Raw genomic sequence first — 70,554 nt, 5'->3', positions numbered from 1 at the left:
GTTCAAGGTGCTCACCACATATCTTGATAAATTCCTTGAGGGGTCTAGTTTCCAAAATGGGGTCACTTGTAGGGGGTTTCCACTATTTAGGCACATCAGGGGCTCTTGAAACGCAACAATGCGTCCACTACCGACTCCAGCCAATTTTTTGTTGCTAAAGTCGAATGGTGCTCCTTTCCTTCCGCGCCCTGCCGTTACCCCAAACATTAGTCTTCCACCACATATGGGATACCAGCGTATTCAGGAGTAATTGCACAACAAATTGTATGGTCCATTTTCTCATGTTAGATTTGTGAAAATGCAAAATTTTGGACAAAATAAAATTTTTGTGGGAAAAAATAAAATGTTCATTTTTTTCCATTCACATTCCATTAATTCCTGTGAAGCCCCTGAAGGGCTAATAAACTTCATGTATGTTGTTTTGAGCACCTTAAGGGGTGCAGTTTTTAGAATGGTGTCACTTTTGGGTATTTTCTGTCATATAGACCCCTCAAAGTCGCTTCAAATGTGATGTGGTCCCTAAAAAAATGGTTTTGTAAATTTTGTTGGAAAAATGAAAAATCGCTGGTCAACTTTTAACCCTTATAGCTACCTAATAAAAAAAAAAAAATTGGTTCCAAAATTGTGCTGATGTAAAGTAGACATGTGGGAAATGTTATTTATTAACTATTTTTTGTGAAATATCTCTCTGATTTAAAGGCATAGGAATTCAAAGTATGAAAATTGTGACATTTTCGAAATTTTCGCCAAATTTCCATTGTTTTTTCACAAATAAACGCAAGTCATTTCAAAGAAATTTTACCAATGTTGTGAAGTACAACATGTCACAAAAAAGAAAAAAAACAGTCTCAGAATCCGTGGGATCCGTTGAAGCGTTCCAGAGTTATTACCTCATAAAGTGACAGTGGTCAGAATTGAAAAAAAATGGCCTGGTCAATAACCCACAAAAGTGGCTCAGTCCTTAAGGGGTTAAATGGAGTATAATTACTATTATAGCGCCACTAATTCCTTGGCGCTTTACATGTGTAAAAGGGTATACATAGCAAACAACGAGTACAATAATTTGAACAAAAATTAGTCACCGACTGGTACAGGAGGAGAGAGAACCCTGCCAGCGAGGGCTCACAATCTACAAAGGATGGGTGAGTACAGTAGGTGAGGGAATATTTGACACGTTCCCTAAAAATTTATGGATTAGTATTGCAGTAATATCTGATATGTCTGATGACCACGGTTTTAGGTACTGGCCTTGTAGTATGGTATTGGTCAGCGACCAAGTGTGAATAGTTTGGAACAACACACAACTGCCAGACTTTAAATGGAGTATAAAGAACGCCTTGTAAACACCACAACACACGGCTCTACTTCGTACACCTCGTACACGCACGGCTCCGCTCTGTACACCTCGTACACGTAAAGCTCTACTACGTACGCCTTGTACACGCACGGCTATGCACACCTCGTACACGCACGGCTCCGCTTCGCACCCCTTGTACATGCTGTGACGGATCAGCTATTGGGTAGGCGCAGTTTCACACAGGAATGCAGCCTGCAGGTTCAAAAACAAACTGGTGGTTTATTAAATGTCCATAAACCAACCAGGAAAACAAAACACAACAGGCTTTTTTCTGGAACAAAAGGTATAACAGAACAAAACTCAAAATAACCCGTCCATATGCAGTACGGTTTCAGCCGTTTAAATGTAGTGCTTTTCTCTGCCTCCAGAAGACTCTGAGCAGCACATGCAAGGTCTGCTCACCTTGCCCAACACACAGTACACTGAGACAGGCGCAGCTGTATTAAATCAGGCCTTATAAGACCTGGACTGGAGGTGAGCAGCTGTTCCCCTCCCTCAGCTTTTTCAGCTGCTCGTAAAACCCGGCCCTTTAATCCGAGCCCATTAACTCCCTCTCAGCACTATGTGTGCTGGAGCCTGCTTCTTCGGGTTCTACATCACCGAAGCTTGGTACTTCGGTGACACATACCTCCCGTCCACGACCTGTCCGGTAGCAACCTTACATACCCCCCTTCTGCCCAAAGCGGGGGCCTTGGCACATTCTGCCACCATACAATAGACCCTTGATAGGGCATCAGCATTCCCTGGAAACTAAAATCTTGTAGGGCTAGGAACCATCTAGTTACTCGGGCATTGTTCCCCTTCTTTTCTCACATTCACCGCAGTGGGGCATGGTCCAACACTAACCTGAACCTTCTACCTAACAGGCAATATCTCAGAGTGTCCAATGCCCACTTGATGGCTAAACATTCTTTTTCCACTATAGAGTAGTTCTTCTCGCATGTGGACAGTTTCCGACTGAGGTACAGTGCAGACCAAAAGTTTGAACACACCTTCTCATTTAAAGATTTTTCTGTATTTTCATGACTATGAAAATTGTACATTCACACTGAAGGCATCAAAATTATGAATTAACACATGTGGAATTATATACTTAATAAAAAAGTGTGAAACAACTGAAAATATGTCTTATATTCTAGGTTCTTCAAAGTAGCCACCTTTTGCTTTGATGACTGCTTTGCACACTCTTGGCATTGTCTTGATGAGCTTCAAGAGGTAGTCACCGGAAGTGGTCTTCCAACAATCTTGAAGGCGTTCCCAGAGATGCTTAGCACTTGTTGGCCCTTTTGCCTTCACTCTGCTGTCCAGCTCACCCCAAACCATCTCGATTGGGTTCAGGTCTGGTGACTGTGGAGGCCAGGTCTTCTGGCGTAGCACCCCCATCACTCTCCTGCTTGGTCAAATAGCCCTTACACAGCCTGGAGGTATGTTTGGGGTCATTGTCCTGTTGAAAAATAAATGATGGCCCAACTAAACGCAAACCCGATAGAATAGCATGCGGCTGCAAGATGCTGTGGTAGCCATGCTGGTCCAGTATGCCTTCAATTTTGAATAAATCCCCAACAGTGTCACCAGAAAAGCACCCCCACACCATCACACCTCCTCCTCCATGCTTCACGGTGGGAACCAGGCATGTAGAGTCCATCCGTTCACCTTTTCTGCTTCGCACAAAGACACGGCGGTTGGAACCAAAGATCTCAAATTTGGACTCATTAGACCAAAGCACTGATTTCCACTGGTCTAATGTTCATTCCTTGTGCTCTTTAGCCCAAACAAGTCTCTTCTGCTTGTTGCCTGACCTTAGCAGTGGTTTCCTAGCAGCTATTTCACCATGAAGGCCTGCTGCGCAAAGTCTCCTCTTAACAGTTGTTGAAGAGCTGTGTCTGCTGCTAGAACTCTGTGTGGCATTGACCTGGTCTCTAATCTGAGCTGCTGTTAACCTGCGATTTCTGAGGCTGGTGACTCGGATAAACTTATCCTCAGAAGCAGAGGTGACTCTTGGTCTTCCTTTCTTGGGGCGGTCCTCATGTGAGCCAGTTTCTTTGTTGCACTTGATGGTCTTTGCAACTGCACTTGGGGACACTTTCAAAGTTTTCCCAATTTCTCAGATTGACTGACCTTCATTTCTAAATGTAATGATGGCCACTTCTTTTTCTTTACTATGTGTTAATTCATAGTTTTGATGCCTTCAGTGTGAATGTACAATTTTTATAGTCATGAAAATACAGAAAAATCTTTAAATGAGGTTTGTCCAAACTTTTGGTCTGTACTGTACATTAGAGGGTGTTCCTCTCTGTTAATCTGATGGGACAAGACTGCTCCCACCCCAACATCCGATGCATCCATCTGGACCACAAACTCTTTGGAGAAGTTGGGCGCCACCAAGACTGGCTGTTTACAGAGGGCCAGTTTCAATTCCTGGAAGGCCACTTCAGCTTCCGTGGACCACTTAGCCATAGCTGACTTCATCCCTTTCAGCAGATCCGTCTGCTATCAGGGCAAAGCTAGGGACAAATCTTTGATAGTAGCCCACGATGCCTTGAAATGCCCTGACCTGCTTCTTCGAGAGGGGCTGTGGCCAGTTCAGGATCGCCTCAACCTTATTTATTTGTGGTTTTATTTCCCCTCTACCAACCACGTAGCCCTGATACTTTGCTTCCTCAATCTCCATGGCACATTTCTTCAGGTTGATGGTAAAGCCGCCTTCCTTAGGGCGTCAAGTACGGCTTGAACTTTTCCAAAAATACTTTCCCAGTCCTGGCTGAATATGATGATGTCATCTAGGTAGGCCGCTGCATACTTTTTGCGGGGTGCTAAGATCCAGTCCATGGCTCTCTGGAAGGTGGCCGGAGCTCCCTGCAACCCAAACGCCATCCTGAAATATTGATAACATCGGTCTGGCATCGAGAAGGCCATCTTCTCCTTGGCCTCTTTGGACAGGGGAATTTGCCAATATCCTTTGGTGAGGTCCAGGGTGGTGATGTACCGAGCGGGTCCTAGCCTTTCAATAAGCTCATCTAATCTAGGCATTGGGTAGGCGTCGTACTTCAAGATCTCGTTCAGCTTCCTATTATTGTTGCAAAACCGTGATTCTCCGTCTGCTTTCGGCACTAAGACTATAGGACTGGACCAGCCACTCTTGGACTCCTCAATGACTCCCAGGTTCAGGATCCGCTTCACCTCTTTCGAGATCACCTCTCTGCAGGCCTCTGGGCTCCGATATGGTTTTAGGTTGACACGAACATGAGTCTCTGTGAGTACTTCATGCTCTGACTCGAGTGAATCCTGGCAACTCCGAAAACAGGTCTTTATTTTACTGTAGCAACTCTTTGCACTGTTGCTTTTGGGCACGTGACAGTGACTCTGCCACCTTGACCTCTTTCACATCAGCGTCAGGCTCAGCCACTAAACACGATGCTTCCACGGGTTCCCTATCTCGCTATGGCTTAATCAAGTTGACGTACACCTGGTAGGGCTTCCTTCTCTCTGGCTGGTGGAGTTTATAGTTGACCTCACCAACCTTTTTAACTGTTTTGTAGGGGCCCTGCCACTTCGCCAGGAATTTGCTCTCCACTGTAGGTACCAGTACCCGATCCCTAGGGTTGAAGTGTCTCACTCGTGCTGATCTATTGTACACCCTATATTGCACCTCTTGTGCTTGGAGGAGGTGCTCTTTCATGGTGGGAATCACCCTGGCAATTCTCTCTTGCATTTGGGCCACGTGTTCGATTACACTCCTGTAGGGTATAGACTCCGCCTCCCAGGTCTCCTTTGCCACATCCAGGAGTCCTTGGGGTGTCAGCCATCCAACAGTTCAAAAGTGGACAATCCAGTAAAGGACTGTGGTACCTCTCTGATGGAGAAGAGAAGGTATGGAAGTAGGCAGTCCCAGTCTCAGCCGTCCTTCTCTACGACCTTCTTTAACATGGCCTTCAAGGTTTTGTTGAACCTTTCCACCAAGCCATCCGTCTGTGGATGGTAGACTGAGGGCCGTAGTTGTGTGATTTGCAGAGTTTTGCACTACTCTCTCATCACCTTTGACATAAATGGGGTCCCTTGATCAGTTAGGATCTCCTTAGGTAACCCCATTCTAGAAAAAAAATGGACCAACTCCCGAGCTATACACTTGGAGGTAGCTTTCGGATATCATGTCGCATAGTCGAGTACCACCAGGATATACTGATGCCATCTGGAGGACTTTAACAGGGGCCCCACCAGATCCATGACTATGCGATCAAAGGGCACCTCAATGATAGGTGACGGCACCGGAGGCGTGTCACCGGGGAGGTCAGCTGGCAGGTGGGACAGGACCTACAATAATTTACAATTTCTCAGTGACAACCGGGTCAATAGAACCTCTGGAGGATTAGTTCCTGTGTTTTTTCTACCCCCAGGCAACCACCTAACGCATGTTCATGGGCCATGTCTAATACCTTACGACTGTATGCTCGACGAGCTCCCCTCTCACCTTGGTGACTCGGTATAGCAAATCCCCATTGACGGCAAAGTATGGGTATCTGGTGTCACCCCCGGCTCTTGAGCAACAACGTTAAGTATAGACACATTATCAAATGTCCCTTTAAGAGTTAAATCCCTGAGTTGGGCAGTTCCAAAGTTTCCCTCGGACACCTCCAGCTCAGGGATGTTGGCATCAGGGGATGCTGCCCCATCCTCATCACCCACAAACACACATGGGAAACTCTTCGGTTACGGCCTGCGGCGAGGTTTCTTCAGGGGTGTTCTGGCTGTCATCTGAGCAACCAGGTGTCACCACTTTCCCCCACGTCCCAGAATAATGCACAGTCCCGTCCGATTATTGTCAGGTGCAACAAGTCTTTAACGACCCCCACTTCCTGAGCTGTGGTGCCACAGTCCACGTTTACATCCACCCGGGCAACAGGACATTTTTTAGCGTCCCCATGGATACACCGGACACCCACCACCTTCCCAGGAACCAGCCAATGAGGGAGTTTGGCGCTTATCAGGGTTACCAAACTTCCTGAGTCCAGCAGCCCAGACACTTGCATCCGTTCACGGACACTGAGCACGCCTGAGGGCTCTCGCCGTGTTGATGAACCGCGCTACAGGCAGGGTAGGCAAAGTAGGAGCAATGCCGGCCTACGCTGCAGTCCATTGGCTCAGAGTTCCTGGGCCACCGAGCAGCTATATGGCCAGGGGCATGACAACTCCAACAGAGGATGGATTGGGACTGATTCCCCAGCTGCGATTCATCAGCCTCTTAGACTTTGGACGAACGCCCAGTGAAGAAGATTTAGTCCCCTTCTTTTAGAGCCCCAGAAAGGTGACCTAACCACTGCTTGACCACCCAAGGAACCCTCTACCTCCCGGTACCTCTCTACTAGGCCCACCAGATTGTCTGCATTTTAGGGATCTCCCTGGGCAACACAGGACTAAATCGGCTTTGGCAGAGAGTGGATAAACCAATCCATGACCACTCTCTTGACCATCTGGCTGGGGAACAATTCTCTGGCTGCAGCCACTTCTGTACCAGGTGCAGAAGACCAAACATTTGTGACCAAGGAGGTTTGTCCCTGTGGAAGTCCCACAGGTGGACTCGTTGTACTCTGACTGCCAGGGTTATGCCCAGCCACGCCAGGATCTCAGCTTTAAACTTGCTATACTCCTTAGAGTCCTGCAGTGCCAGATCAAAATACGCCTTCTGTGGTTCCCCGATCAGATATGGCGCAAGATCCTCCACCCACTGCTCCGGTGGTAGTCTCTCACGGTCCGCCACCCTCTCAAAGACGGCCAGGAACGCCTCAACGTCATCCCCAGGAGTCATCTTTTGCAACGCCCCTCTCACGGTTTTCCTCACCTAGCTCTCGCTTTGGCCTGGAGGTGGTGCGGCTTCACTGATACGGAGGGCCTCCGCCAGGAGCGTCATCTGTTCCTACTGCTGTTGCTGCTGCATCTATTGCTGTTGAAGCTGGAACTGTTGTACTATCAATTTGTTAGTCTCCTGCTGAGCTTGCTGCTGATGCATATTCGCCTGCACCAGTTGCTTTATCAGCTCCTCCATGCTGCCGGAGGAACCTTGCTGGCTGGCGGGCTTCACCCAGGACATATACGTTTTCCTGTAGCAGTCACACTGCCCCTTGGGATTTGTGCCCACATTCTCCACCAATTTGTGACAGATTAGTTCTCGGGTAGGTGCAGGTTCACACAGAAATGCAGTCCTCAGGTTCCAAAGCAAACTGGTGGTTTATAAAATGTCCATAAACCAACTAGGAAAACAAAACATAACAGCCTTTTTCTGGCACAAAAGGTATAATAGAACAAAACGCAAAATAACCCGTCCATATGCAGCACGGCTTCAGCCGTTTAAATGTAGAGCTTTCCTCTGCCTCCAGAAGACTCTGAGCAGCACATGCAAGGTCTGCTCACCTTGCACAACACACAGCACACTGAGACAGGCGCAGCTGTCTTAAATTAGGCCTTCCAAGACCTGGACTGGAGGTAAGTGTCCAGCTCTCTCAGCTGCTCGTAAAACCCGGCCCTTTAATCCTGGCCCATTAACTCCCTCTCAGCACTATGTGTGCTGGTGCCTGCTTCTCCGGGTCCTACATCACTGAAGGTTGGTACTTCAGGGACACATACCTCCCGTCCACGACCTGTCCGGCAGCCACCTTACAGCGTACAGATATGCACACCTCGTACACGCACGGCTCTGCACAGTACACCTCGAACACACACGGCTCCGCTCTGTACACACGCTGTTCCTTTCCGTACACCTTGTACGTGCGCGGCTCCACTTCATACACCTCGTACACGTGCGGCTCCGCTCCGTACACCTCGTACACATGCGGCTCCGCTCCATACACCTTGCACACATGCGGCTCCGCTCCGTACACCTCGTACAAGCGGCTCCGCACACTTCGTACACACGCGGCTCCGCTCCGTACACCTCGTACACGCGCGGCTCCGCTCCGTACACTTCGTACACGCGCGGCTCCGCTCCGTACACTTCGTACACGCGCGGCTCCGCTCCGTACACTTCGTACACGCGCGGCTCCGCTCCGTACACCTCGTACACGCGCGGCTCCGCTCCGTACACCTCGTACACGCGTGGCTCCGCTCCGTACACGCGCGGCTCCGCTCCGTACACTTCGTACACGCGCGGCTCCGTACACCTCGTACAAGCGGCTCGGCTCCGTACACTTCGTACACACGCGGCTCCGTTCCGTACACTTCGTACACACGCGGCTCCGCTCCGTACACGCTCGGCTCCGCACACCTCGTACACACGCGGCTCTGCTCCGTACACCTCGTACACACGCGGCTCCGCTCCGTACACCTCGTACACATGCGCGGCTCCGCTCCGTACACCTCGTACACATGCGGCTCCACTCCGTACACCTCGTACACGTGCGGCTCTGCTCCGTACACCTCGTACACGTGCGGCTCGGCTCCGCTCCGTACACCTCGTACACGCTCGGCTCCGCTCCGTACACCTCGTACACACGGCTCTACTCCGTACGCCTCGTACACACACGGCTCCGCTCCGTACACCTCGTACACACACGGCTCCGCTCCGTACACCTCGTACACACGGCTCTACTCCGTACGCCTCGTACACACACGGCTCCGCTCCGTACACCTCGTACACACACGGCTCTGCTCCGTACACCTCGTACACGCGCGGCTCTGCTCCGTACACCTCGTACACACGGCTCTGCTCTGTACACCTCGTACACGCGCGGCTCCGCTCCGTACACCTCGTACACACACGGCTCTGCTCCGTACACCTCGTACACGCACGGCTCTGCTCTGTACACCTCGTACGCGCGCGGATCCGCTCCGTACACCTCGTACACACGCGGCTCTGCTCCATACACCTCGTACACATGCGGCTCTGCTCCGTACACCTCGTACACACACGGCTCTGCTCCGTACACCTCGTACACGCGCGGCTCCGCTCCGTACACCTCGTACACACGCGGCTCTGCTACATCCACACTGTAAACCCCTCCTGACCCCACACATAAACTTCAGCTCATCCAGCACCATGACAACCAGCACAGCAGAGTCCTGCATCCACTGAGGCCCCTGATCATGTGACCCCTGACTCCTCCCCTCCTGTGACCTCATCACAGCTCCTGTGCGCACAGAGCAGCCATATATGTGGTGGCGGCTCTGCAGGTGGAGGTATGTGGAGACCCCATTACTGGGCGCAGGGGGCATTAACCCCTTCAGCACGGAGACTCTTTTGGGGTCTTGTGTTGCCCCTTTATAAGAATCATAAGGTTTTTGTTCTGTTTCCTATAATAGATACATACGACCCAACTATGGAGACAGGAAGGGGGGAAACGTATTGTTCTCATAGTACAGGACCCCTTTACTGCCCCACAGTGTAATGCCCCCATTATGCCCCTTATGCAGGATGTATGATGCCCCCACACAGTGTAATGCCCCCATTATGCCCCTTATGCAGGATGTATGATGCCCCACACAGTGTAATGCCCCCATTATGCCCCTTATGCCGGATGTATGATGCCCAACACAGTTTAATGCCCCCATTATGCCCCTTATGCAGGATGTATGATGCCCCCACACAGTGTAATGCCCCCATTATGCCCCTTATGCTGTATGCATGATGCCCCCACACAGTGTAATGCCTCCATTATGCCCCTTATGCAGGATGTATGATGCCCCCACACCGTGTAATGCCCCCACTATGCCCCTTATGCAGGATATATGATGCCCCCACACAGTGTAATGCCCCCATTATGCCCCTTATGCAGGATGTATGATGCCCCCACACAGTGTAATGCCCCCATTATGCCCCTTATGCAGGATGTATGATGCCCCACACAGTGTAATGCCCCCATTATGCCCCTTTTGCAGGCCTTACTAGATATTGAGGCTTTGTACAGTAATATATCGCATGAGGATGATATCAGAGGAGTAAGATGTTTATAGAAATCGAGATCAATAGAGTGTAGCAGACATAATGACTTCATGGACAATCTTCTAAAATTCATTCTTACTCATAACGTCTTTATTTTTGACAGGAAGTACTTACCCGAGCTCAGGGGTACTGCGATGGGGAGCCCCTGTACTCCCTCATCTGCTAATCTATTCCTGGGCTGATGGGAGGAAAACAACATACTCAGGGATGATTATAAGTGGTGGCAACCATATATTGGGGCATGATATAGATATATTGACAACATTTTTATCATCTGGTCAGGGACGAGTGAACAATTTCTTGAATTTGGAACTCAATAACCATAGAGTGGACCTTAGATTTATATCAGAGTTTAATTATTCCTACCAGTTGCCTTTCCTTGATGTACCAATCAAGAAAGTACGGGATGGGAGCCAGGGCTGTGGAGTCGGCAAGCCAAACCTTCGACTCCTACTCCTAAATTTCCATGACACCGTCTCCGACTTCACAACTCCGACTCCCTCATACATGGCTCATGTTTAAGTGATAAATTTACAGTAGGACAAATTTTTCTCAGCTAAAAGTCTAGACCCTTAGATCAGGAATAGGAAAGACATTTATAGGACATTTCATAACTTTACCAAATTCTTATGAAAAAATATTCCTCACAAACTGCATTGAACTACTGTACCCAATTTATTATTTATTTTAGGCGCCGGAGTGGGTCAATTTTATACCGACTCCAACTCCACCAAAATGGGCACCGACTCCACAGCTCTGGTTTAGACCCTAGGGACACTCATCTACCATAAACTATTAAAGTGGGATAGCCACCACTGCATCCTACTAAAAAAAAAGCAATATCCAAGGGCCAATATTTACAGTTGAGAAGAAACTGCTCTAATGTCACAGATATTAATATACAGGCAATAGACATAAACACCAGATTCAGGGAAAAAGGTACCCACAGTACATTTTGGATTCCGCATTATTGTTTGCAGAAAAACAGGAGAGAGAGATACTCCTACATACCTAACCAAGACACCAAGAAAAATATGGAATAACACAAGTAATAGGAACTTGTGACAATCAGAGTGACCATATCTTTATTATCCTCAGAAAACGCTAGGATGTACTTGTGGCCGACCTGGACCTGAGGGTGCTGTGTGATCTACTCCCACAATATCTTTCAGAAAGAGTTGGTCAATTAGGGACCGTTTAGTGCATAGTTTCTATAAAAACCTGCACCCAAGGGGACATGGCTAGATAGAAGAATCTGGTTTATTTAGATGTGTAGAAAGTTGTACATGTAATTGGATAAGACCATGTAAATCTTTCTCGAGTTCCTCTACAGGTGAAACCTTTCTCCAGAGGGATTATTCCAACTATAAAACCTCAGGACTTGTGTATGTGGCCACATGCACCTACCTCCTAGATTATGTATGCACGACCAAGAGGCAGTCTAAGAGGAGTGTGGAGGGGGCATTTGGGCGAAATATGCCATGGGTGTCACGGGTGTGTCAGAGGTGACAGACAGTCGCCCTGCAGGGGTTTGCAGGAGATCTCCACGTTTGGCAATGCAGACAGCTGCCTAGATGGATGGCTGTGTTTAGGACCCAGATTCTACCTCCATTTAGTCTGGGTGTATATACACCTGGTGTGTCTATGTTGGCGTCGCCGGGTATACTCATTTCTACTTGGAACTTGGCTGAAGCAGCATCACGTCCTATTTGGAGTCTTGAGGCCGTGTGCCCTGTTGGAGTTTCTTCTAAAGCGAAATTGTAATTCCCCTGTGTTGTCTTTAGAGTGCTAGCGGAGGTTGACTAGCTATAGCTAGTCAACCTTCCACCCCCAGCTATAGCCTTATGCCAGGGATAGTTGGGCGAGGCATGTGATGGGCAACAGCTGCGGAGGGGGGAGACAGAGTGATGCTAGTCCAGATTAGAAAGTCACCTCTTCCCCCTTTTCCCTAGTATCTGGGCTCCCTTTCTCCTCTGTGTTGCACTCACACCTGGCGTGACTCTCTGTGTTGCACTCACACCTGGCGTGACATCGGGACACCCCATTAGTGAGACACATGAACAGTGCACATTGAGGTGAAACAAGAAACATCTCCTTTTGCATCATTGAGGTGGTTAAACCCAATGTGAGAGGTGGTGATCTCAATAAATGTATTCTCAAAAAAAGTGAGTGGATTTCCAGACGGGATTCACTAGGCCCTAAGGGACTGAATGAGCAAATTTCCTATGCCTGTTTTGTATGAATACAGTCCCATTCCGGATTACATTTTAGGATTTTATACTCTACCCATTGCTACTCAGTTCCCTGTATTGTTTTACTTCATCAAGAGATCTGAGCTTCTATGTCAGAATTATTTCTTATCCGTTATATCCCACTTATACCATTTAGTAACTAACAAGTGTGGTGTTCCTTGTGTATCTCTAATTATGCAATAGGGGTCAAATATGACCATTTAGGAGTATACTGTGGGCCACCATCCCATATATTTTGTAGTGATAAAGTAGATCCACATGCCGATTGCATGATGGGAGGATGTGCAATACTTGATTTTAGTCTCCCATGACACTGATCTCAGAGAGAGGATTTTTCTGTTGGTTGAATGCAATCCAATACCATATGCGCTCTGGTGTGGAACGCAGACATCTGGGCATGCACATTTGTTAAGAATGATCCTAGATGGAATGATAACTACGGGCATGCGCAGTCACAGGTACGAGTTGCGCGGCGGCAATCAGTTTATCTGGTGTTTCAGCATAAAGCACGTCACTTCCCTACATGCACACTAGGTGATGGACATTATCGAACCTCTAGCTCATGAGAAGTAGCGTAGGCGCAGTATATTATTGTAGACAGACTCTATTCTGTATATACTGTTACAATTCACCTATAGGAATGGGAATGAGCCTCCTAGTCTGGGAGGGGTTTGGGATGAAATGGGATATTTAAACATGGACACCTGGCTATTAGGCACACTATGCTGAACATCATGAATTATCATCCCTCTATCAAGCCTCCTAATGAACCTGTTGGGAAAATGCATTGAGGCGGATTATTGAAACATTCTCTGACTACCATACCCTTTCCTTTATACATATTGTAGGGGTTTTACTCACTGGGGCACAATGGGAGGAAAACGGGAGGCATGTTCCTTTAAAATTTCATGTGGGTTTATTACTTCATAAACCCAGAAGCCAAACAGAAAAGCAAATAGCCTTTAGATCAGGCAAACAAAGTAAATGTCCTTAGCAGGTCTCTGCTCAGCCAGGCCTGTGTGGCACACAAGCTGGGGTAGCGTCCAGTGTCCTGGCTTGGTCTGAAGACAAACATACACAGTAGGCCTTCTACCTCCAAACACACAGACCATGTGCCAAACAACAGCCTTCATTTTATAGGCTGTTAACCACACCCAGAGGTGAGGTATGTGGGTAGCTGGACCCGCCCATTCTCTCCTAGCTGCTGATAACCCGGCTCCGAGGTGCACCAAACGATCCTCTTAGTGCTTATGTGCCCTAGAGAAACACTCCGGGTTACATCACAGAGACCAGCCATCTCTGTGACACATACCTCCCATCGACTACGCGACCATTAGCCACCTTACATACCTCCCCCCTCTGCCTAAAGCCTTGGGCTTGACACCTTTTACTACCAGACAGGGGATTCTCGAGAGAGCATCGGCATTACCATGTTGCTTCCCTGCTCTATGTTCTACAGGGAAGTAGGAGTCTTGTAGGGCTAAAAACCCGAGGGTGACTGGCATTTTTTCACTTTTTCCCCTCATCCATCTGAGTGGAGCATAGTCGGATAATAATCTAAATTTTCGACCTAACAGATAGTACAGTAAGGTTTCCACCGCACAATTTATAGCCAAGCGTTCCTTCTCTATGACCGAATAATTTTTCTCGCAGGAGGACAGCTTTCTACTCAGGTAGAGGACAGGGTGCTCCTCCCCGTGTATCTCCTGGGAAAGGACTGCTGCTAACCCGACATCTGAGGCATCTGTCTGGAGTATAAACTCTTTCTTGAAGTCCGGGGCAACCAGGACCGGTTGCCTACACAGAGCCAGTTTCATCTTTTGAAAGGACGTCTCCGCCTCTGCAGTCCACTTGGCCTTGGCTGATTTTGTCCCTTTAAGGAGGTCAGTTAGGGGTGCAGCCATCATGGCGAAGTTTGGGATGAATTTCCTGTAGTATCCCACGATTCACAGGAAGGCTCTGACTTGCTTTTTCGACACCGGTCTCGGCCAATTTTGGATTGCTTCTACTTTAGTATTTTGGGGTTTTATCTCGACTCTACCCACTACATATCCGAAGTACTTGGCTTCTTATTTTCCCATGCCACATTTCTTCGAGTTTATTGAAAACCCCACCTTCCTCAGAGCATCAAACACAGCCTGAATCTTTTCCAGATGACTCTCCCAGTCTGGACTGAAGATAGTATTGTCCAGGTGTGTTGCGGCATATTTTCTTATGGGATGCAAGGATGCAATCCATAGCTCTCTGGAATTTTGCAGGGGCCCCCTGCAGTCCAAACGGCATCCGGGCATACTGGCTACCTATGCCATGGGGATCTGCCAATATCCCTTCGTCAGATCCAAGGTGGTTATGTGCCTTGCTGGCCCAAGCCTCTTGATCAGCTCGACGACGCGTGGCATGGGATATGCATCAAATTTGGAAACCTCATTCAACTTCCGATAGTCGTTGCAGAATCTCCATTCACCATTGGGATTTGGGACCAAGATGATCAGGCTCGACCAACTGCTCTTGGATTCTTCAATGACACTGAGCTTCAGCATACAAGCTACCTCTTTGGATATCAACTCTCGTCGGGTCTCCGTTATCAGATAAGGCTTCAAGTTCACCCGCACATGTGGCTCCGTCAGAACCTTGTGTTCTATGACCCTTGTGCAGCCCGACAATTCCGAGAACAGATCCCTGTTCTTCTGCATCAACTCCCGACACTGCTGTTTCTTGGCCTTCGTTAGCGTTTCCGCTATTGCGACTCCTCCACAGCCTCTCTGTCTTGCCACGTCTTGTTGAGGTTGATGTGGTATATCTGGTACGGCTTACGTCGTCCCGGTTGATGAACCTTGTAGTTCACTTCACCCACTTTTTCCACCATCTTATACGGCCCTTGCTACTTGGCCAAGAACTTACTTTCCACTGTAGGAATTAGCATGAGGACTCCGGTCTCCCGGATTGATTTGCCTCACTCTGGCTGACCGGTTGTAGACTCTGGCATGAGCTTCTTGTGCCTGGAGGAGATGTTCTTTTACGATGGGCATCACCTTCACAATCCTCTCCTGCATCAGAGCAACCTGCTCGATGACGCTCCTATGGGGCATGAATTAGGCTTCCCAGATTTCCTTTGTGACATCCAGAAGACCCCGCGAATGTCGGCCATACAGAAGTTCGAATGGCGAGAACCCTGTAGAGGCCTGTGAAACCTTTCGGTTGGAGAACAACAGATATGGTAGGAGACAGTCCCAGTCTCTACTGTCCCTTTCTATGTCCTCAAAGTCTTGTTAAACCTTTCGACTAGGCTATCCGTCTGAGGATGGTATACTGAAGTCCTCAGTTGGGAGATTTGGAGGGCTTTACATAACTCCCTCATCACCTTACTCATAGAGGGAATTTCCTGGTCAGTGAGTATCTCCCTTTGGTAAGCCTGTTGGGGGGGAAAAACGTGGACCAACTCACGGGATATATTCTTTGCGGAGGAGTTACTCAGTGGAATCACTTCAGGATAGCGTGTGGAATAGTCCAGGATAACCAATATAAATTGATGCCCACGAGCAGATTCAACCAGGGGACTGACCAAGTCGATAGCAATTCTCTCGAATGGCACTTCAATAATGTTCAATGGCACGAGGGGACTTCAAAAGTGAGAGGCGGGGTCGGTTAACTGGCACGTAGTGCAAGACCTGCAATGCTTAAATATTTCCCGGTGACATCTGGGCCAATAGAACCTTTGTAAAAGATAATGCCTTACCAACACCAGATGCAGCAAGCCTCCATGATAAAGGCGGGGCCAGCACATGTGCAAAATACTGATGCAGACAGCCACTCACTAACCTACCAATTTATGGAGGGGGTGGCTGTCTAGTATTATACATGCACACCGATGGAGTCTGCATAGGGCGCCAGTCACACAGATATGTGCGATACACAGTTTCTGTCTTGCAGCTTGTTGATGACACCCATACTATTAGATCAGGCGGGCTGCCCAGCACTGTATACGTGCACCCCCACAAGACAGACGCCCCAATTCACCCAGCCAACACTAAAGAGGCCTGGCCGCATCTTGCAAAAAAATGTGCAAAAAAGATGAAAAATAGTGTAGAAGATAAATACAACACATGAGGTGTTGGTCGATATTTTGGCCAAAATACACAAGCTCGCAACCCAAACGTCAAGGGTCCTCATACTTGCGAGTCCTAACACTAAACATTAAAAATGGTGAACATTGGACATAATTTCAAAAAACATCACAGTAAGGCTCTATGCCCACTATGCGTTTTTTAAGCGTTTCCGCAGCGGCAATTCCGCTGCAGAAACGCTTAAAAAACGCTTGGTAGAAGGTCTGCCATGTTCCCCAATGATAATCCCATGTGCTGTGCACATGCTGCGGAAATTTCCGCTGCGGATTATTATTGTGGAAAAATCCGCAGCACTACCAATTATTTTGCGGAAGCGCGGCATGTTCGCTGCCATTGACTTGCATTGGAACGCATGGAATCCGCATCATTGCATCTGCAGATGCTCAATCCATGCGTTTCAAGGTGCGGATGGTACCCGGGTTTGGAGAAGAGGAGACTCTCCTCCGGACCTGGGTACCATAGAACCTGTAAAAAAAAGAATAAAATAAAAAATATACATTATACTTTCCTTCTGATGGCCCCCGGTGTCCTTAGTGATGCGTCTCGGCTTGCTGGCAGCTCACGATGGTCTGAAAAGGACCTGCCATGACTAATGTTGAGAATTCCAATACTGCGAATATCGGCCGATACCCGATATTTCAGTATCGGAATTCCGATACTTTTACAATATCGTATACCGGAATCGGAAGTTCCCATATTGCAATGAGCCAGTTTCATTTTATTCAGCCAATGAGGATCCTAAGAAGTGTGGGCACATCCTGTTAGGCATGTAGGCATCTTAACTAATGGCATGGCTGTGATTGGCTGCTGAAATGATGTCATGATGCACTATAAAAGCAGCCGCCACCATTTTCAGCTCACTCTGCTGTGAATTCAGTTAGGGATAGGACGCTGTTGTTCTGAGGGACAGTTTTAGCTACCTATTTGGTCTATTCTGCTTTACCCAAGCTACTTTATAAATCGCTGTGCCTTGCAGCACTAGTGCACAGTTCTCTGTGCTGTTCACCGCTGTCTGCAAGGTCTCTGTGTGTGACTGCAGCTCACCCTGCAGTGTGTGCTTCAAACACGTCTGGTTGTAGTGCACTCAGTGTGTGTCACTGCCTCATACATTGTCCTTATTTGCTAATTCATAATTTTTCCTGATATCTCCTATTAGTGTGGTGGTTCCATCCGTATTCAGCTAAATTGGTTCCAAACACACTATATAGGAGTAGTTAGAGGAGCCTTTCTGCAGCATTGTGCCCTGCAGCCCCAGCCAGATTAGTATTAGCCTATTTTTTGTAGCCTCATCTATTGCATTGTAGGTTACCTTCCTACATTGTAATAGCTACAAAAAGTTTGTGATACTATCGGTATTACATCTTTGGGCACATCCAGTGTCTTTTTGTGGCAAAAAAAACCTAAATAAAGTTCACCAAACACTCCACTTTACAGTTTTGTAGGCCACATTAGCTCATATTAAAGTCTAGTCCACACTTTATAAAATTAGTGTTTCTTATACCTGTTAGCAGCTGTTCAGGAATAAGCACACTAAGCCCTTAGTACTTTTCTGCCTATCTTTATCAGTCTACCAAGATGAAGAAGGCAGGGAGTAAGGCATGTGGGCGTGTGCGTGGGCGTGGAGTTTCTGCAGGGAGAGGACGTGAGGATTCTGTGCCTGCAGGAAGAGGACGTGGGGATTCTGTGCCTGCTGCGGGTACCAGTGACTCAGCATCCCCCAGTTTTACCAGGGAACAGTCCTTTATGCGCAGCTTTGTAGGAGCTAGCCGTACCCCACTGCTGCGGGAGGACCAAATTGAAGCCGTTGTCGGATGGATGGCAGCTAACGCATCGACTTCAATTAGTTCCAGATCCTCTCAGGTCCTGAGCACTGAAGAGCACCCATCTGTCTCTTCACCACCTGCCAAATTGCCCAGGCAGTCAGAGAGCCCTGGACAGGAGCCATCTCTACTTCTGTTCTCTGAATCTCTTGGCTTGGAAAGAGGGGGCCAGCCAAGCAGAATTCGAGAATTTGAAGAAGAGGTAGTATGCAGTGATGCGCAACCGTTTTGTCTCTCTGAATCTGAAGAGGCGGGTGGGCCAGTGCCTATGGTCAGCAGCACACCTCAGTACGCATCTGATGATGAGACTCAGGTGCCACTTTCTGGTGCGTACTGTGCTGTCGAGACTACCCAGGAGAAGCAGTTGTTTGAAGAGGGTGGTGTAGATGATGAGGTCCTTGACCCATCATGGCGTGAGGGACAGGAAGGTGGTGGGAGCAGCTCTGCGGAAGAGATTCCCCGAACGGCCCAAAAAGGAGGGAGGGGGAGGGGGCAGACTTGGTTGCCTGTAGCCTCCACTTCGGCACCCATTAGGAGCATGGCTCTTCCAAAATCCAAAGCGGGCGCTCCCAAGACTTACAGTGCCTGGTCCTTTTTTGACACAGTTGCAGGTGACATTTGCTTTGTCAAATGCAAGCTGTGTAATCAGAAGGTGAAAAGAGGGAAAAGTGTCAGCAACCTCAATACCACAAATATGTGGAAACATGTGCGGACCAAGCACGTGGTGGAGTTACAAAAACACACTGAAGACCTAGGCTAACCTACAGCGCCACCTACCACCTCTTCAGCTCGTGTTGTAGAATCTTCCTCCAGCTCACACACAGCTGGTTCGGCTTCCTCACAGGATCGCCATGGAAGAATCTCTGGCACTGTTGTACAGAGACACAGTGTAATTCCACCCACAGCACCACTTTACCTGTCATCCTCACACTCCCAGGCCAGTCTACAGCCATCGTTAGCACAGGCATGGGAGAAAAGGCGCCCATACTCGGCAAACCACCCTCAAGCACAGGCTCTGAATGCTGGCATTGCTAAACTACTGGCCCTTGAAATGCTATCATTCAGGCTGGTGGAGACTGACACCTTCCGTAACTTTATGGCATTGGCAGTCCCACAATACAATGTGCCCAGCCGCTTTTATTTCAGCAGGCAAGCCGTCCCTGCCCTGCAACAGCATGTGGAGGGAAAAATTAAACATGCGCTACAAAACGCCATCAGTAGCAAGGTCCACCTGACCACCGATGCGTGGACCAGTAAGCATGGACAGGGACGATACCTTTCCCTCACTGCCCATTGGGGAAATGTTGTGGAGCCGGGTACATATCTTGAGAGTGGCGCTATACGTGTTCTGCCAACTCCAAGGATTGCAGGAATCCAGTCTGTACACATTGACTCCTCCTCATACTCCAGTTCCTCTGAATCAGCGCTGCAGGAGCCGTCACGGTCTACCTCCACATCGACCCGTGAACGGTTACCTGTTATGATGACCGATATGAGCACAGCCGTGGCCAAACGTCAACAGGCCGTATTAAAATTAATTTCTTTGGGGAATCGAAGCCACACAGCGCAGGAGCTCTGGAATGCCATCAAGCAGCAGAGCGACGTGTGGTTTGTGCCAGCGAATCTCCAGCCAAGCATGGTAGTGTGTGACAATGGCCGAAATCTGGTGGCAGCTCTGGGCCTAGGCAACCTCACTCACATCCCATGTCTGGCACATGTGCTCAACTTGGTCGTGCAGAGTTTTTTGAGGGACTATCCGGATCTTGATGCACTGCTTCACAAGGTCCGCATAGAGTGCGCTCACTTGCGGCGTTCCAGCAACGCAAGATCGCGCATTGCAGCTCTGCAGCGCTGATTACGCCTTACGGAACATCGCATCATATGTGACCTACCCACCAGGTGGAATTCAACGTTACATATGTTGGAGAGGTTGTGTGAGCAGCAGGCAGCAGTAATGGAGTACCAGCTGCAGCAGGCGCAAACAAGTCGCAGTGCGCGCCGTTCACACTTCACCACCACTGAGTGGGCCTCTATGAAGGACATTTGCCACGTTTTGTGTGCCTTCGATTATTCCACGCGGATGGCGAGTGCAGATGATGCACTAGTCAGCATGACTATCCCCCTTATCTGCCTGCTTGAAAAAACACTGCAAGCACTAAGGGACGAGGTTTTGGAAGAGGTGGAAGATGAGTCACAAATGCCATCTGCTTCTCTACAGTGTGCGCAACGTGGTTCCTCACAAAGGCCTAGGCAGGGGACACTTTGTGAGTAGGATGAGGAGGAGTCAATGGAGGAGGAAGACATCTGTCCAGAGGAGGGAGGTACACAATGCTCTAGTAGTCAGTATCTAGAGCGAGGGTGGGGTGATGCAGAGCAGGCAGAGATCACGCCTCAAGCAGGGGACAGCGTTTCTTGGCCAGTTGGCAGTCTGCAGCACATGGTTGATTTCATGCTGCAGTGCCTGAGAAACGACCGCCGCATCGCCCACATTCTCAACACGGCTGATTATTGGGTGTCCACCCTCCTAGATCCTCGCTACCGGGACAACTTACAAAGCCTCATAACACCGTTGAACCGGGAGCGTAAAATGCGGGAATACCAAGACGCACTGGTGCATTCCATCATGTTCTCCATTCCAACCGAGAGCAGTGCTGCTAGTGCTTTACAAAGCAGCTCAGTGCGTCGAGGCAGTGGAGGAAGCTCTGCACAAAGAGGGAGCAGAAGCAGCGCCTCAGCACAAGGCAAGACCAGTATGGCCGAAGTGTGGCAAAGTTTTGTGTCCCCGCCGCCACAAATGTCTACACCATCACAGACGGCTCCACTCAGCAGGAGGCAACGTTTCCGTCAGATGGTGACAGACTACATGTCTTGCCCTCTCAGTGTACTCCCAGACGGCTCTTCTCCCTTCAAGTTTTGGGTCTGTAAGCTGGATTCATGGCCAGAGCTTAGCCAGTATGCATTGGAGGTGCTAGCTTGCCCTGCTGCTAGTGTATTATCGGAACGCGTCTTTAGTGCCGCAGGTGGTGTACTAACAGACCGTTGCATGCGACTATCCTCCGATAACGTTGACCGGCTTACTTTTCTCAAAATGAACAAGGCCTGGATCTCGCATGAATTTGCCAGTCCTCTTCCAGAATAAATAATTGGTTGGCAACAGTATCCAGGTCTCCTGTTGTGTTCATGTTTCTATCACCTGAACTGTAATCCCTGGGCTCCAATACTGCTAGTTGCTGCTCAGAAGTGCCGTCTGCACAGTCAACGCTTGCTCCAGTGTTATTGGGGTTCAGTAACGTCAGCTGATCCCCAGCTGTGTGTCCGGCAAATTCTCCTGCTTTGTCCACATCCACTGTACTATTGATTTAAAACTTGCTCCAATTACACCTCCGGCTCCTCTGTTTATAATATTTACCCTGGGCTCCAATACCGCTAGTTGCTGCTCAGAAGTGCCGTCTGCACAGTCAACGCTTGCTCCAGTGTTATTGGGGTTCAGTAACGTCAGCTGATCCCCAGCTGTGTGTCCGGCAAATTCTCCTGCTTTGTCGACATCCACTGTACTATTGATTTAAAACTTGCTCCAATTACACCTCCGGCTCCTCTGTTTATAATATTTACCCTGGGCTCCAATACCGCTAGTTGCTGCTCAGAAGTGCCGTCTGCACAGTCAACGCTTGCTCCAGTGTTATTGGGGTTCAGTAACGTCAGCTGATCCCCAGCTGTGTGTCCGGCAAATTCTCCTGCTCTGTCCACATTCACACTACTACAGATTTTAAAGTTGCTCCAATTACGCCTCTGGCTCCACTCTGTTTTTAGTATTTACCCTGGGTTCCAGCACCGCCAGCTGTTTCCCAGCAGTGTCTTTGGCACGGGTACTCCCTCCTGCCCAGCCTGGTTCCAGCACGTCAGCTGTTTCCGGGTAGTGTCAACGTCACTTTGCCTCCAATGCGTTGTCCTGTCGTGTTGCGGTCGGGTTAGCCGACTCTATGGTGCCTGTAGTTTAGGTGACTCCTATGTGGGCTGCGAGATCTGGCAATGAAGGCTGGTTCCATAGTGCCAATAAGACAAGCACCCCCTGTAGGACTGTGGGTTTCGGTAACTGCGGCCGGATCGCGGCCTTGCAACTTTTTTTTACATGGGTACCTTATGCTACCCATCCGGGTTCCAGTACCGTCAGCTGGTTCTCGGCAGTGCCTTTGGCTTAGGTGCCTCCTTCTCGGTATCCAAGTTCCACCAATGTCTGCTGGTCCTTGGTAGTGCTTTCTGGCACAGGTACCTCCTGCTTAGTAACCGAGTTCCAGCACCGTCATCTGGTCCTCGGTAGTTCCATTGGCTCTTGTACCTTCTGCTACCCATCCGGGTTCCAGTACCGTCAGCTGGTTCTCGGCAGTGTCTTTGGCACGGTACTCCCTCCTGCCCAGCCTAGTTCCAGCACGCCAGCTGTTTCCGGGTAGTGTCAACGTCACTTTGCCTCCAATGCGTTGTCCTGTCGTGTTGCTTTTGGGTTAGCCGACTCTATGGTGCCTGCAGTTTAGGTGACTCCTATGTGGGCTGCAGGATCTGGCAATGAAGGCTGGTTCCATAGTGCCAATAAGACAAGCACCCCCTGTAGGAGTGTGGGTTTCGGTAGCTGCGGCCGGCTTGCGGCCTTGCAACTTTTTTTTACATGGGTACCTTCTGCTACCCATCCGGGTTCCAGTACCGTCAGCTGGTTCTCGGCAGTGCCTTTGGCTTAGGTGCCTCCTTCTCGGTATCCAAGTTCCACCAACGTCTGGTGGTCCTTGGTAGTGCTTTCTGGCACAGGTACCTCCTGCATAGTAACCGAGTTCCAGTACCGTCAGCTGGTCCTCAGTAGTTCCATTTGCTCTTGTACCTTCTGCTACCCATCCGGGTTCCAGTACCGTCAGCTGGTCCTCGGTAATTCCATTTGCTCTTGTACCTTCTGCTACCCATCCGGGTTCCAGTACCGTCAGCTGGTTCTCGGCAGTTCCTCAGCCTTCTTGTACCTTCTGCTACATTTCCAAGTTCAAGCTTTTTGAAATGGTTCTTGGTAATCACTCTGGATCTCTCTGACGAGGACCCTGAAGACCACCCCGAAGAAGACGAGGACCCCGAAGACGAGGACCCTGAAGACGAGGACCCTGAAGACCACCCCGAAGAAGACGAGGACCCCGAAGATGACGACCCTGAACACGAGGACCCTGAAGACCACCCCGAAGAAGACGAGGACCCCGAAGACGACGACCCTGAACACGAGGACCCTGAAGACCACCCCGAAGAAGACGAGGACCCCGAAGACGAGGACCCCGAAGATTAGGACCCCGAAGATTAGGACCCCGAAGACGACGACCCTGAAGACCACCCCAAAGAAGACCAAGAAGATGACCCTGAAGAAGTTGACCAAGAGGACAAAGAAGAAGAAGACAACCACCAAGATACAGAAGAACAAGAGACAGAAAACCAAGAAGCAGAAGTACAAGAAGCTGAAGAACATTAAGCATAAGACTAAAAATCAGAGCAAAAGATAATATCTAAATTATAAGCAGAAGATGACTAAGCAGTGTATGGTGGTGAGTCCGTTCCTCCTCGTGGTGCCCCTGGAAAAGACCTGCTGCTGCAGGCCAAACTGAACGCGGACAAATCCTGTTGTAAATCTTTAGTGACGGGCAGAACGAAAGGTGTAATGTTCAAACTTTTATAGATAACAACTACAGGAATGCCTGTCACAAATAAGAATATGATGAAGAAGAAGAATATGAAGAAGATGAAGAAGTAGAATATGAAGAATGTAAAAAAAAAGAATAATACGAAGAAGATGAAGAAGAAGAAGATGAAGAAGGTGAAGAAGAAGTTGATGAAAAAGATGCTGATGCTGAGGATGATGAAGGAGAAAGTGTGGGAGAAGTAAAAAAGAAGGTGAAGAGCATGGAAGTAGTGAAACATAAATATCTGACAAAATATAAAAAAACTTAACATAGTCAATATTTCCGTAACTCAGAACGTCATAAAAAAAATATTAATTCCTGCTATTTCATTTGATTGGGCTAAACCTCTATGCCTTTGTTGTCTCCCCCACCTCCCCCAATACATTCTACATTATTCTTAGTTGTTTTCCTTCATGTAGAATTAACCTACAAGGAAAGAAAGGGTTTATTTTTATTCCGATATTTCTGTCCCATTGACTTGCATTGGTTTCCGGTATCGGAATCGGCGATATCCGATACTTTTTGGGTATCGGTCCGATCCGATATTTCCCGATATCGGAAGGTATCGCTCAACACTAGCCATGACGTCAATTAGTCATGTAACGGGTCACGCAACCGCTGACGTTGGCAGGTCCTTTAGTCTACCGCGAGCTGCCGGCAAGCCAGGACGCATCGGATAAAGACACCGGGGGCCATCAGAAGCCATCCGGTTGCATGGATTTATATAGTGTGACCAAGTTGTCAAGCACTTTTCAAGTGATGCTAAAATTGCTTGGAAAGCGCTTGACAATCCGCATGCGGAAATGCATGTGAAGAACGCTTCACTTCTGTACAATCCACATGCGTTTTTTCTGCCAGGGAGATGCAGAAACGCTCAGGAAAAAAATCCAGAGCATTTCTGCATCGTGGGCACATAGCCTAAAAGATAATGCCTTACCAACACCAGGTCAGATTACCAATGTACTGCAGGATGCAGCAAGCCTCAATGATAAAGGCGGGGCCAGCACATGTGCAAAATACTGATGCAGACAGCCACTCACTAACCTACCATTTCATGGAGGGAGTGGCTGTGTAGTCTGCATAGGGCGCCAGTCACACAGATATGTGTGATGCACATTGTCTGGCTTGCAGCCTATTGATGACGCCCATACTATTAGGCTGTGTGCCCACAATGCGTTTTTAATGCGTTTCCGCAGCGTTTTTGCTGCTGCGGAAACGCATTAAAAACGGGCACGTGCTGCGGAAATTTCCGGTGCGGATTATCATTGCGGAAAAAAACGCAGCACTACCAATTATTTTGCGGAAGCGCTGCGTTTTCACCGCCATTGACTTGCATTAGAACGCGCCAATTCAGAAAGACTGCATCTGTACTTGCGTAATTGGCGCGTTCTAATGTGTAGATGGTACCCAGGTGTGGAGGACAGGAGACTCTCCTCCACACCCAGGTACCATTAAAAAAGCTGTAAAAAAAGAATAAAATTAAAAATAAATATATACTTACCTTCTGGCGGCCCGCGGTGCGCTCCTCCTTGCTTCCCGGCACTTAGCGATGGAATGAAGGACCTGCTCTGACGTCAGAGTCCTGTGACGGGTGACGCGACGCTGACGTCGGCAGGTCCTTCAGTCTACCACTGCCGGCAGCCGGAACCGAGCGAAGCAAGACAGCGCAGGCCATCGGAGGGTATGTATAGATTTATTTTTTTACATTCTCTCAGGTCACACTATATAAATCCATGCTGGTTGCATGGATTTATATAGTGTGACCAAGTTGACAAGCACTTTCCAAGTGATGCTAAAATCGCTTGGAAAGCGCTTGTCAACCCGCATGCGGAAACGCAAGTGAAGAACGCTTCACTTCCACATGTCCCCGGCAGGAAAACGCATGTACAATCCGCATGCATTTTTTCTGCCAGGGAGATGCAGACACGCTCAGGAAAAAATCCTGAGCATTTCTGCATCGTGGGCACATAGCCTTAGATCATACGGGCTGCCAAGCACTATATACATGCAAGCACACAAGACATATGCCCCAATTCATCCAGCCAACACTAAAGAGGCCTGGTGGGGTATTTATCATGTTGTGTATTTATCTTATACACTATTTTTCATCTTTTTTGCACATTTTTTTGCACTATGCATCACACATATCTGTGTGACTGGCGCCCGCCTTATGCTGACTCCATCGGTGTGCATGTATAATACTACACAGTCACCCCCTCCATGAATTTGGTAGGTTAGTGAGTGTCTGTCTGCTTCAATATTTTGCACATGTGCTGGCCCTGCCTTTATGATGCAGGCTTGCTGCATCCTGCAGTGCATTGGCAATCTGACCTGGTGTTGGTAAGGTATTATCTTTTACTGTGATGTTTTTTGAAATTATGTCCAATGTTCACCTATAGAACCTTTGCACGATCCGTTCTTGCGTTTTATCCACTCCCAGATGTCCCCCCAAGACATGTGAATGGGCCATGTCCAACACCTTCCGTCTAAAGGGGCCCGGCACTAACTGCGCCACACTCTCCTCCCTCACTTTCTTGACCTGGTACCACAACTCCTTACTCATCATAAAATGGGGAAACCTTGTGTCAGCCCCTGACTCCTGTGCAACCCCATTTATAATAGTGACATTATTAAAGGCTCCCTTCAGAGTTAGGTCCCTATATTGGGCAGACCCAAAATTCTCGCTGGTCACCCCTAACTCTGGAATTGCAGACTCAGGGGGCACTACCTCCTCATCCCCCACAAGGACACAAAAGGGAAACCTGTCTGACTCTGGGTGTGGTGATACCTCATTAGGGTTAATTTTTTTCTTATCTGAGCCAGCGAACCCAGAACCCTTCCCCCACAGATCCCAAAACAAGCAAAAGTCCCAGCCTATAATAATAGGGTGCAACAAGTCCTGAACGACGCCGACCTCGTGGGACTCTGTACCGTGGGCCATTTCAATGTCCACTCTTGCCCGTAGGGTAGTCTTTAGCATCACCATGAATGCACTGAACGCCGACTTTTTTCCCCGGGATAATTTGGAGAGGAAGGGTGGCCCTCATAAGGGTCACCAGGCTCCCGGAGTCTAGCAGTGCCTTTACTTCCCATCTGTTCACCTTCATGTGACATGCTTCTGGCCCCTCGCTGGGTGGACAGTTCACACTGCAGGCCGGATAAGCATAATATAAACAACGTTGTCCTATGTTGCAGTCCATTGCAGTCCATTGGCTCAAGGGTCAGGGGACAACAGGCAGCTATATGGCCTGGGCCGTGGCACCGCCAGCAAACAACATCACCTGTATGGACCTTGGGCACCACCTCCCTCGTCCATTTGGACCTTGGAAGTCCCACCACCTTTTGGGCCTCCACCCCCTGTTGGGAACTCCAGCATGTAGTGTGCTTCCTTCCCAAGGAACCTTCAACCCCCTGGTATCTCTTGATCAGTCCGACCAGTTCATCTGCATACCGGGGATCACCCTGGGCAACCCAAGGCTGTATGGCCCTCGGCAGGGAGTGCACAAACCGGTCCATCACCACCCACTCTACCATCTGCGCAGACATTGAGGACTCTGGCTCAGCCACTTCTGGACCAGGTGCAGCAGGTCAAACCTTTGGGACGGAGGTGGTTTGTTCCAGTGATACGAACCCGCTGTGCCCTGATAGTCATTGTCAACCCCAAGCGTGCGAGAATCTCAGTTTTTAGCTTGCCATACTCTTTCGCATCCTGCAAAGCTAAATCATAGTATGCCTTTTGGGCGTACTATGCAAAGCTAAATAGGGCGTACTATGCAAAGCTAAATAGGACGTCCTGCAAAGCTAAATCATATTACGCCTACTACGCGTACTTCTGGGGCTCTCCAAGTCAAGTATGGCGACAGTACCTCTGCCCACTGCTCTTGTGGAAATTTCTCCCTCTCGGTGACCCTTTGAAACACCATCAGGAAAGTCTCATCCCCCAGGGTCATTTTCTGCAAAGCTCGTCATGCTGCCTTCCGGACATGGGAGTCATCAGTCGGACCTGGGGTTGGAGCTCTCATCCTGTCCTGGATGGCGGTTGCCAGAAGCTGCATCTGCTGATGTTGTTTCTGCTAGTGCTGCTGGATCTGCTGTAACTACAGCCTGTTGGTCTCCTGTTGATGCTGCTGCGACTGGACCAGGTGTTTAAGAAGGTCCTCCATTTCGTCTGGCGATGCTTGCTGGCTTGCGACAGACTTCACCCAGGGCATGCAGTCCATCCTGTAGCACTCATACGTCTCTGCTGGGAACTCTGCCCGCAAGTCTAACACTAATTGTGGAGGTTTTACTCACTTGGGTGTGACCGGAGGAAAACAGGAGGCATGTTCCTTTAAAAGTTCATGTGGGTTTATTTCTTCATAAACCCAGAAGCCAAACAGAAAAGAAAATAGCCTTTAGATCAGGCAAACAAAGTAATTGTCCTTAGCAGGTCTCTGCTCAGCCAGGCCTGTGTGGCACACAAGCTGGGGTAGTGTCCAGTGTCCTGGCTTGGTCTGAAGACAAACATACACAGGAGGCCTTCTCCCTCCAAACACACAGACCATGTGCCAAACAACAGCCTCCATTTTATAGGCTGTTAACCACATCCAGAGGTGAGGTAAGTGGGTAGCTGGACCCGCCCATTCTCTCCTAGCTACCCGTAACCCGGCTCCCAGGTGCACCAACCGATCCTCTTAGTGCTTATCTGCCCTAGAGAAACACTCCGGGTTACATCACAGAGACCAGCCATCTCTGTGACACATGCCTCCCATTGACTATGCAACCATTAACCACCTTAGAATACCTTGATACATATCTGGTTTTATGATCACCCCACGGCTGATGAAAGGGAATCTGTCACCCCCTGGGACTTATCTGACCTCTAATATTGGCATACAGGTGATAGAAATGTGAGTCTATAAATACCTGTATGCCTCATATTAGAGGTCTGTTTGCTGAGAAATGGCTTTTTATTCAGTGAAGATTCTGATGCTTGCTGTTCGTGGGGAGTGGATTCCCTTTAATAAATACTCACTTAGCCTCATTCTTCGTGCAGATACTAATAAATACAGGACCTATGAGATTTTTACCATATGATAGTTGGATAGTTAGGGGTGTATCATCCATAGCAGCAGCCCACAGGGCCACTATGGTGCCCGTGAGAAAACACAGAATTTGAGCTTGGTTTAAGTTGGTATCCATGCAGCACATAAATGCATGTTTACTATAGCAATAAATCAGAAAAAAACCTATAAGAAGAAAAATGATCATAAACCCTGCTGTAAATAAATAAATAAAAAGGAAAAGTGCATTTAAATAAAATAGGGTTCTTAGTAACTCTGTTTTTGATCAAAAATAGCATGAAAGCTATCCCACCATGGTAAAATGAACCCATTCAGGATAGTCCTACTCTGTTTAATATTAAAAACTTTACCATGTATCAAAGCCTCAAACTTCTGTGTGTGAATCAGACATGAGATCTAACGTGATAGAAGATTACAATCCGGGGAAGACGGGAAACATTCATATAGACGGACGGAGGAGATGTAGTCAGTGAAGAACTCTGGCTAAATATGTTTGTAGAATCGTAGTTGAAGATGTCGTCGTCCTCCTCATGAAGTAGTTATTTCTCATGTCACGTGTAATGAATATCTCCTGCAGTATTGCTAATGCCGATTGCAGTGTCGGTAAATGAGACGAGAATTAGCTTTATGGAAGATGAGTCTATGAGAAACGTGTTCAGCTACAGACTCCAAGGAAGAAAGTGCTTGTTGTATTTGGCCTAAAATATATAGGTTTTATTACTAGATGTAAAGCAGGAAACTAAATACTGTAAAATAATATATCTCCTCATATGTTTCCCCTTATTATCTCCAGTAATTGTATTATTACACAATATCAGATCCTCTCAGTGAAGATCTTCTATTTAAGAGAATTTTCCTTATGGACCCATCAAAGACAGATATGGATAGAGACAAGATGGCAGAGAGGATATTACACCTCACCCTAGAGATCCTCTTCCGGCTTACTGGAGAGGTGAGAGATTCCAATAACGTCACATTACGTCATTCTTATCTATGGGAATAACAGATGAACAGAACTGGAGAGGTGAGGACTCTGGAAATGTCTGTAGTGAGATTTATTTATATGCCTTTCCATAACCAGGATTACATAGTAGTGAAGAAGACCTCTAGTGAGCGCTGTCAGGTCCATGTGTCTGAGGGATGGGAAAGACCCCTGAGCTCAATCACAGGACCTCCATCTCACCCCTTCATACATGAGGACATCAATGACCAGAAGATCCTAGAACTCACCTACAAGATGATTGAGCTGCTGACTGGAGAGGTGACACTGCTGGGACATTATACTGTAACGCTATGAAAGGATCGGGGGGATGATGGTATCATTGTGTGTGTCAGGTTCCTATAAGATGTCAGGATGTCGCTGTCTATTTCTCCATGGAGGAGTGGGAGTATTTAGAAGGACACAAAGATATGTACAAAGACGTCATGATGGAGGTTCCCCATCCCCTCACATCACCAGGTAATAGACAGGACTAAATACACACGGCCCATAATTATCTGTATGTAAAGAATAAATTCAGTCCCTGTATGTGTTTCTTCCAGATCTATCTAGTAACAGGACAACACCAGAGAGATGTCCCCGTCCTCTTCTTCCACAGGACTGTAAACAAGAAGATCCCAATGTTCCTCAGGATCATCAGGTAGATGGAGAGAAGGTGTCATGAGATCTCCCCTATGATGTGTAGACGGCTGTGAAGGTCTTGTGTTCAGTCTTGTTTTATCCACCAGTTTTATATGTTTTATACTTGTGTAATGAGAACAGTGGAGATGGCAGGATTAGAGCTGATCATAGATGTGACTTCTCATCTGTTTGTGACTTTTACAATATTTGTTTCAGGGTGAAGATCTCACCCATATTAATACTATAGAGGCATATGTAAGGGGTCATGAGCGGTGTAAAGAGGAGATTCTTACATATGACTACCCAGGTGAGTAGTAACCACTAAATGTACAGAAGTCACAGATTCTTCTCTGTCACCGGCTGTGGCTGCTTTATCGGTGGTGTAGTACGGCCTTATCACAATCGTGTGATCGCCATTTTGCCTCTAGACCACAACATTCTCTTCCACCCAAAACTGTTCAAATGATTTTGGGCATTGAAACCCTTTTCCATAGAACTTACAACCAGGAGGATCCACCTACCCCCTGTGATTAGGAGACGCTACCTGCCCAGATCTGTAAACCACAAAGCCAGAAAATCACTTGAAAAAAATATTATGATGGGACTGTAAGAGAAAGCGGAGGGTAATGATGCTGTTGGCTTCCTAGAACCCTGATATCTTATTGGATGAATCTACCTTCTCTCCCTTCTGTGCTGCTGAATGTGCTCATATGGTCCCTACAAGACCAGGTCCAGTCTTTCTGGCCAAACTTCACTTTTATGATCGACAACATTAAATGTGCAGTGAGGCCAAGTGTGAATTTCTGTACAATAACAACAGAGTTTCCCTTTATCCCGACTTACCAATTTCTTTTAAAACCAACTAACTTCAAACAGGATTGTGATAAACTAAGCAAAAAAAAACATTACACCTGTGCCATGATATATCTCTAAGCTAAATTTAAGATGCCTCATCTCTGCAGTATTATAAAAAGTTCCCTTTGAACGTCTAATATTTCTTCTTGAAATTCATCTGATAGAAAATATTGTCCCTTACGATAGTTTAGATTGCCAAGAGCCACCGAGCCCCATACTGTAATTACCCCAGAGAGGTTTCACCACTAGTTACTCACTACTTACTGATGAAGACTGTTGAGTTTGATCATTTCAGTAGATGTGTTATGGTCTGTACTCACAGTTTTGACTATGGTAGTTAGTGCCCAAAATACTCTGATTTAACCCCTTCCTGCAGCCTGTTTTGTGTTCCTATCTGAGCCCATTTTTCAAATCTGACATGTGTCACTTTATGTGGTGATAACTTTGGAATTCTTCACAAAGGATAATAGGAAACAAATGGACCTTACAAATTATATTCCATCTTCTCTTGAATCTGACAATACCCTATATACGGTTATACACTACTGTCTGATCACATGGCAGGTTAAGAAGGGCAGGAGCGCCATTTAGCTATTTGAATGCAGATTTTGCTGGGATAGTGTGCAGACACAATGTATTGGGGACACTATTCGTTGTCACCTGGCAGCTCAAAAGATAGCTACCACAAACAGGCTTGGCACTATCTACTCCATTTTCCAGATCCCAGGGTTTGCCTTTAACCCCTCTACATGGATTTGGACTTAGACAGAGACCCCCTAGGCTTGGGCCACAGTGTTACCTAATGTTCTGTGGTGTGAGCTGGCAAGAAGAATAGTCAGATAGCCAGGTCAGAACCAGGAGGTCAGAGAAAATATAAAATCACACAAGAGTAGTCAGTAAACGGGCCGAGGTCACAACAGGAAACAAATACACAAGCCGGGAGCTGAGCACAGAGGACTGAACCAGAGGAGAACAACGCTGTATCTGGCAGCTTCTGGCAATATGCTTCCAGCTTTAGTAGGGTGCGGTGCTTTCCAGTTGGCTGAAACAAGGAGCAGATTACTCCAGCTGGACAGCACACACACCCATACTGCCAGACTGGATGGTACTACTGGTCCCAGCAACCCTAATCTTAGTGGCTGGACAGAGCCTGCGCCGCCCAGAGCTTATGGTTTTGACGTCTCCTCCATCACCAGCGCCGCCTGCAGGATGAATAAGGCGGCTCCTGGTGAGAGAAGCAGACGTCGCAGGAGCAGATCCCAGAGGAGATGGGACCCACCATTTGCAGAAGCCCTAATGTGACCAAATTGCAGAAAACCAGAGCAGTAGAAATCCCCATAAAGTGACACCATTTTGGAAATTATAACCCTCAGTGAAATAATCTATAGGAGTAGTGACTATTTTGACTCCACAGGCACTTTCCGGAAATTAGCACGCAGTGGATGATGGAGAGTGAAAATTACAAATATATAATTTCATTACCCAACACATTGTGCCCAGATTGTGCTCCAGGAGACACACACCATCAATTAATTGGGTTCTTCTCACTATAGTAATGCCGAATACATGGAGGCTAAATGTGGTTTGAGCGCACTGCAAGGCTCAGAAGTGAGGGGGAGATCTGACTTTGGGAGAGTGGATATTGCTGGATTGGGTTATGGAAGCCATGTTGCTTTTCAAAAGCCTTTGAGCCACTAATAATGTGGAAACCTCTGGTTTTCCATTGACAGATGGTGGACCTGAGTGGGGACTTGTTTTTTGTGAGATGAGTAGAAGTTTTTATTGATATTATTTTTGCCTACATAACATTGTTTGGTGACTTTTTATTCCATATTTGGGAGGCAGAATTAACAGACAGTTGGACACCACCCTCCACTGCTCCATCCTATGAGGTTTTCTATTAGACTGTGAACTGTTATTGTCTTGGTGAATAATGACGGCTAACATAGGGCAAAATTAAAAAAAATCACAGAAAAAGATACAGCCTTACCAACACCAAATCATAACAAATGCACTAGCAGGATGCAGCAGACCCCCATGATAAAGGGGGGGGGCAACGCAGGTGCAAAATACTGGTGGAGCAACCACTCACAAACCTACAAATTCATGCAGGGGGTGGTTGCCTAGTATTAAAGATGCACACAGAAGAAGCTTGCATAGGACGCCACTCACACAGGTAGGTGTGATGCAGTGTCTGGCTTAGGATAGTGATGATGCCCATACTATTACATCAGGAAGGCTGCCCAGCGCTATATAAGTGCACCCCACATGGACAGACACCCCAGTACACCCAACCAACACTAAAATGCTAATGCATTTGTTATCTGATTTGGTGTTGGTAAGGCTGATTTTTTCTGTGATATGTTTTCTTGGTAGATAATGATACTTTTACATAAAGTACATTTTTACGTAGAGTTTAATTAGAAATATTCAACAATATAAATTTTAAGGATATGTTATTCATAAATAATAATTGGTTTTATTCTTGGCAGATGACTGCACCAGGAGATCAGAGGAACAGCTGACATCTTCAATTTTTAAAACAGATGATCTTGAGATCACACAAGATACAATTGAAGTGAATGTCATTACTCCAGATTTACCATCATCCCTTCACAGCAAAGATCTGTCATCTGATCATTTGAAACAGGTCCTGTCTTCTGATTCATTACCGACTAATAAGGAAAATCAAAGTCACAAAATAAGCATTAAAAAACAAACTGCTCCTAAAACAAAGAAGCCATTTTCATGTTCAGAATATGGAAATAGTTTTTCCCTTGAAACTTCTTTTCTTAAACATCAAAGCATTCACACAGCAGAGAATAGATTTTTTTGTTTCAAGTGTGGGAAATTTTTTAACCAGAAATCAAATCTGGTTAATCACCAGAGAAGTCACACAGAGGAGAAGCCATTTTCTTGTTCAGAAAGTGGAAAATGTTTTACAGACAAATCAAGTTTAATCAAATATCAGAGAACTCACACAGGGGAGAAGCCTTTTTGCTGTTCAGAATGTGGGAAATGTTTTAGCCAGAAATCAGATTTGGTTAATCACCAGAGGACTCACACAGGGGAGAAGCCTTTTTCCTGTTCGGAATGTGGAAAATGTTTTAGCCAGAAATCAGGTTTGGTTAAGCACAAGAGAACTCACACAGGGGAGAAGCCCTTTTCCTGTTCAGAATGTGGAAAATGTTTTAGCCGGAAAACATATTTGGTTATACACCAGAGAATTCACACATGGGAGAAGCCTTTTTCCTGTTTAGAATGTGGAAAATGTTTTAGCCGGAAAACATATTTGGTTAAGCACAACAGAACTCACACAGGGGAAAAGCCTTTTTCCTGTTCAGAATGTGGAAAATGTTTTAGCCGGAAATCAGTTTTGGTTAAGCACAACAGAACTCACACAGGGGAGAAGCCTTTTTCCTGTTCAGAATGTGGGAAATGTTTTATCCAGAAATCAGATTTGGTTAATCACCGGAGAACTCACACAGGGGAGAAGCCTTTTTTCTGTTCAGAATGTGGGAAATATTTTAGCTGGAAATCAGATTTGGTTAAGCACAAGAGAATTCACACAGGGGAGAAGCCTTTTTCCTGTTCAGAATGTGGGAAATGCTTTAAAGATAAATCAGATTTGGTTAAGCACCAGAGAACTCACACAGACGAGAAGCCATTTTCATGTTCTTAATGTGGGAAATGTTTTACACGGAAATCAACTCTTAACAAACTTCATAGAAATCACACAGGGGAGAAGCCTTTTACATTTTTAACCGAAAATTGTATCTTCATAAAGGGGTTGTCCACTACTAGGACAACTCCTTCTAATTCCTCATGTTTGGCCTTGTTAAAATAAAAACACTCATACGCACTTACTGTTCTGGCGCCATTCCATTGGTGTCACAACTTGCGTTTCCGTAAGGCTGTTACATCACACAATCCTGCTGCCAATCAACGCCACCTTCAGATGTATTGTACATCAACAGGAAGGACATGGCCTGGACATAGCACCAAGAGAATGCACACACTGAACGCACTCTCTTCAGACCGTGTTCTTGGGGGAATTATAAGCAATTTACACCCTCAAACATGACTTTCGATATGGGAAAGAAAGACGAGATCAGAGGTTAATCTGAGGTCCTCCACCTCTGTCAGCATGTCTGGTATGCAGCGTTTCTTATGGAAGGTCTTATCTTCCTGCTCCGGAGCTATTACTGCCTCACCTCAGCGTTCACCTCAGCGTGGAAAAAGAAGCAGTCTTAACCATCATGATGTCAGACAGCTCCAGCCTGTAAGTCCTGCGCCAACTTCTCTCTTAATGTAGGCCTCACAAGAAAACAGCTCCACAAATCTCCCTCTACTCTCACCGAAGCCCACAGATTGAGCAGTGCTTGCTTCACAGGGACATTTACCCCCCAGCCACAGGTTATTCTGATATGGGGAACAACATAACTTATTTCATAGAATGGTAGAATTGGAAGGGACCTCCTGGGTCATCTGGTCCAACCCCCTGCTCAAAGCCGGATACTCTAAATCATCTCAGACAGATGTCTGTTCAGCCTCTGTTTGAAGACGTCCATTGAAGGAGAACTCACCACCTCTTGTGGCAGCCTGTTCCACTCATTGATCACCCTAACTGTCAAAAAGTTTTTTCTAATATCTAATCTGTGTCTCCTCCCATTCAGTTTCATCCCATTGCTTCTAGTCTTTCCTTGTGCAAATGAGAATAAAGATGATCCTTCTACAATGTGACAGCCCTTGAGATATTTGTAGACAGCTATTAAGTCTCCTCTCAGTCTTCTTTTTTACAAGCTAAACATTCCCAAATCCTATAACCGTTCCTCATAGGACATGGTTTGCAGACCGGTCACCATTCTGGTCGCTCTTCTCTGAACTTGCTCCAGTTTGTCAATGTCTTTTTTAAAATATGGTACCCAAAACTGAACACAGTATTCCAGATGAGGTCTGACCAAAGAGGAGTAAAGTGCGATAATGACTTCACGTGATCTAGACTGTATGCTTCTGTTAATACATCCCAGAATTGTATTTGCCTTTTTTGCTGCTGCATCACACTGTTGACTCCTGTTCAGTCTATGATCTATTAGTATACCTAAGTCTTTTTCACATGTACTGTTGCTTAGCTCTATACCTCCCATTCTGTATATGCTTTTTTCATTTTTATTGCCAAGACGTAGTACTTTGCATTTTTATATCATTTGCATTTGTATATCAGATTGCGTCTATCCCTACTAAAGAAGATATGGAGCAATATATTCAGAGGCTGGAGACCACATACAATACTGAAATACGTCCCCTCACTTCTATCCTGTCACAGCTTACTGACAAGTTACAGAGATTAGAGGATAATGTCGTCCAAGTTAGAGGCCATCATAATGCTCAGAAACTAACACTGGATCTTCACAGCCAGTAAATAAACCATCTGTTTAATATGGTTGATGATCAAGAAAATGGCAATAATATCTGGATAAGGGGTATACCTGAAAGCATCAATGCACAAGTGATTATGCCAACACTACGATCATTATTCAATAATATCCTTGGTGATCCTATTGATAAGGAGGTGGAGATTTATAAGGCGCACTGGGCAATAGGCAATCATGGCCCAGATCCTGAGCGTCCAAGGGACATTATCTGTCGTATACATTTTTTTCAATGTAAAAGAGGCCATTGTGAGGAAAGCAGAGGAGTTGGGTCCTGGTGATTTCAATGGAAAACGCATATAATTGCTCTCATACAGTACAGATGAAAAGTTTGGACACACCTTCTCATTTAAAGATTTTTCTACATTTTCATGACTATGAAAATTGTACATTCACACTGAAGGCATCAAAACTATGAATTAACACATATGGAATTATATACTTAACAAAAAAGTGTGAAACAACTGAAAATATGTCTTATATTCTAGGTTCTTCAAAGTAGCCACCTTTTGCTTTGATGACTGCTTTGCATACTCTTGGCATTCTCTTGATGAGCTTCAAGATGTAGTCACCGGAAATGGTTTTCACTTCACAGGTGTGCCCTGTCAGGTTTAATAAGTGAGATTTCTTACCTTATAAATGGGGTTGGGACCATCAGTTGTGTTGTACAGAAGTCAGGTGGATACACAGCTGATAGTCCTACTGAATAGACTGTTAGCTGCTTTTTTCTTGCCATAATACAAATTCTAAGTAAAGAAAAACGAGTGGCCATCATTACTTTAAGAAATGAAGGTCAGTCAGTCCGAAAAATTAGGCAAACTTTGAAAGTGTCCCCAAGTGCAGTTGCAAAAACCATCAAGTGCTACAAAGAAACTGGCTCACATGAGAACCGCCCCAGGAACGGAAGACCAAGAGTCACCTCTGCTTCTGAGGATAAGTTTATCCAAGTCACCAGCCTCAGAAATCGCAGGTTAACAGCAGCTCAGATTAGAGACCAGGTCAATGCCACACAGAGTTCTAGCAGCAAACACATCTCTACAACAACTGTTAAGAGGAGACTTTGTGCAGCAGGCCTTCATGGTAAAATAGCTGCTAGGAAACCACTGCTAAGGACAGGCAACAAGCAGAAGAGACTTGTTTTGGTTAAAGAACACAAGGAATAGACATTAGACCAGTGGAAATCTGGACTTTGGTCTGATGAGTCCAAATTTGAGATCTTTGGTTCCAACCACCTTGTTTTGGGCAACGCAGAAAAGGTGAACGGATGGACTCTACATGCTTGGTTCCCACCGTGAAGCATGGAGGAGGTGTGATGGTGTGGGGGTGCTTTGATGGTGACACTCTTGGAGATTTATTCAAAATTGAAGGCATACTGAACCAGCATGGCAACCGCAGCATCTTGCAGCGGCATGCTATTCCATCCGGTTTGTGTTTAGTTGGACCATCATTTATTTTTCAACAGGACAATGACCCCAAACACACCTCCAGGCTGTGTAAGGGCTATTAGACCAACAAGCAGAGTGATGGGGTGCTACGCCAGATGACCTGGCCTCCATAGTCACCAGACCTGAACCCAATCGAGATGGTTTGGGGTGAACTGGACCGCAGAGTGAAGGCAAAAGGGCCAACAAGTGCTAAGCATCTCTGGGAACTCCTTCAAGATTGTTGGAAGACCACTTCCGGTGACTACTTCTTGAAGCCCATCAAGAGAATGCCAAAAGTGTACAAAGCAGTCATCAAAGCAAAAGGTGGCTACTTTGAAGAACCTAGAATATAAGACATATTTTCAGTTGTTTCACACTTTTTTGTTAAGTATATAATTCCACATGTGTTAATTCATAGTTTTGATGCCTTCAGTGTGAATGTACAATTTTCATAGTCATGAAAATACAGAAAAATCTTTAAATGAGAAGGTGTATCCAAACTTTTGGTCTGTACTGTATCTATCCTGAATGACACTTGCTAAAAGAAGGGTATTGAAACCACTACTTGATGCCATCCGGAAAAATGGCCTGATGTACTCCTGGGGGTACCCATTCCACCTGTATATTTTCAAAGATCCAAGCAACATGAGACGTATTTGTGATGTCCTGGACATTCCCAGAATCCATATATCTGACTGGCCACCTGCTCCACCATTGCCACTGACAGTTCCAGCACTTCACAGAAGGTGTTCAATGGATCAGGAACTTGATGGTGATGCAGCCAGATGGGAAAGGAACCTGCTAATCATATGAGCTCCTGAAATGAATCTTGTCTTCCCTGATGAGAGACAGTTTGCAGATGCTTACTTATTTCTTTAAGCATATAATTAGATATATCTAAATAGAGCATTAGGTGCCACTCTTCCACTATATAGAATGTCTAAGTTCATATAAGATCTTAGACCGGCATATAATTTGAGTTCACATGATACTACTGTAATATCAGGCTGTATTACATTACTTGCTTTATATTCCATGGTTCCACCTAATAGGAATCCTAGAACTGAAAGTTTGACTTACGTCTGTAAAGACAACCCCCAGTTAGGGACTTACATTGGGATCTGCTTGTTTCGCAATTTCCTACTGTTTTGATATATTCATAATCTATACTTCTTAGACACTGAGAGGTAGACGTTACTATCTACCGTCTATACTTCCTCTTTTAATCTTTCTCTCTTCCATTCCTCCTTTTTTTCATATAATATGGCACAACTCAAAACTTGCTCATTGAATGTCAGAGGACTTAATGTTCCAGAGAAAGGAGCTCAAGTGTTTTATCGTAGGCATAAACAGCACGTACATTTTCTCTTTCTTCAGGAGTCACACTTTAGAGGGGATCATATATTGTACCTCAGATTATTAATAGATATTATTCATCTTGGCGTCCCAGAAAAATGCAGTTTTGAAGTCTAAGGTGCTGAGTATAGGCCGCCACAGATCACTGCCGCGTACTATTGTAGAAACACTGTCTGACACGGAGAGGAGGTACGTGTTTGTTAAGATCTCCATCTACTCCAAAATTTTGACTTTGGCAAACTTCTATCTCCCTAATTGTGACCAAATTAAGACATGTCGTCATTACTTAAACAAACTAAAATATTTTGCGGAGGACCTTATCATCATTGGAGGTGACTTTAATTCTGTCTTGGATCCTTCTTTAGACGCGTCCCAGGGCTGGTGTCACCAATCTTAAGCACAAACAAAAGCTTTGCTAATTGTGCTTTGGTCTCAACTGGTCGATGTATGGAGGATACTACATCCAGACGTAAAGGATTATACCTATTGTTCTCCTTTACACAATATGCATAGCCATATAGTCTTTTTCTTAATTAGCCATCACTTGCCTACATGGCAACCTACATCTCGGGTAGGAACTACTGTATGGTCAGATCATGCTCCTGTGTATTGTAATCTGACTATGCCGGACTCCACCAAGGCTTCAGATGTTGGAACCTAAATGATAATCTGCTGAAAGACTCACTCTGTGTCTCAGACCTTCTTGAGACTATAGACTCCTTCAAATATATGAGCATGATGAAACTGCCTTACCATTTAAATGGGAAGCACTCACATGCGTCCTCAGAGGGATAATAACAAAACATAGATAAAGGCGAAAAAAAGGAGAGAACAGCTAAAGTCTCCCATTTGCTTGAGCGGATTGATCTCCTTGACAAACAACATAAATGATCTGCTTCCCTCCAGGTATATGCAGACCTGCTTAACGCTAGAAGGGAGCTAAAGTAGTTTTATGGATGGGTACTTGAAAATATTGTGTAATTTCAGGGCACCTACTTATGGAAGGAACCAAGTGGAAGCTTCCATTCTCGGTACTAGATATGGGGCCTCCTCGAGAAAATTACTTAAAATGTCCTACACTAAAGTTAATATATAAGGCGTGGGATAGGGGTAAAAATATTCTGGGGATTGGAAAGTACACAAACTATACCCCTTTATGGCACAACTATAACTTACCAGAGCTACATAAACTAAAAAATGTTAGTGAGTGGAAGGATAGGGGTATATGTTTGGTGTCACAACTCTTGAGGGATGGATTATTCAAGATGTTTGAACAAATAAAGGCAGATTTTAACCTTCCGCATAGAGTGTTTTATCAATATCTGCAAATACATCTTGCATATAGTACACAACTAGAATAAACGCCATACTGATTGACATCACTCAATATATACCATTACTACATCGTTAGATACAAAAGGTCTAATATCCCTTATTTATAGGCAGTTACTGGCCCTACATTTGGATAAATATCCTTTGATAGTTAAGACAAAATGGGAGGAAGATGAGGGTCCCTTATCTGAGGAGCAATGGGGGAAATACTGGATTTGACACCGAAACTTTCATTGTCGGAGTCACAAAGATTGTCCCGAATTCTTCTCATTCATAGGGTATATAGATCCCCAAGTATTTTATTTAAAATTGAAATACAAACGGATGAAACATGTCCTAGATGTGGTCAAAATGACGTCCACCTGATGCATATGACGTGGGAATGTGTAAATATTGGCGACTACTGGAAGGGGGTGATCGCTCTTGTACTATCTGTATTTGGGATACAACTTCAGTTGGAACCTAAAATCTGTATCCTAGGACTCCTGGGAGATGTCGTAGATCCAGACTCCCATATGGCAGTAGCCAGCTCAAGAATATTATTCCAAGCCAGAAAGTTGTTGGCACTACATTGGATAGACAATTCTCCCCTAACGATAACAGAACTAAACTCCAGGATAAATAACACTCTATGCTTGGAAAGTGGATCTTATATTAAAGGAAAGCTCTCAAGAAATCTATACACATAAGGGAGCAATGGTTAATTACCCCAGGTATTGCTTCAGAAATACTATACTGGACCATTTGTACATATCCCTGCAGTTAACCAGGAATTTATATCCTTATACCTAAGGTGTCAGCTAATAATAATGGTCTCAGTCCACACAATTGCCCCTTCTTAGATATATTCTTTTTCTTTTGATGTCCCAATAGGGGAAAAAAAGCCGTCAGGAAGTATTCAGATATTTATGTACAAATGTAAAATTACTATTCCAAAACATTGTACTATAGAGCGATATTGAGATTTATATCATTGTAAACCGGTTCTTGTATTGTTTACTTCTTTTTTCTTTCTTTTTATTTTTTTTGTCACAAAGTTTGTATGACAAAAACAAAATGTTGGTCTTTCTTTCTTTTGTTAAATAAAAATGATCTGATTGAAAAAAAGAAAGGAGCGAAGGTCTTTAATAGATCAAACATATACAAAATATCAAGATCACATGTGAAGGTACTCGTATGAATTCACAGATAAATGTGGTCTCTCATTGACAAGGAAGTTACATCCACGGATGCAAAGGACATACGGCTCCGGCAAAAATTAAGAGACCACTGAACAGTTTTCTATTGGAAAGCATGGAAAGACGAATGAAAGCTGTGATTAAAAATCATGGTTAGTCCACCAAATATTGATTTCACATTTAAAACTTGAGTAATTTGAGGTCTTAAAGCACTGTGTTTCTTTTTTAGTATTTTGACACTTTATCATTTGCTGCAAATAAATACAAAATTTTTAGCTTTGAATTTTGGAGACCTGTTGTCAGTAGTTTATAGACTAAAACAACAATGTACATTTTACTCTATAATATACCTATAAAGAGAAAAATCAGAGAAACTGAAAATTTTGCAGTGGTCTCTTTAATTTTTGCCAGAGCTGTATGTATCCAAAACAAAAGGAGCCCCACTGCTATAAATTCATAACCCCACTGACATAGCTGACATATTTCATTGCTGTTATAGCTCACTACATAATATTCATGGAAAATACCACAACATGTCACCTAATTTTCTTTAAACAAAAATTTACAAATATATTATGGACTCTGCCCTTCCTTCCTTACAGACCCCTGAGCAGGAGATACTAGACAAAGCTTTCACTGAACAACAGATAGGAGAGGCCATTAAATCATTCCCTATCGGGAAGAAGAGCCCTGGGGCAGATGGATTCAATAATAGATTTTATAACATGTTTGCACCTCTGTTATTATCATTAGTGTTCAATAATATCTCAGAAGACTCCCCTTTGCCCCCCAATCACTTGAGGCTCACATAACAGTTTTATCAAAGCCTGGAAAAGAACTAAATGCCTGCCCTAATGTTCATCCAATTTCATTAATATACATCAAAATATTCTCTAATATAATTGCACCATGGCTCTCCCACTACCTACACTCAATTGTTAGCAATGATCAGGTTGGCTTCGTTAAGGGTAGAGAAGTGTGTGATATTACAAATAAAACATTGTTAGTTTCACGTGCAAAAAAACAGGGGCTCCCAATGTGCCTTGTTTCTGTGGACGCTGAAAAAGTGTTTGCCAGAATGCACTGGACTTTCTTGTAGAGCACATTACGAAAAATTGGGTTAGGCTCTTTCTTGTTATCTAAAATTCTCTCCTTCTACACTGACCCTAAAGCGATAGGGTAAACGGCCTTCTATATAACACATTTTCTATTAAAAATGAGACAAAGCAAGAGTGTCCCTTATCACCTCTCCTATACACATTGGTGATGGAACATTTCGCGGTAGCATTACAAAAAAATCCAGATATTAGTGGAGTTACTATAGGCTCACATCACTATAAACTAGCTCTATACGCAGACGACTTGTTGCTCTATTTTCAAACCCAATTATCTCATTTCCTTCTATACTAAAGGAATTCGAAGAATTTGGCCAAGTAAGCGATTTTAAAGCCAACTACTCTAAATCAGAAGCAATAACATAAGACAAAAGCTAATTTTTAACTTTCTCTTTAAGTGGCAGAAAGACACACCTAAGTACCTCGGTACGTAAACTCCAGGGAACATGGATGATCTGTATAGTTTAAATTATATCACTGTCCTTGAACAAACTCTTCAAAATTTAATGAATTATAGCTTCAATCCCTTGTCCTGGTTTGGTTGTATTTATGTGATAAAATGGACATTTTGGCAAAACTTCTTTATATATTCCAGATCGTTCCTGTCTGCGCGCCTCAGACCTTTTTCTCCCATTTCGACAACGCTATTAGGTAGTATGGGGAATGTTGAGGTCTAGTATTCGTTTTAAAATATTGTGATGTTCCAAAAAATAAAGGGGGGTACTAGTATGCCTGACCTAAAAAAATTACCATCAATCTTTGATTCTTATGAGAGCAGTGGACTGGTTCACGTCTGTGGAACATAAGCAATGAGTGAAACTGGAAGGGGACCTCTATCCGTGGATACTCACATCTCTACCTTGGATTGACTGACTAAATACATGTACAAACTAAACAATTACCAATACCCACTCAACACTTTTTGAAAACATGGGATCAAGTCTTAATCTCATCGTCTATACCACGTAGGTTGGGTCCATTAATGCCAATGTTTGGCAACCCAGATTTTCCCTCTGCTTAAGGTACAGACTCATTTCTAATCTGGGACTGATCTGATGGGGTTAGATTGAGACACATTCTCATGGGATCAGGCTCTTTTCCTTCCTTTATAGAACTTCGCGGCTCCTTTCCAATTAGGAGTCTATCCTGCCTGGCTTATTTCCAGCTCAGGTCATTTATAAATTCTAACATATTTCTAGTATAAAGGATGAACTCACTCTGTTTGAACCCTTAATCACTCAAGTAGGTCCTTGTACTAAACTTCTATCTTGCATACACAAAGCAACACAAATGGATACCAGCAATGACCCTCTACCCTTTACTAGGGTTGGGAGAAGGAATTGTGTCGTCAAATTTCAGAGAAGGATAGGCAAAAAACATTCATACTCTCCCACAAATTATCTATTACTTGCCGTGCCCAAGAGAAAAACGATAAGATTCTATCTAGATGGTACCATTGTCACACTATGCTACGTAGCATCTTCGGACTTGTGCTGGCAGTGTGGTGGTGCAGACTGGTCTGTATTACATATATGGCGGAAATGCCCATCATCATCGGATTCGGTGGACTACGTTGGACCACCTGCATGCTTTTTTGGGGGGGGTTTAATAAATTAGTGAACCAGGAAAAGTGTTGGGGAGTGTTTATTCAAATTAAGTATTTTTTCGTGGGTGTTTTTATTTTTGATTACTGGGTCAGTAATGGGGTTGTCTGATAGACACCTCTCCATTACTATCACCAGGGTTTGATGCCAGCTGTGAGTTTTGACAATCCACAGCTGACATTAACCCCAAGATACTTTACACCAATTGTCAATGCATCTGGGTAATAGGGAAGAGCAAAGGCAAAAAGCCATAATTGGGGCATCTCGTGTGATGTGCCACTTCTGGGGTGGCTATGAGCTGGTATTTTTAGGCTGGGGAGGGCCCAATAACCAGGGACCTTCCCAACTTGATAATATCAGCTCTCAGCTGTCTGCTTTACCTTTGCTGGTTACAAAAAAATAGGGGGACCCCATGACACTCGTCCAATTATTCAGGATGGACATCGGAGCGATTTATAATCCGCTGATGTGAGCGAACTCTCAGCCGGACTCTGAATATAGTCTATCAAGGCCGCCCTCCCTGGAAGGGGTTAAACATACGAGATTTCGGCCTTTTAGCTCCTGGTATGAAGTGGATAGCACAATCTTATGCCGCCACATAGTAGACGTCCGGTAACTGGTGATAATCACCTCATGTGTCGTCTATTTGTCTCCAAGCAGGAAAATCCCAAGTTACATTCACACATAAAACTGTAGAAAAGGCGGCGTGGGGTAATTGTGCCAGTAGTGAGGGGCAAATAATGCCGGAAATGTCACTGACTGCGGAGACGTCTCCATGTAGCGTCTTCGCTCCGGATATCACTGTACAGGAGCCGCACAGTTCACACTGTGCATCCACTGAGGCCCCTGATCATGTGACCCCTGACTCCTCCCCTCCTGTGACCTCATCACAGGTCCTGTGTGCACAGAACAGCCATATATGTGGTGGCGGCTCTGCAGGTGGAGGTATGTGGAGACCCCCATTACTGGGCGCAGGGGGCATTAACCCCTTCAGCACGGAGACTCTTTTGGGGTCTCTGTGTGGTGTGAACAGTGAGGTAATAGCTGTGGACAGAATGCGGCTTATCTGGTTCCCGTCCACATTAGATCCATTCAGACGACTGCAGGATGAAGGACAGAAGCCCAGAGAAGTCCTCACACAACGCCATTATTCCTCTCCTAGCTCCAGCACAGTAATGTAGATAGTAGTGATAACCGTCCACACATAGAGGACGATCCAGGACCTCAAATAACATAAAACTTTTATTCCTTCATTTTATAACCTTATGTCACAATAATGATGGGACGTCATCAGAACATTGGAGGAAAGAATCCAGAGAGATAAGGTGGAGGTGACGCGTTTCGGAGTGATACTTCTTACCCAGAACCGAAGGTAAGAATGAAACCCGAGCAGGATATAAATGTCTCTGAAGCAGCCGCTCCTGTGCACAGGATGAATGGCGGCATTAATAGATGTAATAGATGTGATACAAAGAAACACAATCATCTTACAGTCATCACAATATGTCCCCTTCACCGGTCTGGTAATGTAAGATCAGATCCGTCCTTCTCTTTATACCCTCCGGTACGATGGATTTGGCCTCAGTGTCCAGGAAGCTTCACAGTTCAGCAATGCCCCTCCGCCATCTCCCCTCCACCTGAACTATTTACCCTTTCACTACCACAAAACTGAAAGTTCTTTCAGTCCCTTAGGAAATGTGTGGAAACATTGGAGGGGTTAATCGCCGCGGGATTAGTGGGGTCTCCTATGTGCTCATTAATTCTCTGCCTTATTTACGGGTGGTGCAGCCGACATATCTGACATTACATCCCAGACACTGAATACAATATACCACAAATTCACTGCTGCAGGTGATACATTGTGTAATGAAATGTTTTATTTAATGTGATTAAATCTATTTCTTGTGTTCGGCATATTTACATGGTGGACATTTATCAATGCCGCATTTGTGAAAACCCAAAGGTGTAAGCCAGGTTCTCGTTATGTGTTTCTCTTGTGATTAAACTAGGAGACAGGAGTTGTGAAAGGGTCGGGGCCGAGAACAGACAACCATCTCATAATAACCATCAAACCACCATCTTGTGAGAAACGTATTCAGCTATAGACTCCGAGGAAGAAACTGCTTGTTGTCTGTGGCCTAAAATATATAGGTTTTATTGCTAGATGTAAAGAAGGAAACTAGATACTGTAAAACCTAAATCTCCTCATAAATTTTCCCTTATTGTCTCCAGTAATTGTATTATTACACAGGATTTTTATGATGTTACATCGGCTCATCTTCTCCTCATTCAGATCTCTACAATATCGGATCCTCTCAGTGAAGATCTTCTATATAAGAGAATTTTCCTGATTTACCAATCAAAGATGGACATGAACAGAGAGAAGATGGCGGAGAGGATATTCCACCTCACCCTAGAGATCCTCTTCCGGCTTACTGGAGAAGTGAGAGATTCTGATGACATCACATTACATCATTCTTATCTATGGGAATAACAGATGGACAGAACTGGAGAGGTGAGGACTCTGGAAATGTCTGTAGTGAGATGTATTAATGTGTCTCTCCATAACCAGGATTACACAGTAGTGAAGAAGACCTCTAGTGAGCGCTGTCAGGACCCTGTGTCTGAGGGAAGGGGAAGACCCCTGAGCCCAATCACTGGGCCTCCATCTCACCCTCTGATACATGAGGACATCAATGACCAGAAGATCCTAGAACTCGCCTACAAGATTATTGAGCTGCTGACTGGAGAGGTGACACTGCTGGGAATGCTGGGACATTATACAGTAACGCTATTAAGGATTGGGGTGATGACGGTATCATTGTATGTGTCAGGTTCCTATAAGGTGTCAGGATGTCGCTGTCTATTTCTCCATGGAGGAGTGGGAGTATTTAGAAGGACACAAAGATCTGTACAAGGACGTCATTCCCCAGTCCCTCACATCCCCAGGTAATAGACAGGACTAAATACACACGGCCTATAATTATCTGTATGTAAAGAATGAATTCAGTCCCTGTATGTGTTTCCTCCAGATCTATCCAGTAAGCGGACAACACCAGAGAGATGTCCCCGTCCTCTTCTTCCACAGGACTGTAAACAAGAAGATCCCAATGTTCCTCAGGATCATCAGGTAGATGAGAGAAGGTGTCATGAGATCTCCCCTATGATGTGTAGACGGCTGTGAAGGTCTTGTGCTCAGTCTTGTTTTATCCACCAGTATTATATGGTTTATATTTGTGTAATGAGAACGGTGGAGATGGTAGGATTAGAGCTGATCATAGATGTGATTTCTCCATCTGTCTGTCACTTTTACAATATTTGTTTCAGGGTGAAGATCTGACCCATAGTAATACTACAGAGACATATGTGAGGGGTGATGATCGGTGTAAAGAGGAGATTCCTACATATGACTACCCAGGTGAGTAGTAACCACTAAATGCAGAGAAGTCACAGATTCTTCTCAATCACCGGCTGTGGCTGCTTTATCGGTGGTGTAGTCCGGCCGTATCACAATCGTGTGATCATCATTTTGCCTCTAGATCAAAACATTCTCCTCTTCCAAAAACAAAACTGTTCAAATGACTTTGGGCATTGAAAGTCCTTTCTGTGCTGCTGAATGTTCTCATATGGTCCCTACAAGATCAGGTCCAGTCTTTCTGACCAAACTTTGCCTTTAGAATCGACAACATTAAATGTGCAGTGAGGGACAAGTGTGAATTTCTGTCCAATAACAACAAAGTTTCCCTTTATCCTGACTTTACAATTTATTTTAAAACCAACTAACTTCAAACAGGATTGCGATAAACTACATAAAAACATTACACCTGTGTCATGATATATCTCTAAGTTAAATTTAAGATACCTCAGCTCTGCACTATTATAAAAAGTTCTCTTTGAATGTCTAATATTTCTTCTTGAAACTCATCTGACAGAAAATATTGGCTCTTTCGATAGTTTAGATTGCCAAGAGCCACCGAGCCCCATGCTCTAATTACCCCCAAGAGGTTTCACCACTAGTTACTCATTTTTCTCTGATGGAGACTGTTGAGTTTGATCATTTCAGTAGATGTGTTATTGTCTATAGTCACAGTTTTTGACTACAGTAGTTAGTTCCCAAAATACTCTGATTTAACCCCTTCCTGCAGCCAGTTTTGTGTTCCTATCAGGGCCCATTTTTCAGATCTAACGTGTGTCACTTTATGTGGTGATAACTTTGGAATTCTTCACAAAGGATAATAGGAAACAGATGGACCTTACAAATTATTTTCCACCTTTTCTTGAATCCGACAATACCCTATATACGGTTGTACACTACTGTCTGGGCACATGGCAGGTTAAGAAGGGAAGGAGCGACATTTAACTTTTTGAATGCAGATCTTGCTGGAATAGTTTGCAGACACAATGTATTGGGGGCACTGTTCATGGTCACCTAGCAGCTCAAAAGATGGTCACCATGAACAGGCTTAGCACTATCCCTGTATTTCGCATCATCCATCTTCCCCTCGACTCGGACCATTTTCTCTGTCCCTGCTGCCAAAACACATCCCCACAGTATGATTCTGCCACCTGTTTACATTTGTGGCCAAAAAGTTAAATTTTGGTCTCATCTAACCACAGCATCTTCCTCCTTACATTTGGGGAGTCTCCCACATGTCTTTTGGCAAACTCAAAACAAGCCTTACAATTTTTGTGTGTAAGTAAATGATTTTTTCCTTCGGGGGTAAAGGGGTTCTCTCGAGTTCTGCACCGCCATATATCTCATCTTTCATTTCTCTCTATCACCCCTCCCGTGCCCTCCGTTCTGCAATTGATCTAAGACCAACATCCTCTTTAATCTGAACCTAACACCTCCGTCTCCGAGACTTCTCTCGTGCCGCGCCAGTTTTCTGGAATGCCGTGCCCCAAACGATCCGACTAATATCTAGCCCCCATGTCTTCATGCTTTAAAAACACATCTGTATCACCTCAACTCACTAACCTAACTCTCCTATGTTCCCTCCTAAATGTTAATCTGCCCCTGCGTATTCATCTGTCTCAACATCCTCCATGCACCAAATAGCACACAGATACTGATACTGGCTGATGACCATGTTCTAACTATTGTGTCCCCCCATTTCCATACAGATTGTAAGCTTGCGAGCAGGGCCCTCGCTCCTCCTGTAGCTGTTTAAATGTGATACATTGTATTGTTTATATTGTCTATACATGTCCCTATTTAATTGTAAAGTGCTGCGGAATATGTTGGTGCTATATAAATAAAAATTATTATTATTATAGCAGTATCTACTCCGTTTTCTCTGTATCTGGACTTACACAGAAACCCCTAGGCTTGGGCCATGGTGGGCCATGACAAAAGGCAGAAAACTAGAGCTGTAGAAATCCCCATAAAGTGACTCCATTTTGGAAATTATAACCCTGAATGAATTAATCTTTAGAAGTAGGGAATATTTTGACTCTACAGGTACTTTTCGGAAATTAGCACGCAGTGGATGTTGGAGAGTGAAAATTGTGCATTTGCCATTTTGTTACCCAACACATAGTGCCCACCTTGTGCTCCAGGAGACACACTCTGTAAATTAAGTGGATTCTTCTCACTATAGTTATGCCATATACATGGATGCTAAATGTGGTTTAGGCACACTGCAAGGCTCAGAAGTGAGGGGGAGATTTGACTTTGGGAGAGCAGATATTGCTGGATTGGTTTATGGAAGCCATGTTGCTCTTCAAAAGCCTTTGAGACACTAATAATGTGGAAACCTCCGTTTTTCCACTGACAGATGATGGGCCTGAGTGGGGGCTTGTTCTTTGCGGGATGAGTGGAAGTTTTTATTGGTATTATTTTCCCCAGGTTCATCCTATGAGGTTTTCTATTAGACTGTGAACTGTCATTGTCTTGCTGAATAATTCATATTTTTACAGAGAGTTTAAGTAGAAATGTTAAAAAATATAAAATTCAAGGATATTTTAATGAAAAATAATAATTGATTTTTATCATAGCAGATGACTGTACCAGGAGATCAGAGGGACAGCTGACATCTTCAATTTTTAAATCAGACGATCTTGAGATCCCACAGGATACAATTGAAGTGAATGCCATTACTCCAGATATACCATCATCCCTTCACAGCAAAAATCTGTCATCTGATCCTTTGAAACAGGTCCTGTCTTCTGATTCATTACCGACTACTAAGGAAAATCATAGTCACAAAATAAGCACTAAAAAACAAACTGCTCCTAAAGCAAAGAAGCCATTTTCACATTCAGAATGTGGTAATAGTTTTCCCCACGAAAAGTCTTTTCCTATACATCAAAAAATTCATACGATAGAGAATAGATTTTCTTGTTCCAAATGTGAGAAATATTTTAGCAGGAAATCCAATCTTGTTATTCACCAGAGAACTCACACAGGGGAGAAGCCTTTTTCATGTTCAGAATGTGGGAAATGTTTTAACCAGAAATCAGCTGTTGTTATACACCAGAGAACTCACACAGGGGAGAAGCCTTTTTCCTGTTCAGAATGTGGGAAATGTTTTCCACATATGACTAGTTTTATCAGACATCAGAGAATTCACACAGGGGAGAAGCCTTTTTTATGTTCAGAATGTGGGAAATGTTTTCCACATATGACTAGTTTTATCAAACATCAGAGAATTCACACAGGGGAGAAGCCTTTTTCATGTTCAGAATGTGGAAAATGTTTTACACAGATATCAACTTTTATCAGACATCAGAGAACTCACACAGGGGAGAAGCCTTTCTCATGCTCAGAATGTGGAAAATATTTTACACACATGACTAGTTTTATCAGACATCAAAGAATTCACACCGGGGAGAAGCCTTTTTCATGTTCAGAATGTGGAAAATGTTTTCCACACATGACTAATTTTAGCAGACATCAGAGAATTCACACAGGGGAGAAGCCTTTTTCATGTTCAGAATGTGGGAAATATTTTAACCAGAAATCATCTGTTGTTATACACCAGAGAACTCACACAAGGGAGAAGCCTTTTTCTTGTTCAGAATGTGGAAAATGTTTTATACAGTTATCAACTTTTATCAGACATCAGAGAACTCACACAGGGGAGAAGCCTTTTTCATGTTCAGAATGTGGGAAATGTTTTAACCAGAAATCAGCTGTTGTTATACACCAGAGAACTCACACAGGGGAGAAGCCTTTTTCATGTTCACAATGTGGGAAATGTTTTAACCAGAAATCAGCTGTTGTTATACACCAGAGAACTCACACAGTGGAGAAGCCTTTTTCATGTTCACAATGTGGGAAATGTTTTGTGAAGAAATCATCTCTTCTTAGTCACCAGAGCAGTCACACAGGATAGAAGCCATTTTTATATTCTTAATGTGGAAAATGTTTTCCTTGAAAATAAACTCTTAATAAACTTTAGAAAAGTAAGACAAGGGAAAAGCCTTTTTCATGTCCAAAATGTTGAAAATGTTTTAACTGAAAATTGTATCATCTTAAAGAGGTTGTTCACTACTAGGACAACCCGTGTCATTCCTCATGTTTGGCCTAGCTAAAATAAAAACACTCATACTCCGCTCCCATGCCAGCGCCGTTCCAGCGGTGCCGGGACTCACATTCCCGGGGTTGTTACATCACATGAGCCCTGCACCCAGTCAGTGCTGTCTTCACTGTCCCCACCTTCGGACATATTGAACATCAACTGGAAGCCAGGGCTGCAGCTGCTCTCAGATTTCCTCATGATGTTCGATTTTTCTGAACATGGAGACAGTGATTCTGGCACTTACTGGGCTCACACGACGTAACAATCTCACATGAGCCCCAGGAACGCACATGCCGACACCGCTGGAATGGTGCCGGCATCGGAGGTTTGATACAAATCTTACAGACTGTTTGATACAGAAAATATAACATATAATAAAATATCATATTTACAGGATTTAAAAAAAACACCCCCATCCCTCCCTACCAGAACCCCCCCTTTTCAACCCTCACCCATCTGATTTTGCATAAGACTATCATCCCTCCCTGACGTACAAATACCAAATGTATCATGAATTGCACAACATTCTATCCATCCTATTGTAATGCACACGCCCGGGCTGAGCGGCGTGTGCGTGTGATTGTAGTGATTCCACTGGACCGTGCCGGAGAGTGAATGCCTGGAGGGGCTTAACTAGGTATTCACCCGATCCGACCAGGGTCGCACGACGGCATACGACGCCAGTGCACCAAGGAGGAACCGAGCAGAGGGACCAGGTGCTACTCCAGGACAGACCCCGGACACGGCTGTTGACCCACACAGGGGAATACAGGAACAGACTGGTAGGCTGGCACACAGACTGGTGGGTATAGGCAGGCAAGACTGGTATGCAGGCAGGCGGGTATGCAGGCAGGGGGGTACAGGCAAGCACAGCTAGAGTGCAGACAGGGAGGCACTAGCAGGTAGGAACACAGGCGGGATAGGACCCAGTACACACTGGGACTCAGGAACAATACAGGCAGAGGGGGACAGGCAAGCACAGCTAGAGTGCAGACAGGGAGGCACTAGCAGGTAGGGACACTGGCGGGATAGGACCCAGTACACACTGGGACTCAGGAACAGAACCACAGATGTGGCGGACAAACACAGCAGAGTGAGGCCGCCCAGAGAGGTGAGCGAGAACAGGGCAGGACAAGGCCGCCTGGAGCGGTGAGCAAGAGTAGAGCAGGACAAGGCCGCCAGGAGCGGTGAACAAAGGGTCAGAGCTGAGCGAGACTGCCGGAGCAGTGAGCAAGAGTAAAGCAGGACGAGGCCGCCTGGAGCGGTGAGCAAGAGTGGAGCGAGACTGCCGGAGCAGCGAGCAAAAGGGTCAGAGCGGAGCAAGGCTGCCGGAGCAGCGAGCAAAGGAGTCAGAGCAGGCTAGAACCGCCGGAGCGGTAAGCAAAGGAGTCAGAGCAGACTAGAACCGCCGGAGCGGTAAGCAAAGGAGTCAGAGCAGGCTAGAACCGCCGGAGCGGTGAGCAAAGGAGTCAGAGCAGGCTAGTACCGCCGGAGCGGTGAGCAAAGGAGTCAGAGCAGGCAAGGCAGAGCAGGGGGGACAGGGCTCTGTTCACACGGAACAGACAGGAAGGGAAAGGCAGAGCCAGATACCCACAGGGTACTTGCAGTGAAGTAGCGAGTGGACCACAAACTCACAAACGGGAGTACAGAGACAACAAGCAGGAGTTAGGTACGAGTTCAGACTCTGCAGAAAAAGGAAGGGAACGGACATAGAGGCAAAACAGGTAAAGGATAGGAGAGAGTACAGACTGGAACTGAGTGTACGGACGAGACCTACACTGCAGTGGGACACAGGAGCGGGTCTGGGAATACGGCCCCCAGAGAGGCGGGACGAACAGGCAAGAGCGTGTTCAGACAGGACAGACAAGATACAGGAGCAGGTCTGGGTAATCGGCCCCCAGAGAGGCGGGACGAACAGGCAAGGAGCGTGTACAGAAAGGACCGACAAGATACAGGAACGGATCTAGGTAATCGGCCCCTAGAAGGCGGGAGGAACAGGCTAGGAGCGTGTTCAGACAGGCCTGGAAATACAGCCTCCAGGAAAGGCAGCAGGCAAGAGTACACAGACAGGACTCAGTTCAGACACGGGAACTGATACCGCAAGGCAGGAGACAAAGACAGGACTCAGCTCAGACACGGGAACTGATACCGCAAGGCAGGAGACATAGACAGGACTCAGTTCAGACACAGGAACTGATACCGCAAGGCAGGAGACAAAGACAGGACTCAGCTCAGACACGGGAACTGAAACCGCAAGGCAGGAGACATAGACAGGACTCAGTTCAGACACGGGAACTGAAACCGCAAGGCAGGAGACATAGACAGGACTCAGTTCAGACACGGGAACTGATACCGCAAGGCAGGAGACATAGACAGGACTCAGTTCAGACACGGGAACTGATACCGCAAGACAGGAGACAAAGAACGGGACCTGGCACCTTCAGAGTGAAAGCACACACTGAATGAAACACTATGCTCAGGCAGGGATAGATGGGAGCAGCTGAGCTATATACCAGGTGACAGACAGCAATAGGCTGAGGACGCACAAGGGGTGTGACCCACAGCAGGTACAAAAAGCAGGAAGTGATCGGGCGCCGCCCTTAAGCAGCAGAAACAGACACAAACAGACAGCATGGAGGGAAGCCAGAGAGACATTCTGGATTGGAGATCAAGTGCGCGCTCTTGCACAGTGGGAGATGGACCACCATGCAAGGACGCCGCCAGGTATGTTACACCTATTATGTTGCTATTAAAGAACTAGCATGTTAAATATTATGTCTCTGACCAACTCATCCAACACCACACTTGAGCATTTAACCCAATCCCCCCACTGTTTCCAAAATTTAGCTGCGGCCCCTTTTTGTATAGACCCATTTTTACATTAGAATAGTACTGTTTAAAGCTTCACTACTTCTATGAAGGGAGCATTGCTTTCCAACCAATGCCTACTTATAGTCTTTCTAGTATGTGTGAGGCAGTGACTGGGGTCTTATACGAGGGACGTTATATATCCCCCAGAATGTGTACAGAGACCTATTAAACCCGTTGGAGTGCATTGCAGTCACAGACACAGCTGCGGCTGCAATGCAGGAATGAAGGTGAGCATTGACCTGGTCAGGCTATCTGGCTAAGGCAGTTTAAGTAAAACTCGGCAGGGCCTTCATTTCTTGGAGGAGACTACAGGAAGCCAGTGGGGCGGCCTCCTCCCTCCAACCCGGGTTTTCCAGTGGCTCTTGCCACAGGTCCTTTAAAAACCCGGCATTAAGGGTTAGTGTTGTTCAGTGTTGGGACCTGCTAGGCGGATAGCAGGAAATCTCGGCGGGCCTGTGAGTAGCTGAACCCACGCCTGGGAAGACTCTGCACCCGTCAGGCTCTGAGCAGCCCGGCGCGGCCGTTGCCTCCGGCAACCGTTGTTTATGGACTTGTGTTAAACCGGCTGCGAACCGGAGGACTTTCTATTTTACCTGTGAGTTTGCTGAATAAAAGCTACTTATGTTGGACTTGCTTGGGTCACTGCCTCAGTTACTGCACGGTGTGAACGCCGCCGCCTTACATATGATATAGAATCTTGGCTATTGGCAATTGTATAGGAGGCGAACCTCTAACCTCCGCCACATACCCAGCACACATACCTTGGGAGCTAGAGGAATAGGAGTATTAAAAACCTCTGAGATCAGTTTACCAACATCTCCCCACAGCCCAGCTAATGATACAGGATCAGAACATATGGACGAAATCTGCCCCTTCCTCCCCTCCATGGGCACCGATCATCTGCCCTAATGCCCATTCTAAACAATGTTGTAGGAGTTCTATAGGCTCTGTGTATAAGAAATAATTGAGATCTTCTTTGGGTCCAATTTATAGATAATTTTCCTGGTGACTCCAGGCTTTCCTCCCACTCCTCCTGAGTGACTAATCACACATCCCTCTCCCATTTAGGTTTAATTGTAGCCAGAAGATCTCCCACAATCTTTAATAGCAGAGAATTATACATCAGAGAGATAGGACCTGTCATGTTCTTTGCATTTATTACTGAGTCCAGTATCCCATTAAGAAAAATGGTCAAATCTGAGATAGACTCCTGAGCTCTGACGGCGTGCCGCAATTGTAAATATCTGAAAAATTCAGAGTTATCTTTAAAGTTTGCTTTAAATATTCGAATGAGCAAAAGTGCCCTTCCACATATAATTGATGTAGATATTTCAATCCCTTATTTTTCCATGTCCCAAAGCCCTCCGACCATTTGTAATTCCTTCAAATAGGGTTTGGTCCACATATAAGTATATTTGAAGTACACACCCATTCCCAACCATTTCTTGCAGGGCCACCAAATTTTATGCATAAGAGTTAGAGTTGGAAAACCTCTCGAATCGCCCTTGAACTTATTTGTCTCTAGGATATCTACAAAGTTTTCACCACCACCCACACATTTTAGTACTGAAACCCCTGCACCTTCTGTCCCATCTAGCGCCATCTTCTAAAATGTTGAAACTGAGATGCTAAGAAGTAACCCCAGGCGTGTGGTAGGATCTGTCTCAGGGGTATCATTATTCTCCATTGGCAACAAAGCAGATGTTGACCAATTTATGGTCAAACCTGAGAAAATCCCAAAGGTCTTAATAATTTCCATTATGATTGGAAGTGAATCTTTCATCTTGTTGACAAGTAATAACACGTCATATAGAGCGACTATTTCTTCTTCATTCCCATATCTAAACCCTTCCAGCCCAGGATGCTGTCTGATTTTATAAACTAAGGGCTCAATTGCCATAGCAAAGAGTAGAGGGGACAGCGAGCACCCCTGTCTTGTCCCCCTAAAAACCTCTATATTGTCAGAAGTATCTCCATTCACTCTAATTTTAGTCGTTGGAGCTTTATATAATATCTTAACTAGTGATGATCGAGTATGCTTCATTAACTCTTTCGGCGAGCACGCTCGGGTGCTCGCCGAGTATTCTGGCGTGCTCTGCATTTCTTTAACGTCACCGTGCCTGCAAGTGTCACGGCTGTTAGACAGCTGTGACACATGTAGAGATTGCCTGTCGAACATACTCGATCATCACTAATCTTAACCCATTTAATGAAATTAGGACTAAACCCCATTTTCTCCAGCACAGCCCAGATTTAGCTGCACTCTACACTATAAAAAGCTTAAGTGGCATCCAGGAATACTATTGCTTTTTATTTAGGGTGTTAGGGCACACAAAATGTGTGTTCTCGTCTTAGTTGTTTGCCGCCAAATTGTATATAGGATATACAGTCATATGAAAAAGTTTGGGCACCCCTATTAATCTTAAGCTTAATGTTTTATAAAAATTGGTGTTTTTGCAACAGCTATTTCAGTTTGATATATGTAATAACTGTTGGACACAGTAATGTTTCTGCCTTGAAATGAGGTTTATTGTGCTAACAGAAAATGTGCAATCTGCATTCAAACAAAATTTGACCGGTGCATAAGTATGGGCACCCTTATCATTTTCTTGTTTTAAATACTCCTGCCTACTTTTTACTGACTTACTAAAGCACTTTTTTTGGTTTTGTAACCTCATTGAGCTTTGAACTTTATAGCCAGGTGTATGCAATCATGAGAAAAGCTACTTAAAGTGGCCACTTGCAAGTTGTTCTCCTGTTTGAATCTCCTCTGAAGAGTGGCATCATGGGCTCCTCAAAACAACTGTCAAATGATCTGAAAACAAAGATTATTCAACATAGTTGTTCAGGGGAAGGATACAAAAAGCTGTCTCAGAGATTTAACCTGTCAGTTTCCACTGTGAGGAACATAGTAAGGAAATGGAAGAACATAGGGACAGTTCTTGTTAAGGCCAGAAGTGTCAGGACAAGAAAAACATCAGAAAGGCAGAGAAGAAGAATGGTGAGATCAGTCAAGGACAATCCTCAGACCACCTCCAGAGAGCTGCAGCATCAACTTGCTGCAGATGGTGTCACTGTGCATCGGTCAACTATACAACGCACTTTGCACAAGGAGAAGCTGTATGGGAGAGTGATGCGAAAGAAGCCGTTTCTGCAAGTACGCACAAACAGAGTCTGCTGAGGTATGCAAAAGCACATTTGAAGAAGCCTATTTCTTTTTGGAAGAAGGTCCTGTGGACTGATGAAACCAAGATTGAGTTGTTTGGTCATACAAAAAGGCGTTATGCATGGTGGCAAAAAAACACAGCATTCCAAGAAAAACACTTGCTACCCACAGTAAAATTTGGTGGAGGTTTCATCATGCTTTGGGGCTGTGTGGTCAATGCGGGCACTGGGAATCTTGTTAAAGTTGAGGGACGCATGGATTCCACTCAGTATCAGCAGATTCTTGGCAATAGTGTTCAAGAATCAGTGATAAAGTTGAAGTTACGCAGTGGATGGATCTTTCAGCAAGACAATGATCCAAAACACCGCTCCAAATCTACTCAGGCATTCATGCAGAGGAACAATTACAATGTTCTGGAATGGCCATCCCAGTCCCCAGACCTGAATATCATTGAACATCTGTGGGATCATTTGAAGAGGCTGTCCATGCTCGGCGACCATCAAACTTAATTGAACTGGAATTGTTTTGTAAAGAGGAATGGTCAAAAATACCTTCATCCAGGATCCAGGAACTCATTAAAAGCTACAGGAAGCGACTAGAGGCTGTTATTTTTGCAAAAGGAGGATCTACTAAATATTAATGTCACTTTTCTGGTGAGGTGCCCATACTTATGCACCTGTCAAATTTTGTTTGAATGCAGATTGCACATTTTCTGTTAGTACAATAAACCTCATTTCAAGGCAGAAACATTACTGTATCCAACAGTTATTACATATATCAAACTGAAATAGCTGTTGCAAAAACACCAATTTTTATAAAACATTAAGCTTAAGATTAATAGGGGTGCCCAAACTTTTTCATATGACTGTATATGGTCGGAGAACTCACAAAACACACCAGGTCGTGTCTTAATGAGTTCTGTTTATTGATTGGAATACACAGCTTTTTATAGGAAAAAATCAGGGACTTTCTCACACATTACCTCATTGCTTTATCTCATAATTATTGCTAGCTGTTGCTGGTATCTGTTGCTCATATGTCATTATCCATATTACTCTAATAATTAATCAATTAAGTCAAGCTGACCTCCGTCTCGCACGTAAGGTTCAAAGTTCAATCAGTATAGTCAGTTATCTTTTATTATCTTGTAATTTCCCTAAAGTAATAAAGATCATTAGCAAAGCTCTTATTATCAGATTAATGTGTTAGTCAATAATCATTAGGGATTTTTCTATTGCTCAGTAGCATGTGGATCTTTGATCAATATGAGGTAACAGGTACAATGTGTCACGGGCATACGGGAGGCCATTTCGGATTGTCTGCAATTCTTAATACACATAAGTAGGAAGTTACATATTCATATAACTTCCAGAATCCTGCATATATTTATATCCTCAACAGTCCCTTGTTTGGAGACATTCAAAATGTAATCCTGTCTCACCCGAACTTCTGTCAAACCTACTGATTTGACCCAGTGCACCTATTTAACTATTTGGACCAAATTTGGGCAATGAAATTAACTAAGCTAATCTTCACCGTGTATATGAGATGACCCATCCCTTGTGGATGGACCCCCTCCTAACAGACTCAAGTGTGCAGAAGGTCAGATCATATCCCTTACTAAACAGTCCATATTTGGCAGGCTGGGCAAGTGTCCTTCTGATTTAGGGGATGTTGGGAACACAGTCTTTTCAGGGGCTCCGGATAGAGTTCATCATCTGGATTCCCAAAATCTGGTAGTATCATCATCATGGTAGTGTCCATAGTTTATGTCATCTGGTAGTGGGAAGCATGGATCCATTGGGATGTCATCTTTAGGCTCGAGGATCCATCACTTGAACTTTTGGATGAGGAACCAGTCTTTGAATTGGATCTCACGTGTCCTTTCTAGATTTTGGGAATCTGGGAGAAGAAAACTTGAGAACATATTTTAGCCACATGTAATTCAACAACAAATTTAGTCGGCATATCGACAACTATCGTGGGTAAATATAATCCTAACCTGTGAGCATTTACAAATAGGATCTTATAAGGGCTAATTTTAGTTGGGCCTACTGGCGTGTGTCTGAGACTAAATGACCCAAGGGGAAGACTAAGACTCTTATGCTGTGGCTTCCCTGTTTCTTGTGCAGTATTAAGTGTGTAGGATTAACTCTATTGTAAGGCCTTGAAAAAAATTTTTTTGTTGGATTTGCTGTGAATGCAGATTCTTGATCATTTTCTATAGTCTCTGGAAGTTCATATGTGCAAATTATTTAAGAGAGCAGTTTGTTAGCTGTGGTCCTGGCCAATTGATTTTCCACGGGAAAAGCTTCTGGCCTGGCCATCCTGGGAAGTTCTGAGGGGTCTTTACTGGGTTGCAGCTGTTGTTGAAAAGACTGGTACGTGGTAATATTGTCTCTCAAGGTTATGCATTTTCATTTTTGATTGGTGGATGGTGCCATAAGCCCATCTGGCTATCATTGGGTAAAGGGCTCTTGGCAGGCATAGGTTTCCATTTCGTAACCGTCTGTATTAATGTTCTTCATCCTGTCTGGCTCCATCTTGAATCCATTTGTCTTTTTCTTCCTTGGATGCTTCTTTCTGTAGGGCCAAGAGCATATTCTTTTCGTTTTTCTGTTTCAGGGTCAGTCAAAGAGCATAGATGAGATGTTTCTGTGCCAAGTGGTAGTATTATGGCTTCTTTTGCTGCTTCTTTTGTTGTTTTGTCTACCAAACTGTTGCCCACAGCTTCCTTTGAGGTTCCTCCAGTGTGTGCCTTAACCTTTATCACAGCAACTCTTTTTGGCATCAACAGGAACTCCATCAGTTCTTCAATGGCTTTATGGTGTCTTATTGGGGTTCCATTAGCCGTGATGAAATCTCTTGTCCTCCAGATCGGTCCATGGTCGTGTGACACACCCCAAGCATAACGGCTATCTGTGTAGATGTTCGCTTTCCTCTGGGTGGCCATCTTGCACTCTTCTGTCAAGGCAAGTAGCTGTTTCCTGTGCAGACAGAGATGCAGGCAGTGACTGTGCTAGCAGCACAATGTCTTCTGTGACCACTGCCATACACGTGTGAGAACGGTCTTCTTGGTCTGCATATCTTGATCCATCCATGGAGTCAGGTCAGGGTGTTGAGGCACATCTGTGACAGTGTCAAATCCAGAGGTTTCTTGTCTCATGAGGGCAAGACAATCATGCTGGGCCATTTCAGAGTCGACTACCTCTTCCATCAGAGTGTTAGAGATGTGATCCTCCTCCCCCCTTGGTAGAGGTAGGAGGATGGCTGGGTTAAGGACATCACATCTGGAGATGGTGACGGTATCTGGGAGCAGAAGTGAGCACTGTAGGCGTAGATGACGGGCAGCAGATAGGTGCTTTGGCTGTGTCTGGGCCAGAATGGCAGTGATGTCATGAGGTGCCATTATCTTCAGCTTGTGGCCAAAAATGATGTCCTAGAGCTGGGAAAGACATGATTGTCTTTTTCAGTGCATAGAATCCATCAATGGCTTCTTTGGTCAGACTGAAGGGAATATTCTTGAGACAGTCATACAGAGGCTGCATGTGTACAGAGGCATCTAGAATCCAGGGACGACAGGATACTAGACCAAGAAATGACTGAAGCTGTGTTGTGGTTGTTGGCAAGGACATGTTATTCACAGCCATCTTCCTATCTTCAGTGAGATGCTTTGTTTGGTGTGAGATGCTGTGTCCTAGAAACACAACTTTCTCTTGACAGAATTGCAGCTTGTCTCTGGATGCTTTGCAGCCGTTGTGTGTGCCAGGAACTGGAGTAGTGAGATTGACTCTTCCTGACCTTCTTCCTTGGAGTCTGAGCATAGGAGGAGGTCATCAACATACTGCAGGAGCGTGACGTTGGGGTGTGTCATCTTCCAGGGCTCCAAGACAGTAGTCATGGCTTGGCTGAACATAGAAGGGCTGTTCTGGGCCCCTTGAGGTATCAAAGTCCATGTGTACAGTCATGGCCAAAAGTATTGAGAATGACACCAAAATTATATTTTCACATGATCTGCTGGCCTCTGGTTTTTATTAGTGTTTGTCTGATGTTTACATCACATACAGAAATATAATTGCAATCATATTATGAGTACCAATAGGTTATATTGACAGTTAGAATGAGTTAATGCAGCAAGTCAATATTTGCAGTATTGCCCCTTCTTCTTCAAGACCTCTGTAATTCTCCCTGGCATGCTCTCAATCAACTTTTGGGCCAAATCCTGACTGATAGCAGTCCACTCTTGCATAATCAATGCTTGCATTTTACCAGAATTTGTTGGTTTTTGTTTGTCCACCCGTCTCTTGATGATTGACCACACGTTCTCAATGGGATTAAGATCTGGGGAGTTTCCAGGCCATGGACCCAAAATCTCTATGTTTTTGTCCATGAGCCATTTAGTTATCACCTTTGCTTTATGGCAAGGTACTCCATCATGCTGGAAAAGGCATTGTTGGGCGCCAAACTGCTCTTGGACGGTTGGGAGAAGTTGCTCTTGGAGGACATTCTGGTACCATTTTTTATTCATGGCTGTGTTTCTAGGCAAGACTGTGAGTGAGCCAATTTCCTTGGCTGAGAAGCAACACCGCACATGAATGGTTTCAGGATGCTTTACAGTTGGCATGAGACAAGACTGGTGGTAGCGCTCACCTCTTCTTCTCCGAATAAGCTGTTTTCCAGATGTCCCAAACAATCGAAAAGGGGATTCATCAGAGAAAATGACTTTGCCCCAGTCCTCAGCAGTCCACTCCCTGTACCTTTTGCAGAATATCAGTCGGTCCCTGATGTTTTTTCTGGAGAGAAGTGGCTTCTTTGCTGCCCTCCTTGAAACCAGCCCTTGCTCAAAGAGTCTCCGCCTCACAGTGCGTGCAGAAGCACTCACACCAGCCTGCTGCCATTCCTGAGCAAGCTCGGCACTGCTGGTAGTCCGATCCCGCAGCTGAAACAGTTTTAAGATACGGTCCTGGCGCTTGCTGGTCTTTCTTGGGCACCCTGGAGCCTTTTTGACAACAATGGAAGCTCTCTCCTTGAAGTTCTTGATGGTGTGATAGATTGTTGACTGAGGTGCAATCTTTGTAGCTGCGATACTCTTCCCTGTTAGGCCATTTTTGTGCAGTGCAATGATGGCTGCACGTGTTTCTTTAGAGATAACCATGGTTAACTGAAGAGAAACAATGGTACCAAGAACCAGCCTCCATTTAAAGTGTCCAGTGATGTCATTCTTATTTAATCATGACTGATTGATCGCCAGCCCTGTCCTCATCAACACCCACACCTGTGTTAATGGATCAATCACTAAAACGATGTTAGCTGCTCCTTTTAAGGCAGGACTGCAATTATGTTGAAATGTGTTTTGGGGGTTAAAGTTCATTTTCTGGGCAAATATTGACTTTGCAAGTACAGTAATTGCTGTTAAGCTGATCACTCTTTGACATTCAGGAGTATATGCAAATTGCCATTACAAAAAATGAAGCAGTAAACTTTGGAAAAATTACTATTTGTCTCATTCTCAATACTTTTGGCCATGACTGTAGTGCTGTCCTTCATAGGTGAAGGCAAACAGGTATTGGCTGTCAAGGTGTAGTAGCTTCACTGTAGAAAGCATTAGCTAAGTCAATCACTGTAAACCATGGGAAAGTATATGAAATCGATGATAAAAGAGTATGTGGGTTTGGCACAATTGGAGTGTCCAGTACTGTGGCTTCATTGACTGCCCATATGTCCTGTACCATGTGATACTTGGTAGGCTGACCCTTTAGTGTCTTCCTTTTGACTGGGAACAATGGAGTATTGCATGGTGACTTAGTAGGGACAATGTTTCCATTCCTAAGGTAGATCTTGAGTTGCTGAGCAATACCAGCAGATTGTGGAATGGAGAGTGGATACTGTGGTTTCCTTGGTAACAGGGCTCCTGGCTTTAGTTTCACTTCAACAGGTTGGACATGGAGTCTTCCAATGTCTTCTGGGCCTTGTGCCAGTAGAGTAGTATCCACTGGGTCCTCACGGGTGTCCTGTAGGGTGAAGAAGCCATACCATTTAACTGAGTCTTCTTGTGATAATGGAGTAGTCAGAGTCACAGTTCCATCTTCATGAAATCAAATATTGGCCTGAAGCTTTGCTAGTAGATCTACTTCTAGTAGATTTACTGGGCAGATTTGTAAAGATAATAAATTGGGACAGCATACTCTGTGTAGGTTGTAGGCCTATGTGTAGGGGGTTTGGTCATTGGTGTATAGCATGTAGCTCCACCCAACCTCACACAAGGTATCACTTCATCTGTGATGCAATCTGGGTTGGCTGCACTGGTGAATCAATAGTTATTATTACACTTCTGGCTGCACCAGTATCCAGAGCTTTTTATCTTTAACTTAAATGGATGATGAGGGTTAATATACTCAGTTGTCTTGTGAAGCGTAAGAGTATATGTGCTTCTGGTGTGTGAGGACTCAGCTTGCCAATATCCTATTTTTGTCTGGAGCCCGGTGGTGGTCCTAGGAATGGCTGATGCTGTTGTCCAAGGTGGGGGGCGACTTGTATTTCAAATCCGAGATCCTGGAACATCTGATTTAATCGGTGGAAGACCCTCTCCACAGTTTCTCCCTTTTCTTGCATGACATCCTGAAGAGCGGGGGCATGTCCTGGTAGGTGATTCTTAGCCCAGACATAAAGCTTATGGAGGAAATCTTCTTCAGATACACGCGATTCATGCCATTCTACATGCTGGTTGTCAGGTTCAAGGGCTAGTCGCATTTGCAGCCAAAAGGAGTTTCCTGCTTTAATTTGAGTGAACCCCTCTAAGTCTATCCATGAGGCAGAATGTGCCTTCTGTATCTGACACATCTTCTTGTAAAAAGGCATTGGATGCTTTACTGGGTCTGGTAAGCTGTTCATCAGGGTACCTGTCTCTGGGTATTTCCAGGAGTCATTGCGGGAAACAGGTCGAGTGCCAGGATGTAAGCTTTGGGGCTTATATGGACAGGACTGAGATGATGATATCCCCCCACCATATAGTGGTAGGTGCTAGGTCTTGTTCATGGGGTACTGCGGAGTGTCAGTGTCAACTGCTGATTCCTGTCCTCCCTGTTCCTCCTGATCATGTACTGCTATGTCATCCTTATTTTCTTCATTATTCTTTTTATAGACTGCATTAATTATTGGAGCTAGATTAGATGCTGGACAGGAAGTGGCATAGGAAGTGCCATCTATATAACCAATTGGGAATAGGGCAGGACTATTTCGGCTGGTCATATCACAGACAGAAAAAGTCTCACGATATTCTGAATTCTGCATTTTACAGTAGGCACATGTCCAGTCGTCGGGAATATATATAGGAGGTATCAATGGCTCAAATACAGCTGCTGCAACTGATGCATTTTCCTTAGGCGATAACTGATTCGCATTGCATTCAATAAATTGTCATATTCCTCTCCTCATCTGTCTTTTTACTTTCCTTGTCATTTTATACAAAATGTCCACATCCTGTAAAGCTTCATAAAACCTGGGGTACTTTTCTCTCTCCTTCAACATATTCTTCCATTCCTTCTTATCTACTCCTCCTCCTTTTGGAATTGGCAGGAGGGTTTTCACATGCTTTTTCCTTACTTTCTCCGCTACCAGCGCTGTGGGCTGTGTGTCTTCTGCGTGTGTTGACTGATTACTCACACCCATGACGTTGGTATCGTCAATTCCAGGTGGGCTGGCCCCCAACCCATCTTCTAATCTTCCCTCCCCAAAAAACGACAGACACTATGGCTTGGGTGTAATTGGCCGCAGTGGCCTTTATTAATGCATAATAAACGTGTTTGTATATATATACAGTACAGACCAAAAGTTTGGACACACCTTCTCATTTAAAGATTTTTCTGTATTTTCATGACTATGAAAATTGTACATTCACACTGAAGGCATCAAAACTATGCATTAACACATGTGGAATTATATACTTAACAAAAAAGTGTGAAACAACTGAAAATATGTCTTATATTCTAGGTTCTTCAAAGTAGCCACCTTTTGCTTTGATGACTACTTTGCACACTCTTGGCATTCTCTTGATGAGCTTCAAGAGGTAGTCACCGGAAATGGTCTTCCAATAATCTTGAAGGAGTTCCTAGAGATGCTTAGCACTTGTTGGCCCTTTTGTCTTCACTCTGCGGTCCAGCTCACCCCAAACCATCTCGATTGGGTTCAGGTCTGGTGACTGTGGAGGCCAGACCCCTCACTCTCCTTCTTGGTTAAATAGCCCTTACACAGCCTGGAGGTGTGTTTGGGGTCATTGTCCTGTTGAAAAATAAAGGATGGTCCAACTAAACGCAAACCAGATGGAACAGCATGCCACTGCAAGATGCTGTGGTAGTCGTACTGGTTCAGTATACCTTCAATTTTGAATAAATCCCCAACAGTGTCACCAGCAAAGCACCCCCACACCATCACACCTCCTCCTCCATGCTTCATGGTGGGAACCAGGCATGTAGAGTCCATCCGTTCACCTTTTCTGCATCGCACAAAGACACAGTGGTTGGAACCAAAGATCTCAAATTTGGACTCATCAGACCAAAGCACAGATTTCCACTGGTCTAATGTCCATTCCTTGTGTTCTTTAGCCCAAACAAGTCTCTTCTGCTTGTTGCCTGTCCTTAGCAGTGGTTTCCTAGCAGCTATTTTACCATGAAGGCCTGCTGCACAAAGTCTCCTCTTAACAGTTGTTGAAGAGATGTGTCTGCTGCTAGAACTCTGTGTGGCATTGACCTGGTCTCTAATCTGAGCTGCTGTTAACCTGCGATTTCTGAGGCTGGTGACTCGGATAAACTTATCCTCAGAAGCAAAGGTGACTCTTGGTCTTCCTTTCCTGGGGCGGTCCTCATGTGAGCCAGTTTCTTTGTAGTCCTTGATGGTTTTTGCAACTGCACTTGGGGACACTTTCAAAGTTTTCCCAATTTTTCGCACTGACTGACCTTAATTTCTTAAAGTAATGATGGCCACTCATTTTTCTTTACTTAGCTGCTTTTTTCTTTCCATAATACAAATTCTAACAGTCTATTCAGTAGGACTATCAGCTGTGTTTCCACCAGACTTCTGCACAACACAATTGATGGTCCCAACCCCATTTATAAGGCAAGAAATTCCACTTATTAAATCTGACAGGGAACACCTGTGAAGTGAAAACCATTTCCGGTGGCTACTTTGAAGTACCTAGAATATAAGACATATTTTCAGTTGTTTCACACTTTTTTGTTAAGTATATAATTCCACATGTGTTAATTCATAGTTTTGATGTCTTCAGTGTGAATGTACAAATTTCATAGTTATGAAAATACTGAAAAATCTTTAAATGAGGTGTGTCCAAACTTTTGGTCTGTACTGTGTATATATATATATATATATATATATATATACACACACACACACACATAAAGATGAGGTAAGGTCCTTGAAGTTAAGAAGGGGTCTGGTGCTCCCAATGACAAAACTCCACTTGATCCCAGCCGCACACTACCAGCCCAGGAACACCATGAGCCCCCCAAACCCGGGGGGTTCAAACGGTTTGAAACCGCCACACCTGGGACTCGACATTCCTTTTATCTTAGGTCCCGCAACTCACCAGACCCCAATACCGCACATATAACCGAGGGATCCATGTCCTGTGGGCACTCCCATACCAATTTATACCCACTTCAAGGACCCTACGCATGCCTGCCCACTATGGGCAGCCCGGGCACACCTTTAACTCACAGGGAGTCGTCCTTCAGCGCCCAGAATAGGAAAAAAACCCTGTGGGGGAAACCTCTAGGGAACCATGGCTGATGGACTGCCCTTCCCCTGGGCTTAGAAGGATGCTGATCATTGCAATTCCAGGCTCGGCTTTTTTTTTTTTACATAAATTAATGTACACCAATACAATACATAGCAAAACAATTCTCAGACTCCCTTTTAGCTACCCATCATAGGCAATTGCCAATGGGACCTGCGATGTCTACCATTTTGAAGGACGGGTGGGACTTGTGTCGTGTCCAGAAGCTGGGAAGAAAGACCAGGCCACTCCCCCGGTGGTCCAATAAGTTCCTCTTTAGCCCACACATTCTCCATACCTGACCCCACCTATGCCGCACCCCCGTCATGCCGGCTTCCGCCCACATGCCCTTAGGCCATTGCTCCAGCCTTTTCTTGACATTGGTATCGTCAATTCCAGGTGGATTGTCCCCCAACCCATCTTACTTCTAATCTTCCCCTTCCCCAAAAACGACAGACACTATGGCTTGGGTGTAATTGGCCGCAGTGGCTTTATTAATGCATAATAAATGTGTTTGTGTATATATATATATATATATATATATATATATATATATACATACACACAGTACAGATCAAAAGATTGGACACACCTTCTCATTTACAGCTCTGGCAAAAATTAGGAGACCACTGCAAAATTTTCAGTTTCTCTGATTTTTCTCTTTATAGGTACAGTACAGACCAAAAGTTTGGACACACCTTCTCATTTAAAGATTTTTCTGTATTTTCATGACTATTAGCATTCCCTTAATGAGCTTCAAGAGGTAGTCACCGGAAATGGTCTTCCAACAATCTTGAAGGAGTTTCCAGAGATGCTTAGCACTTGTTGGTCCTTTTGCCTTCACTCTGCGGTCCAGCTCACCCCAAACCATCTCGATTGGGTTCAGGTCTGGTGACTGTGGAGGCCAGGTCATCTGGCGTAGCACCCCATCACTCTCCTTCTTGATCAAATAGCCCTTACACAGCCTGGAGGTGTGTTTGGGGTCATTGTCCTGTTGAAAAATAAATGATGGTCCAACTAAACGCAAACCGGATGGAATAGCATGCCGCTTCAAGATGCTGTGGTAGCCATGCTGTTTCAGTATGCCTTCAATTTTGAATAAATCCCCCAACAGTGTCACCAGCAAAGCACCCCCACACCATCACACCTCCTCCTCCATGCTTCACGGTGGGAACCAGAGATGTAGAGTCCATCCGTTCACCTTTTCTGCGTCACACAAAGACACAGTGGTTGGAACCAAAGATCTCAATTTGGACTCATCAGACCAAAGCACAGATTTCCACTGGTCTAATGTCCATTCCTTGTGTTCTTTAGCCCAAACAAGTCTCTTCTGCTTGTTGCCTGTCCTTAGCTGTGGTTTCCTAGCAGCTATTTTACCATGAAGGCCACAAAGTCTCCTCTTAACAGTTGTTGAAGAGATGTGTCTGCTGCTAGAACTCAGTGTGGCATTGACCTGGTCTCTAATCTGAGCTGCTGTTAACCTGCGATTTCTGAGGCTGGTGACTCGGATAAACTTATCCTCAGAAGCAGAGGTGACTCTTGGTCTTCCTTTCCTGGAGCGGTCGTCATGTGAGGCAGTTTCTTTGTAGCGCTTGATGGTTTTTGAAACTGCACTTGGGGACACATTCAAAGTTTGCCCAATTTTTTGGACTGACTGACCTTCAATTCTTAAAGTAATGATGGCCACTCGTTTTTCTTTACTTAGCTGCTTTTTTCTTGCCATAATACAAATTCTAACAGTCTATACAGTAGGACTATCAGCTGTGTATCTACTTGATTTCTGCACAACACAACTGATGGTCCCAACCCCATTTATAAGGCAAGAAATCCCACTTATTAAACCTGACAGGGCACACCTGTGAAGTGAAGACCATTTCCGGTGACTACCTCTTGAAGCTCATCAAGAGAATGCCAAGAGTGTGCAAAGCAGTCATCAAAGCAAAAGGTGGCTACTTTGAAGAACCTAGAATATAAGACTGAGTTCACACGATGTGTTTTTAATGCGTTTCCGTTTTTGCAGTTGCGTAAACGCAGCGGAAACGCATT

The 70,554-nt window shown here is 45.1% G+C and overlaps 1 pseudogene; it reads left to right on the top strand.

The window, feature by feature from the left end:
* The first annotated feature begins 29,944 nt into the window (after positions 1 to 29,944).
* On the top strand, positions 29,945 to 52,705 carry LOC141176052 (uncharacterized; annotated as a pseudogene).
* The last annotated feature ends 17,849 nt before the right edge of the window (positions 52,706 to 70,554 follow it).

The sequence above is a fragment of the Phyllobates terribilis genome, unplaced genomic scaffold, assembly GCF_046119375.1.
Source record: "Phyllobates terribilis strain yellow unplaced genomic scaffold, ASM4611937v1 Scaffold_17__1_contigs__length_24005725, whole genome shotgun sequence".
Classification (NCBI taxonomy): domain Eukaryota; kingdom Metazoa; phylum Chordata; class Amphibia; order Anura; family Dendrobatidae; genus Phyllobates; species Phyllobates terribilis.
The sequence above is the reverse complement of the archived record's forward strand: the minus strand, read 5'-3'. Positions and strand labels throughout refer to the sequence as shown.